At 45.0% G+C, this 62,914-nt stretch overlaps 2 protein-coding genes across 2 annotated transcripts; one reads left to right on the top strand and one right to left on the bottom strand.

The window, feature by feature from the left end:
• Positions 1 to 10,610: 10,610 nt before the first annotated feature.
• On the bottom strand, positions 10,611 to 16,198 carry RDH8 (retinol dehydrogenase 8). Its single transcript, XM_074199568.1, has 6 exons — positions 15,971 to 16,198; positions 14,325 to 14,486; positions 12,583 to 12,762; positions 12,153 to 12,246; positions 11,478 to 11,661; positions 10,611 to 11,260 (listed from the first exon to the last, which is right to left on the bottom strand). Exons 1-6 carry the CDS (start codon positions 16,089 to 16,091, stop codon positions 11,036 to 11,038), a joined length of 966 nt encoding a protein of 321 aa, XP_074055669.1. The 5' UTR covers positions 16,092 to 16,198; the 3' UTR covers positions 10,611 to 11,035.
• A 2,610-nt stretch (positions 16,199 to 18,808) lies between these two features.
• On the top strand, positions 18,809 to 55,045 carry COL5A3 (collagen type V alpha 3 chain). The gene is made up of 67 exons (XM_074203328.1): positions 18,809 to 19,086; positions 22,762 to 22,923; positions 23,021 to 23,216; positions 23,333 to 23,495; positions 25,401 to 25,514; positions 25,975 to 26,118; positions 27,059 to 27,193; positions 27,347 to 27,496; positions 28,006 to 28,053; positions 28,173 to 28,214; positions 31,268 to 31,330; positions 31,730 to 31,804; positions 32,343 to 32,426; positions 32,835 to 32,891; positions 33,061 to 33,114; positions 33,328 to 33,381; positions 33,729 to 33,782; positions 33,872 to 33,925; positions 34,015 to 34,068; positions 34,490 to 34,534; positions 34,785 to 34,838; positions 34,932 to 34,976; positions 35,120 to 35,173; positions 35,355 to 35,399; positions 35,943 to 35,996; positions 36,220 to 36,264; positions 36,450 to 36,503; positions 37,185 to 37,229; positions 37,328 to 37,381; positions 37,477 to 37,584; positions 37,775 to 37,828; positions 39,257 to 39,310; positions 39,489 to 39,533; positions 39,707 to 39,760; positions 40,014 to 40,058; positions 40,229 to 40,282; positions 40,395 to 40,448; positions 41,114 to 41,167; positions 41,408 to 41,515; positions 41,696 to 41,785; positions 42,430 to 42,483; positions 42,595 to 42,702; positions 42,982 to 43,089; positions 43,759 to 43,812; positions 44,007 to 44,060; positions 44,237 to 44,344; positions 44,446 to 44,499; positions 44,701 to 44,754; positions 44,900 to 44,953; positions 45,172 to 45,225; positions 45,496 to 45,603; positions 46,337 to 46,390; positions 46,615 to 46,668; positions 47,348 to 47,401; positions 47,839 to 47,892; positions 48,138 to 48,245; positions 48,600 to 48,653; positions 48,972 to 49,025; positions 49,270 to 49,377; positions 49,692 to 49,745; positions 49,850 to 49,885; positions 50,116 to 50,169; positions 50,846 to 51,071; positions 51,255 to 51,367; positions 52,234 to 52,302; positions 52,549 to 52,785; positions 53,216 to 55,045. The coding sequence occupies exons 1-67, from the start codon at positions 18,984 to 18,986 to the stop codon at positions 53,360 to 53,362; spliced, it is 5,307 nt and encodes a 1,768-aa protein (XP_074059429.1). The 5' UTR covers positions 18,809 to 18,983; the 3' UTR covers positions 53,363 to 55,045.
• Positions 55,046 to 62,914: the final 7,869 nt, after the last annotated feature.

The following is a 62,914-nucleotide window of genomic DNA, read 5'->3' as shown; positions in this document are numbered from 1 at the left end:
TAGGACAACCCTAGGAGACCAGCTATGAACAATGCTTCCCCGACCACCAGGAAGAAAATCAAATCAAAACAAAAACCCTTTAGAATCTGAATGAACACTAAATTCACTTTTTTTTAGGCTTTTGCAAGGCAATGGGGTTAAGTGGCTTGCCCAAGGTCACACAGCTAGGTAATTATTAAGTGTCTGAGGCTGGATTTGAACTCAGGTCCTCCTGACTCCAGGGCTGGTGCTCTATCCAATGCGCCACCTAGGGGGTCCCCTAAATTCACTTTTTAAAAACTTTCTCTTATGTATTTCTTTCCTATCTCATAGTTTTCTTTCTTTTCCCTTAATCCTAATTCTGCATACTGAAAATGACTAATTTATAAGCATGTTAAACACAAATGTGTATGAACAATATTCACCTGGCTGTTCTTCAATGAGGAGAGGGGGGTGGGAAGGGAAGGTGGAAGGAAATTATGTAACTTAAAAAATGCACATGCATGTGGATGAATGTTGAAAAATTTTCATAACATATAATTGGAAAAATAAAATATCAATTAAAAAATAAAAATGCTTCAATGACCCTCTATCTTTTTGTTTCTTTGGAAAACTCACTGTTGGGGCAGCTAGGTGGAGCAGTGGATAAAGCACCAGCCCTGGAGTCAGGAGTACCTGGGTTCAAATCTGAACTCAGACAAGTAATAATTACCTAGCTGTGTGGCTTAGGGCAAGCCACTTAACCTCATTTGCCTTGCAAAAAAAAAAAAAAAAAGAAAAAAACTCACTGTATTTGTCAGCACCCTTCTCCCTGATACCTCTGCTGTTTTTCATTCCTTTCTGTCGTATCTGACTCTTCATGACCCCTTTTTTTGATTTTTTTTGACAAAGATTCTGAAATGGTTTGCCATTTCCTTTTTCAGTTTATTTTACAGATGAAAAAATGGAGGCAAACAGGGTTAAGTGACTTGCCTGGGGTCACGTAGCTAGTAAGTATCTGAGGTCAAATTTGAACTCAGGAAGATGAGTCTTCTGGACTCCAGTCAAGGACTGGCACTCTATCCACTCTACCACCTGGCAGCTCTGTAGCAGCCCTGTAACTGCCTTGTAGTTTGTAGCTGACAGCTTTGTCCCCCATTAAAAAAAAAAAGAAAAAATCCTTGTAATAATAATGAGTAGTCAGACTACACAATTTGCCAAATGGGCCATATCTGAAAACATATGTCTCTGAAAAACATATGAAAACAAACATCTGAAAATATACGTCTCATTCTGTACCCTGGGTCCATCACTTCTCTGGCAGGAGAAACAGAAGTTTTTCTATTACCCTCTCCCAGTAGCAATATCAGTTTGTATACCTTCCTTCTCTCTTCTCCCCGCCCCCCCCCCCACTTCTGGGAAAGTCCAGTGCCCTCATCCTCAAAGCCTTGTCTCCTTTCTGAGCTATAGGATTTGAGCTACAGTTTACTTATACTTATCATCAGTCATATGCACAACTCACATCTCATTGACTTTAACCAAATCCCTTTTCTCATCATCTAACTCCAAGAGTTTATATATATATATGGGGGAACTAGAAAAAGGCCGTTGTAGAAAGGCAAGTAGAGGCTGTGATAGGGAAGTAGGCATAGCCTGTGATGGAATATGTGTCTCTGATTCTTCCAATCCTGTCACCTCTAAGGGAGACCCATATAGGGTGGGGTCCTCTATCATGCTACACCTCATCTGAGGAAATCAGGATTTAGAATGAGAAGGGACTTTAAAATATTCTAATCCAACCTATTTATTAAGCAGTGCTATAGTGGATAGAGCACTGGGCTTTAAATCAGGAAGATGCATCTTCCTGAGTTCAAATCCAGCCTTTGACACTTACTAAGCTATGTGACCCTGGGCAAGTCACGTAACTCTGTTTGCCTCAGTTCTTCATCTGTAAAATGAGAAGGAAATAGATAACTAGTCCCAGTGTTTTTGCCAAATAGAGTCACAAAGAACTGGCCAAAGTTGGACAGCAATAGCAGCATAAGCTAGGTCCTTCCTAAGTCCTAGGTCCTTCCTAGGTCCTATGCAGACCCAGATATTGCTTTCCTGAGCTCCAGAACCACATCACAACTGCCTTTTGACAACATATCAAACTGGATCTCCCATAGACATCTCAAATTCAACATATCTAAAACAGAACTTATTAACTTTCATCCCAAACCCTCTTTTTCCCAGTTTCCCTATTGCTGTTGAGAGTGCTGACATCCTCTCAGGCACCAGGCTTCCAACCTCCGGGTCATCCTTCCTCATTCATCCCACATATCCAGTCTATTGCTAAACCTTTGGCATTTGTCATCTGCCATTTTCTATCTTCACATTTCTTGCATATTACTTTATTTCCACTCACAACTTTGTGAAAGACAACTTTGTCTTTCCTAGACTCTTATCACATCATCTGGACTATGGCAATAGGCTTCTGGACAGCTGGGTGTTGCAGAATAGACCACTTGGACTGGAGTCAGGAGAACCTAATTCAAATTCAGTCTTATTTACTAGCTAGGAAATTTGTTGAAATACTGTTGGTCCCATTTGCTCATCTGTTAAATGGGGATTAATAATAGCAGCTATCTCCCAGGATTGTTTTGAGGATCAAATGAGAACATTGTAAAGCACTTAGCCTAGGGTATGGTCACATACTGCTATGTCAATGTGAGTTATTAGCTATTACTATTGTCTGAAAGATATATATATATATATATATATATATGTATATGTGTGTATACACAAATGTATGTATACAAATATGTAAATGTGTGTATATATGAATATATATCTGTGTGTACACACACACACACACACACACACACACACACACACACACACACACCTTCCTTTGCTTCTGCAACATTCAGTGAGAGTGAATCTGGTCAGGGTTCCTTAGGCATGGAAGGTGAATAAGTCAGCTACAGCAGACACCTCAGCAGTGGTTCTAGCTGTGGCTCTGCCTGAGAAATGGGAGCTGAGGGTGGTGGGCTCTGATATGCCCATCTCTGATTATGTCCCCTGGAGATGCTTCTTCACCCTAGGAATTCAAGCCTTTTCTGGAAGAGGATAGCCCTGACCCTGAGCCCTTATCTATGAGAAGTCCCAATCAAGAACCCATGAGGGTGAAGTGCCTTAACTGTGTGCCTTTGGAAGGAAGTGGGGAGCCTTTGCTTACCCTACCATCCAGGGATTAAGAGATGGGGAAATGGAATCTGCCTTAGCCAGGGTTGGGAGTAGGGTAGGGTGGCACTAGGCAGACAACATCAGGGAAGGGGGGAGGAAGAGAAAATTAAACTTGGATTAGAGGGAAGGACATTAGACTGAGTCTTAGTCGAGGGAGAGTAGTCTAGAACAGAGAAAGCTCAGTCAGGGTAAGTATTCAGGAGACCAAGAAACAGAGACAGATTTTTCTAGGGCCAGGAATGGACCATACAGTGAGACTTTTGACCCAGGAGCTACTGAAAATGTGTAATAATAATAACAATAATAGTTAGAATTTATATAGTGCTATAAAATTTTCAAAATATTTTCCATGTTATTTCATTTGATTCTCACAAAACCCTGAGAAGTTGGCACCATTACTTATCCTCATTTTACAGATGAGGAAACTGAGGCCAAGAGAAATGAAGTGGCTTTCTCAGTATCAAAGAGCTAGTGAATCAGGATTCAAACTCAGATCTTTTTTTCCTCAGACTCAGGTCTTTTATAACTTCAAGTCTGGAGCTCTAGCCACTCTAGCTCCTGGCTATGTACTTGAACCAAATCAAGCTGTGCCTGCTGTATCCCTTGTACTTTAGATAGAATCATCCCCAGGAATTTTTTCGCCTGGGGCAAATACTACACCCTGTACCTGAGATGAGTGGAGTGAAGCAATCTTTGAGGTGACCTGGGCAGCGCAGCTCCTAGGATGCCAGGTGGAGGCTGATGCTGAGGAAGTCATTTTGTAGGGTGTATGTATGTGAGAAAATTTACTGGCAAAATTCCTGGAAAAATACATCAGAAGATGCAACATGAGTGGGCAGTGAGATTGCAGTGTGAGTTCCGGGGACCTGAGCAACAAAGAAACATGTTGGAGACTTTAGAGAGACTCCATGGTGACCACCACTATCTTTGTAGGAGTGGAACTCATCATCCAACACATGGTAAGATTGGTCCATTTTCCTATCTTTGTCTCTTAAATAATAGGGTTGCTTGACAGTCTTTCTCCTCACCCAGTCTTTGGGAGTATATATTCCCCCAGAAAGGCAAAGCTAAGGGCTCAGATCTTAACAGAAGCAACACAACTCAAGGAAGTTAAGATTATAGGCCTAGCTTGCAGCACCAGTCATTCAAGAGTTGTATTTTTTTTTAAAATTATTTACATTCAATAAATGTTTTACTTTATGATGGGAAGATGCTATGCTTTCAGGACACTTGAATTGGGAAGGAAATAAGGATCCTGAGGAGATAAGAGCTGAGACATTTTCAAACTTTCTGCTCTAGCTAAAATAAAATCCGGGCCCTTCCTAAGAGACTCAGAAGCTGGGAGTAAGGAGAAACCAGGTCATTCTGATACTGCTTATGCAGAGAACCAGGCAGGCAGACAGGATAGGCCAGCAATCTCTATTCACTGAAATGCTTGCAGGTTGGACAGGAGCTGGCAAACTCAAGCTCAACTCTGCAATCATAAGCATAGATTGTGTACATTATTCTCTATTCTTCCTGTGCAGAGGAGCCATCATATCCCTTAGATCTGATAATGTTAGAGTTCCAGAGCCAACATCAAAGGAACAAGGCAGATGGTTAGTCCTTTTACATGAGTTCTTCAAAAGAAATCTTCCCACAAAAACACCTGGAACATTTATTCTGCAAAAGCACAATTGTTTGGGTTAAGGTGTGAAGTGCCTAAAGCCTTTTCCCACCACATATCTAAAGATTTTCTCCAATTGCTGTGTTGAAATCTAAACACAGAAATAAGCTTGGATGAACAATGTTCTAAGTTTGAAGCCTTCACTCATTTCTTCTGCCAGATTTCCAATTTAGGAAGGCTGCAAAAAATGCCAGCTATCTCATTGAATGACTTAGAACGTTAGATAAGCAAAGTACACTGAATACATAATTTGTCTCCTATATATATGAATTACCATTTGCATAAGACACTTTTTATGCAAATAAACTTAGATCTAAATAATTGAAGTAATAATTATTGTTCAAGGAGTGGCTAGGTGGTGCAATGGATTAAGCACCAGCCCTGGAGTCAGGAGTACCTGAGTTCAAATATGGCCTCAGACACTTAATAATTACCTAGCTGTGTGGCCTTGGGCAAGCTACTTAACCCCATTGCCTTGCAAAAATGAAAAAAAAAATTGTTCATGGGTACATAAAAACAATATAATTTAAAATTTTTTCAATGATAATTTTACCTAACTAATCTATGTATTCAATGTCACCTTAGTGAAATTACTAAAAAAAGTTTATTGAATTGAAAAGTAACAAATTTCATTTGGAAGAGCTAGGTCAGAAGCTTCAAAACAATCAAGAAAAAAGAAATAAAGGAAGAAGATTCAACAGTTATTGTTGTTTGCCCTTTTTTATATTTAATATTTATTCTCATTTTGTACAAATAATGTTTTTTATACATTAATAAAATATTCTTGTTTAAGAGTAAACAAACTACCCCCTCCCCCCAAAATATAGACCCACTTGAGCAGTAAAGGGGAGAGAAAAAAATTAAAATTAAAAAAATAATAGTAATAGTTGTAGGTATGACCAGGTGGCGTAATGGACAGAGCACCAGCCCTGGAGCCATGAGCACCTGAGCCCACATCCAGCCCCGTACACCCAACAATCACCCCTCCATGTGACCTGCAAGCCACCCCAACCCCACTGCCCTGTACAAAAAAAGGAAAAAAAAACACCCAAAATAAAATAAAATAGTAATAATAGTAGGGGCACCTGGGTGGTGGACAGAGCATTGGCCCTTGAGCCAGGAGCACCCAGGTCCAATCTGGCCTCAGACACCCAATGATCACCCTGCTATGTGGCCCCAGGAAGGCCACCCAGCCCCATTTGCCCTGCACTCCCCCCAAAATAATAATAAAAAGTGTGCTTCAGTCTTTGTCCAACACCAACAACTCTGTCGTGGGTGGATCACATTCTTTATGATAGGTCCATAACAAAAGTTACTTCCATATTTTTCCACCATTGCCATTGCTGATTGCAACTCCCTCCTTTCTTATTTCTCTGCTACAATGTACTATATTTTCTCTCTCCTTTCACTCTGACTCTTCTGTAGGGTAGCTGAGTGGCACAGCAGACAGATCCCTGGCCCTGGGGCCAAGAGGCCCCGAGCCCCCATACCACCCCTTAGGCTCAGCATCCACCTGGCCCTATGGTCCCGGACAGGCCTTCCAATCCCAGCCCCTTGCAAGAAGTAAAAAAGAAAATGTGTTATATCTGACCATTCTCCCCCTAATGGCCCATCCTCTCCTCCATCACTCACATCACCCCCCTTCCCCCTGTCCCCCCTCTCCTTCTTACTCCATATGCCTATACCCCATTGAGTATATATGCTGTTTCCTCTCCTAGCCACCTCTGATGAGAGGGAAGATTCCCTCATTCCCCTTGCCTTCCCCCGCTTCCATATCATTGCAATAGCTTATTGTAATAAAGAAAAATATGAAATATATTGGCCTATTCCCCCTCTCCTTTTTTCTTTCTCCCATTACATTTCCCTTTTTTTCTATTGACTCCATTTTTACACCATATTTTATCTTCAAATTAAGCTTTCTCCTGTGCTTCTACTATAAAAACTCCTTCTCATATGAGTATTATCAGTGTCATTTTTCTATGCCGGAATACATGCAGTTCATCATCATTAAGTCCCTCATATTTTCCCCTTCCCCTCCAATCTCTATGCTTCACCTGAGTCCTGTATTTGAAGATCAAACCTTCTGTTCAGCTCTGGCCATTCTAACAGGAACATTTGAAATTCCCCTGGTTCATTGAAAGTGCATCTTTTTCCCTGGAAGAGGACATTCAGTTTGGCTGGGTAGTTGATTCTTGGTTGCATTCTAAGCTCTTTTGCCTTCCAGTTTATTATATTCCAAGCCCTACGAGCTTCCAATGTAGCTGCTGCTAAGTCCTGTGTGATCCTGACTGCAGCTCCATAATACTTGAATTGTGTCCTTCTGGCTGCTTGTAATATTTTCTCTTTGACTTGGGGCTTCTGGAACTTGGCTATAATATTCCTGGGGGTTGGTTTTTTGGGATCTCTTTCTTGGGTGGGTGGGGGGAATCTGTGGATTCTCTCCCTTTCTATTTTGCCCTCTGCTTCTAGGATATCAGGGCAATTTTCCTGTAGTAATTCTTTGAAAATGATGTCAAGGCTCTTTTCCTGATCATGACTTTCAGGTATTCCAATAATTTTTAAATTATCTTTCCTAAATCTGTTTTCCATATCAGTTATTTTTTCAATGAGATGTTTCACATTTTCTTCTAATTTTTCATTTTTTTTTTTTTTGGTTTTGGAGTATTGAGTCCTGATTTCTCATAAATTCACCAATCTCCCTGAGTTCTATTCTTTGTTTGAAGGATTTATTTTCCTCAGAGAGTTTTCTTATCTCTTTTCCATCTGGCCAATTTTGCTTTTTAAGGCATTCTTCTCCACAATAACTTTTTGAACTGTTTTATCCATTTGACCTAAGCTGGTTTTTAGCATGCTATTTTCTTTTTTTTTTAGGTTTTTTTTTTTGCAAGGCAAATGAGGTTAAGTGGCTTGCCCTAAGCCACACAGCTAGGTAATTATTACTTGTCTGAGTTCAGATTTGAACCCAGGTACTCCTGACTCCAGGGCTGGTGCTTTATCCACTACGCCACCTAGCCACCCCTTAGCATGCTATTTTCTTCAGCATTTTTTTGGATTTCCTTGACTAAGCTGCTGACTTCATTTTCATGTTTTTCCTGCATCTCTCTCATTTCTTTTCCCAGTTTTTCTTCTAACTCCCTCATTTGATTTTCAAAGTCTTTTTTGAGCTCTGTCATAGCCTGAGACCAATTTCTTTTTTTTTTTTTTGGAGTCTTTAGGTTCAGGAGCTTGTGCTTCTTCATCTTCAGACTGAGTGTTTTGATCCTTCTTGGGCTCATATGCAAAATATTTCTCAATGGTGTTCCTCTTTTTTCTCTGCTTGCTCATTTTCCCAGAGTAAGCCTGTTTTGGGGTGCTTCCTGAGCTTTTGGGACACTCCCACAAGGGTCTCAGTGTATGAGGCTCTGTCCTCCCTCCTGGTCTGTGAATGACCATATACATCCCACCCTGCCATGGGGCTGAGGTGGGGGGGGGGCTGCTGTTCTATAGGGGGGGCCTAGACTGCGATCAGGATCTGAATGTGGTCAGAGCCCCAGAGTCCTGTTCCACGGGCAGAGGACAGAGCTCTGCAGTCTCTCTCTCTTCACTCCCCTCCCTAGGCTCAGCACTCATGCCCTGGGGGCTCCTGCTTATGGGCTCTGCCTGCTTCTCTGTTTCCTGGATCTGGGCTGAGGTGGCCATGCTGCTTGCTGTGTGTCCTGAGGGCTAGGCTGCTCACTCTGGCAGAGGTCCCCCTCTGTTCGCCCAATTTGTGCCCGGTGCTCCCTGGGGCATAGGTCAGGAAACTCCCCCCGCTGCTCGCCCTGGGGCTGCCTTCGGGGGGCTGAAGCAGGCCACCCCTCTGGAGGGCCACCCCTCCGACCCCGGAGAGCAGAGCCTTTCTGCTCTTTTCCAGGTTACCTTGAGTAGAAGAATTGCCTCACTGGGTCCCTCTGTTGGGTTCTGTCTCTCAAAAATTTAGTTAGAGTCTTTAGTTTCAAAGATTTATGAGAGAACGCCTAAGACAGGATCAGTTCTTGTTGCTATCTTGGCTCCGCCCCCTTGCCCTTCATATTTGAAGAAGATCATGACATCAGGGAGGTGATGCCATAATAAGCAAGTGAATTGGATTTGAGTGAGGGAGGCTGCTAAGTCACCAGTCCCACTTTCTTCTTCAGAACCACCTGGATTCAGTGGCCAAATATGAATCAAGATGGCTGGAAATGATCCTGGAAGTGAGGCAATCAGGGTTAAGTGACTTGCCCAAGGTCACACAGCTATTAAGTGTCAAATGTCTGAGGTCAAATTTGAACTCAGGGTCTCCTGACTCCAGAGCTGGTGCTCTCTATCCACTGTACCACATAGGAGTATCAGACAGAATTTTTACTGTGCCAGACACTAAACTGCCAGTAATCAAGTAGTAATTTAACTAATTACTTTCTTTGCAAGAAACAAATTTGCACAGAACAGGTTACACTGATTCACTTCATTTACTATAAGCAAGTATAGGTCTGGGAAAGAATGCAGGTCTGTTAGGATTAAAATTTGCAAGTCAGGATTTCTCCTTATTGGAGCTCTACCTGGCCGTAGTAGAAGAAAAGATTATATACATAATCATAAGTGGGAAGGGACAAGGAGGAACAATAAGTTTGGGGGCTTTAGTGATCTTCCCAGGTCAAGCCCATCAGTACAGAACAATACAACAATTACAGCAAGTTTTGGGAGTCATGACCCTCCAAGTAGGATAACACAGCATCCTCAAGTCCTATGGGAATGATTAAATTGGGGAAACATTAGTTTTCTTGAGGGCAGAACAGGTTACACTGATTCACTTCCTTTAATAGAAGCAAGTATAAGTCAGGGAAAGGATGCAGGTCTGTTAGGATTAGTAGATTGTTCTGGCTACCTTATTCTCACTGATTCTCAATGTGCTTGTAAAAGGGTCTTTAGAAACTAAATTATCATTGTTAAATTCACATTAACCACATATCATGTGGTTAATATAAAATCATAATTTTCTTTTAACAAGACCTTCAACTATATCATAAGAGATAGTATTGGTGAAATGTAAAAAGAATAATTTTTTTTGTAGTTTTTGCAAGGTAGTAGGGTAAAGTGACTTGCCCAAGATCATACAGCTAGGCAATTATTAATTGTCTGAGGTCTGATTTGAACTCAGGTCCTCCTGATTCCAGGGCTGGTGCTCTATCCACTGTGCCACTTAGCTGCTCCCCAAAATGAATGATTTCAATTACCATGTATTCAAGTGTTTGTAGATGCTGGTATAATCAATAAAATACAAATTACCCTTTGACTTGGAAATACTACTACTTGGTCTGTATCCCAATGAGGTGAAAAAGAAAAAAGAAAAAGGATCTATATGTACATATGTGTTTAAAGCAGCTCTTTTAGTGATGGCAAAGAATTGGAAATTGAGGGGATACCCAAGAATTTGAGGAATGGCTAAACAAATTGTGATATATGTTTGTGATGGAAATGAAAAGCAGAATGCTCTAAGAAAAACCAGGAGAGGCTTACATGAACTGATGCAAAGTGAAATGAGCAGAACCAGGAGAATACTGTACATAGTAACTGCAATATCATACAAACAAGTATGAATGACTTGGCTATTGTCAGCAATACGATGATCTGAGACTGTTCTGAAAGACTCATGATGAAAAATGTTATCCACCTCCAGAGAAAGAACTGATGGAATCAGAATAAAAATTGAAGCATCATTTTTTAAACTTTATTTTTCATTTTTTGTCTGTTTTCTTTACAACAGGACTAAAATAGAAATGTATTTTACATAACTGTACATGTGTAATCTATTTTAAATTATTTGCCTTCTCAATGGGGGAGAAAAGGAAGAGAAAGAACTTGGAAAGAATTTTTAAAAAAATAAATGTTAAAATTGTTTTATATATAATTGAAGAAAAAATGAAATTTTAAATAAAATACCAATAAAGTAAAATATAAATTCATTTGCAAAATATTATTAAGTTCATAGTAAAGAAACTAATACTACAGGTGGGGGGTTGTGAATTCAAGATTTTGAGGTTCATCTCTTGAAAAAACTGAAAGGGTGGGGGTCTAACTATGGAGTCACTAATATCTCTGAATACATGTGGCTTTTTCACATGTATATTATCTTCCTTATACCTTCTTCATATAGCTCTGAATCCCTCCCACATACCTCCGATCCCCTCACATGGGTGTAACCTTGGGACGGAGGCAGTTCCCCAAGAGGCAGCGGAGACAACCAAGGCTAAACTGGAAAAGGGGTTGGCAGCGGAAGAGGAGGCGGTAGAAGGTGTGAACAGAAAGGTCTCCAGAAGGGTCAGCATACTTCAGGGCAGTCAGGGGTGTATAGAGGGTATTGGTCTGATAGCGAAGAGATGGTTGTGCTGAGCCAATCACCTGGGCAATGACCTAGAAAATATAAGATTCCAACTCTTAGGCTCAGACTTCCTGAACTTCCAAAGAGGCAAGAATGAGGGACAGTAAAGAAGGGAATTGGAGATCAGGGGCCTTAATATCGTCAGAGGAGATTGTGAAAAAATGGCCATCCCCTTCCCAAGGCATGCTTGACTCCTCAGCTTCATTGGTGAAATGGGGGTGGGGTGGGGAGAGAGAGCTGTCCCCTTACCTGGACAACATCCTCGGGACTCTGGCCCAGGGTCTGGAAAATCTCCTTTGATGCTGGGAGGTAAACATCAAGGAAGTATCTCAAGGTGTCAGAGTCAGTGCCAGGAAAATCATTCTTGGAGACTTGTGCCATTAACTTGGCCTCAAAATCTGTGTTCACTGGCCCTGGTTCCACTAAGGACACACTGTGAAGGAATGAAGGTCTAAGACTTCTTTGGACTCTCCTAAAACCTTTCTCCAATGATTGCCCCCAGGACTCATCTTAGGAGCTACATTGTGGGTTTAACAATTCAATGAAGCAGAGGTCCCAGGAAGGTATCATAGTTTAGGATCACCCTTTACTTCAAAGACTTTTAAAGACTCTTTTCACCTTATACCCCCTCCCCTTAGAGTCTAGGCCTTCTCTTCCCTCAGAGCTCAAGATCCACTCCTCCCTCAGGATATCCTTTTAGAACTTAGACTTCTTTCTTGCAACAATTTCCTGCCCCCAAAGCCTAAACCTTTCTATTCCCTCTTATCTCAGCATCTACTGTCCCCTCAGGATCCCCTTCCCCACTGCCCCCACCCTTTTCCTCCCCTCTTCAAGGGACAGATCTTCTTTCCCTTTCCCTTTAGGTCTCCCACTCAGAGTTCAGATCCCCAGTATATTCCACCCTGAGTTCCATCCCCATCTCACAAGATATTAAACTGCAGAAGCTGCACAGCCAGACTCTCACAGAACCCTTCCATTGCAAACTTGGAGGCTGAGTAAACATCATTGAATATAACACCTGGAAAGGTAGGCATGTAAGAATGGGATTAGATTTAGGTTCTATGGGTATCTAAGTGAGCCTATACCCCAACCTTGCCCCCTTGCCCTGGGAGTGTCTGAGGGGACTTCAATTTCTTATCTCAAAATTAGGAACCCTTAAGTAGCTGAGGTTCTTGGATGGGATTTCATAGAAGGAAGAGATAGAGTAGGGGAGGTGTGAGTGAGACCAGATCCTCCCTTTCAGGATAAGGATAAGAATTTGGTTAAAGGAATACTGAGTGGATGGACCTGAGTGAGGTTATCTTCCTACCCAGGAGCAGAAGGATCCCAGAGGTGGGGAAGGGATCTTACTTACCCTGCAATCCCATGACGCTGCTAACCACCACAATGTGGCCCTTACGTCTTTGCTTCATGCTGGGTAACACAGCCTTGATCAGTTGGACTGCTCCAAAGAAGTTGGTTTCAAAGACCTTCCTGATGTCTACCATACTGAGGCCTTCCAGGGGCCCTACAAGTCCCAAACCTGCATTGTTCACTGGAGAGAGTAAGGAGGTGCAACACTAAGGATGGCTGAATTTGAGCCCTGGCAGCTTCATCCCCTACTATACTCTTCATTCCAATCTGGAACTGAAGAAGAGACCCAGATGACTTGAGTCTAATGAGAGGGACTAAGTTAGACCTGATATTTGGAGGAGTCATAAGGACAGAGGAAAGACCCCAGATCAACTAGACCAACACTCTCATTTTACAGAAGAGGAAACTAAGGCCAAAAGAAGGAAAGTTACTTGCCTAAGGTCATACAACTTGTCAGTGGCAGAACAGGGGCTAGAACACAGATCTTTTGACTCCTAGTCTATGACTCTAAGATGGTAGGATAGATGACCTCAGAATCTAGACCAGGCTTTCTTTGCTTTTTTTGATGTTGGTCTGGTGAAGCCTATGTACTCCTTTTAAAATCATGCTTTTAAATGTATAAAATACAAAAATTTACAAAGAAAATCAATTATATCAAAATAAAGATGTCATTTTTTTTCTTATCCAAGTTCACGAACCCTCAGAAGTCTATCCGCAGCCCAACCTCCTTGGAAGTAGGTGTCTTTGGATCTCAGATTAAGAATCCTAGATCGGGGCAGCTAGGTGGCATAGTGGATAAAGCACCGGCCTTGGAGTCAGGAGTACCTGGGTTCAAATCTGGTCTCAGACACTTAATAATTACCTAGCTGTGTGGCCTTGGGCAAGCCACTTAACCCCATCACCTTGCAAAAAAAAAAAAACCTAGAAAGAAAAAAAGCTTTTGTACAGACAAAAACCACAGTAACCAAGATGAAAAGAAATGTAGTAAATTGGGAAACAATTTTTGCAACTAGTATTTATGACAAAGGACTCATTTCTAAAATATACAGAGGGGATGGCTAGGAGGTGCAGTGGGTAGAGCACCAGCCCTGGAGTCAGGAGTCCCTGAGTTCAAATCCGGCCTCAGACACTTAATAATTACCTAGCTGTGTGGCCTTGGGCAAGCTACTTAACCCCATTTGCCTTGCAAAAAAAACCTAAAAAAAAATTAAAAAAAAAAGAATCCTAGATCTACAACACAATGAATCAGCCAAAATTCCAGAGGATGCATGACAAAACGTACTATCTATGACCGAATGAAAGGTGATAGACTCAGAATAAAGAGTGAAGTACATATATATATATATACACACTTTTTTTGGATATGGCTAATATGGGCATTTGTTTTGCTTGACTATACATATTTATAAAGAGTTTTGTTTTTTCTTGCTTTCCCATCAGGCAGGGGAAGTGGAAAGGAACAAATTCAGAACTGAAAATAAAATAAATCTGAATTAAGAAAAAAAAATCCCTGACCTAGGAGAAACTGGGGCCAAAAGAGAAGAAACGGCTTGCCCCAGATCACACAAGTAATGAGTAATAGTCAGAATATGCCAAGGGTTCAGGATCCAGATCTAACCATCTTTCCACTACAGAGGGTAAAGGTAAGAGTCACTGTTCCCCACCCCCTAACCTCTCCCCTTCCCATGGACTAGAGGTGGACTGGTTGTCTTGATAGGCAAAACTGAAGAAAGTCTGTCTCACCCAGCACATCCAAAGACCCGCCCTCAATGTTGCTTAGGCAGGCAGACACAGAGTCCTCATTGCAGACATCCAGTTGTGCCACAGTCAATGTTCGGCCCAGAGCCTCACCAGCTGCAGCCTCCAATTTCTCCTTCTTTCCCAGGTCCCTCATGGTGGCAATCACTACAATATCCAAGAACATTGCACTGAGAATAGGGGAGCATCAATCTCCTGGCCCCCCACTTCCCCCAGCTAAGTGCCTCTGAGCCTGGTTAGAGTGCTTATCCATTCATGTGCACAAATGTGTATCTATGTATCTGAGGTCTTCTGGGGGTCTCCACATGTCCATGAACATATAGAACTAGGATCAGAGAATGGAAGGTACATACATGATAGGAAGCAGATTTTCACTCAGTGTAAGGAAAATCTTCCCTGTAGTTAGAGCTATTCTGAAAAGGAATGGGCTATCTTGGGAGATAGGGAATTCCCTATCATTGTTGGTCTTCTAGTGAAGTTCAGATGAACATTTTCTAGGTGTCTTTTAAGGAGATTAAATTCCACATAAGCATTAGACTAGATGATTTCTAAGAACTCTTTCAGTTCATATTTACAGCTGAAAGGGACTTTAGAGATGATCCCTTATATTACAGGGGAGGAAACTGAGGCACAGCAAAGTTGGGTGATTCGCCCAGAGATACACGGTTAATAAATGTCTGAGGCTGGATTTGAACCCACAACTTTTTGATTCTCAGCCTAGGGCCCTATCACTATACAAATCTGCCTCTCTTCAGAAAGTCTGTATGTCTACTGTGCAGGGGTAACTCGGTTCAGGAGGAAGAGGGGAAGAGGCTGTATTTAACTCCTAGAGGCTTCCCCTCCCCCAATTCCCCACTCACCAAAAGATTTCTCTTGACTAATAACTCCTTTGCTCACACCAACCCTTGATCCCTCAGGGCCCTAATGATCTGTGTGTAGGGGGGAAGAGGGTGAGGTAAGACAGGGGAGTCAAGAATTATGGGATCATTTGTGGAATCACCAGATCTAGTGGGAGAAAATGAGAGAGCTACCCAGAAATGGGGCTGCAAAATCTCTTCCCCATTCCAAATCCTCCCTCCCCAGACATATGAAGGACAATATCCAAGGTTATACTTATGTAAGAGGCTTAGTCCTGGAGGCATAATCCTAGAAGGAATGAGGAGGGAAGAAAAGCAAGAAAAAGGAGATAACTGAAGATGGGGTAAGGAATGAATGGGGGGGAGTCTTCAAGCCTGAGATGAGAAACGTCCTCATGACATAATGTTCCTTATCCTTACTTCCTTGGAAAATGTAGACAAAATGGATTGGAGAGAAATAATGGCAAAGGAGGATAGAGAGTCTGTGCTTATAGTTTTGTCAGTGTGTCTATGAATGTCATCTGTGCTGATGAAACTTTTTATCTATGTCAACATGTCTGCATCTGTATCATGAAAAATTGAATTGTGTTTCTATGCCTATATGTCTCTGTTTCTGTGTTTGTGTATTTCTATAAGTCTGCCTCTGTGTGTACATTTGTAGATGCATTTGGGTTACTATGTCTGTCGCAGGCTTCCATGCTGACTAAAATTAGGAACTCCCATATTCCAGTAGAAGGGATCCCAAGCCCATTCCCACCCCTTTGCCATGCTCACCATGATATCTCTGTTGTGGGTCCTGGGCCAACTTTACAGCCAGATGTAAGCCAATTCCTGAAGAGCAGCCAGTGATCAGGACAATCCTGGGCTGTCCTCCTGAGCCCTCAGCTCTTGCCATGTCTGTCCCCTCTGAGTCATGTGATCATCCTTGCTTGTCCAGTTATGCCTGAACTCCACCCTGCCTTCCCAAGATCACATGATCTCTTCGAAGTCGAGATCAAATGTTTAGAGTGTGTAGAGAAGGGCAAGGTAGGTAGAGAAGAGTAGGCAAGAAGAAAGAGAGTAACCAAGAATACCTTCTCAAATGACCAAGCATAGGGAGCCACTGAATTTAATGGAGAAATTGGGAGACAACCAGAATGTACATGGTGTGGTGTGGTGGAGTTGAATTGAAAGGACTCTTGACTTTGGCATCAGGAGGCTCTTAGTACAAACCTAGGCTCTGTTGTTTGCTATCATTGTGACCTTGGGCGGATTTTTTTTTTTTACCATCTCTGGGCCTTGGTTTTTCCTGTTTAGAAAATTAAGTGGTTAAAAAAAAATTAGTGAAGGGCAGTTAGGTGGTAGAGTGGATAGAGCAGTGTGACCTTGAACAAGTCACTTAACCCCATTGCCTTGCAAAACAACAACAAAAATTAAGTGGTAAGAGACTAAATGACTCCTAATGCCTATTTCCTTCTGTTTCAACTCGTGTTAGGCTATGTGCAAAAGAACCGAGTGTTTTTGTTTTCCACAGACTGTAAGAAGAGATTGTTAGTTTAAACACACACACACACACACACACACACACACACACACACACACACACACACTAAAGACTGGGGTCTGCCAGTGTTTGTGCCTATGTGCAGCTATGTGAGTGTAAGACAAAAGAACTGACCCCAACCTGGTGAAACCTGAGAATGGATCAGGCCTACTCCATCTGGTTCTGAGTTATCCTAGTGTCCTTGTCCTTTCCAAGTGCACCTGCTCAGTGAAATGCATACATATTACTATAAACTCTCCTGTATAATGGCCAGGGCGGGGTCATATTATTATTATTAGCTATTATTACAGAGTGGTACGGGGAGGAGTGTATTGATTGGATTGTAAACCTGACCAATGGCTGATCCGAAGGGGAAGAACAAGCCTTTCAAATTTCATATAAGATTAGTCATTGTTGCAATTTGTTACCTTTTTCCCTCCGGGGAAATTGATCTTTTTTTCTGCAGAGAAGTTAATAATAAAGAGCTATTTTAATCACTCTGGACTAAGTAGTTATAAGAACGAGTCATGTATAACAAGCAACCATTGTAAGAACTGAGAGTTTTAGGAGCCATTCCCACCCCCATTTTTCCTGCATCACAGATCTCAGGGAGTCAGGCAGAAAACTGTTTCTGAAACCCTAATCCCCTGGAAGGAAGGACACAGGATTTTGGGCTGAGAAATGAGTTGGAAGCCCGCTTATGGGGACTGTGGCTAGATATAAGAAGTTAGATGGCCTACTAAGGTAGTTAGGTGACCCATTGGATAAGCCCACCAGTCCTGGAGTCAGGAGGATCTGAGTTGAAGTCTGACCTCAGACACTTGACAACTAACTGTGTGACCTTGGGCAAGTCACTTAATCTTGATTACCTCATATCCAGTCTCATATCTCCAGTTGTTTGAATCTATTTCTGGCCACTGGACCCAGGTGGTTCTGGAGGGGAAAGTGAGGCTGGTGGCTTATCGCGGTCTCCCCACCCCCACTCAAATTCAATTCACATACTTCTCCTGGTATCACCTCCTAGATGTCACTGTCTTTGAGAAGGAAGGACGAACCTCCTCATCACCATTGACTTCCCCAGGGCAGCTAGGTGGTCAGGTAGATAGAGGGCAGGGGCTGAAGTCAGGAAGACCCATCTTCCTCAGTTCAAATCTGGCTTTAGCCACTGGTTCTGTGACCCTGGGCAAGTTATTTGATCCTGTTTCCTCGTCTGTAAAATGAGCCAGAGAAAGAAATGGCAGTGTCTTTGCCAGAAAACTCCTACTGGGGTCCCGATTCCACAATACGATTTACTGAATCTGGAAACGTTTTTGCTGCTCCCTCAGAAGAGATCTCACTTCAGAGGGGCCTCATAAATATCCTAGGTATGAAGTCTCATAAGTAGTTTTTGAGCCCCACCCCCATCCTCTACCACCGCATCCTCAGGCCAGACTCACGCCCTCGTCTCCACCCCAGCACACAAAAATGCTTTGTTTTTGAGGAGAGAGCCTGGGTAGAAGGGGTCAACCCTGCCCTCAGCAGTCGAGGCCTCTTCTGCCCCCGAGGAGGAGGCAGGATTCCCCCTAACTCCGTTTGTTCCCCGGTACTCTGGTTCTTCCACAGAGACGCTCAGGTATGGGCTGATGATCAGAGCATGACCAGCCCCAGGGGACTCCCAAACCCAGACTCTAGAATCCTGCAGCGCACGCAAGCACACACATGTGCAGAGAAACAGACAGACACAGACACACATGTGCTGAAACCTGCCCTGGGTTGGGATGGGGCAGAGAAGGTGCAAATGACTCTGGGTGCCCCTCCCTCAAACTCTTAAGGATGTCGGGAAGGCTTGAGCTGGAATCACCTTGCCCCGGCTCCAAGGCCTCGGGGAGAGCGGGTGGCGGTCTCCGGGCTCCTTAAAATCGGCCAGTTACATCTCTGGGCAAAATTTTCCCAACTCGGGCTTCCCTCCCTCCAGGGCGAGTTCCAAGTGAGCACGCCCCCGCCCCGCCTCGCCTGGCCCCGCCTTGCCCCGCCCGGCCCCGGCTGGGCCCGGGAGCTGGGGTGGGGTGGGGGCAGGACCGAAGCGGAGGGGGCGGGGGCTCCGGCTAGTTCTGCTCCGAAGTCTGTAGCTGTTTTCCGAAGTTCGAAGTGGAAGCCCCAATGAGAGGGTCCCCTCCCCCCACCTATCCCACCTGGTAGAAAGGAGGCTCCCCTCGGACCCTTCGGAGGGTGATAGCGCCGCCCAGCTCCACCGGGGAGCGAGGCCGGGCCCGGTTGGCGTGGAGGATGAGGACTGGGACCGGTAGCCGAGAATGGGACAGATCCAGGTCCTGGGCAGACCTTTTCCTAGTCCTCTCTTCCCTGATGCAATTATCCCAAAGGGGGACAGGTAAGTGGGGCGCGTGGGGCTGGAGAGGCATTCATCCCAAGTCAAAAACTCACAAAACCCCCCAAGCCCTGCAGAACGAAAGGGAGGGGGATCCCAGAATTTTGCCCAGTGTTTGGGTGGGGTTGGGCGAATGAGGGTGTGATTGCGTGAGATAATGAATTGCTGTGTGTCCTTCGGTGCCCAAAGTGGGCAATTATGTGTCCAAAAGGTGTGATGTCATCGCGATGATTAGAGTCCTCCATTGAGTGTGATTAGGTCTGTTTGAAGTGGCATAGAGACTGGGTGATCGTATGGACTGTGTATGCGTGTGGCTAGATCACAGCCTTATGGGAGTAGTTGTGATTTGTCCATCTGTGTTCGATAATGATTGAACTGTGTGACTTGGGTTGTGTATCCGTGTGCCATTGCTTTCGTGTCTGTGGTTGTGACTGTCATACATCGCACCGTATGCTTTGGAGCACTATGTGGCCTTGTGAGAAGTGTCTATGGGCATGAGTGCATATTTGTGTGTGAGGCTGGTATTGTTTGAGTGGTGGGTGTGAATTATTCTGAGTCTGCTAGAGCAGTTGGATGCAAATGTGTCTCTGTGTGTGGGATAAAGGGTTGTGTGTAATGTGTGACACCAAGTATACTGGATTAGTGTGAGAGATAATGATTATGTATAAATGATTGTTAATTAAAATTTGAGTTAAAATGTGGTCTCAGACATTTACTGTGTGACCCTGAGCAAGTCATTTTTTGCTTCAGTTTCCTCATCTGCAAAATGAGCTGGAGAAAGAAGTAGCAAAACACTCCAGTATCTTTGTCAAGAAAACCCCATCTGGGAGTCACAGAGTCGGACACGACTTGAATGACTGAACAATTGTATTAATATGCGTGAGATTATGTATGACTGAGTTGAGTTGTCACATATGAAATTGTGTGTATTTATGTTGCATAAATCTGTTATTTTTGTTGCCCCGTGGTGTACGTGTGGTAGTGATGATGTGGGAAGGCTGGGAGTATTTGCAGAAATTTAGGGGAGAGGATTTATCTCCTTTAACTTCTGCCCATCCTTCAGCTTTGGGGGAGGAGAGTAAAAGCGGGAGCTGATGGCGCCCCCTGGAGGTCTAATTGTCTCCCCAGGTCAACCTTCCTACCCTCGAGTGGTTTGGCCCGTCTTCTTTTCTCTCCACACTCCAATCCCATTTGCTTCCTTTGACAAAGGATAATCTGCTTGCTAGCCCGGAGTCCCTAGCTTGGCTTGCCCCGCCTGCTTCCTACTACACAGGAGCCCTGGGCGGTCCCAGAGGCCGATCGGCTCAGCACCATGGACAGGGCCCAGGGAGAAGGTGTGGGGCAAAGCGGGGCGGGGTTCAGGGGCTGGGTTGGAGGGGCAAATATCCTCTCCTCCCCCACCAGCTGCGACCCAGTTTAATGGTGTTTTTCCTTTCGAATTTCTCTGCATCCCCGGGGGTGGCCCTAGGCCTGGGCTGAGTGACTCATCAGTGACTGTGACGCATAGCCAGCTGTGAATATCTGGCAGGGGGGTCTCTCTACGGTGGGGAAGGAACCCCTATTCCCTCCCCTATAACAGGCATTTCTCAGGGGACGATGACTGTCCTGATTGCTTCTGGGAAGGTTCCAGTCATTCTCCCACATCTTTGCTCCTTAGGACTAACCCATATTGGTGTTGCAGTGCCATAAAAACCTTGAGCTCTGTAATTGCCCAGACTCTTTTCATTCCTTCCCTAGGCCCTAGCTTGGCAGTGAATTGGAATGGGGGAGAGGATAGAGGCCATTGATGCCAACTCCACCCCCATCCTCTGGGACTAAAGACCTCTTGTCTTTGGTCACTCTGGCCTGAGGAAAAGGGAAGAAAGAATGAGCTAACTCCAAGACTAAAGAGAGCAACAGATACTGCCAGAAGTTTTAGAAAAGTCATCTAAGGAAGAAAGGGGAAGAACCTGAAATGGCAGTAAGAGGGAATTTGCATGAATTTACAAAAGCCATGAATTCAGAAGTATTTGCTTTCTTCACACTCACTCCAAAGATTAGAGGAGGTTAGATAGGATGGTTGTTGAAGGACTGATGGGGGAGAGTGGCCAGATCACCATCTTCCCTTACTATAGGCCAGTGACTGTCCATGGAGGGTGATGCCTGTGGTCAGCAGGGAGCTAGAGTCCCAGCCCCTGCTTCAACTCCTTCTACCCCCAAGGTAGCCCTGACACTAAGCCTTCCCCCTTGCCCTCCAAATCCTTTCCTTTTTTTATTTATTTAAGGCAATGGGGCTAAGTGACTTGCCCAAGGTCACACAACTAGGTAATTATTAAGTGTCTGAGACCGTATTTGAACCCAGGTCCTCCTGACTCCAGGGCTGGTATTCTATCTGCTGCTCCACCTAGCTGCTCCCTTCCAAATCCTTTTCACATACTCAAGGGTAGGAGTCAGGACAGGCTCCCATTTCCTGACTGTCCATTATGTACCAGGCTGTAAAATTCAGACAGTCAAAATTAAAAAAAAAAAAGACAGAAATAAACAAAAATACACATTGAGAAAGACAACTGATGAGTTAAAAAGGAGCCATAGTTGGGGGGAGAACTCTGAGGGTCCAAGGGAAACCCCTTCCTCACTTAATACCCCCTCTTCCTGGGCTAGTGGTAGACTCCTGCCTTCCCTTTGGTGAAGTCAGCAGGGCTGGGAGATTGGAGTGAGATCATGGCAGATTCTGTGGAAATCTTGATTCTGCCAAGAAGCTTGGGTCAGAAGGTCAGTAGGACAGGAGGTTGGGTGGGGGGGGGGGTGGAGCCCAGGGGAAGCCCCCTGCTCCTCCTCAGTTCTGCTCTTCAGCAAAGGGAGGGGCCCATCTGGATTCACTTAGTCTCTGTGCCTGGACTACTTGGTTTTTCCCAGGGTGGGGGCTGCTTTCTATAAGGCCCCCATAATCATATCTTCCCCCACCTGTCCCTTGGCCTTCCACCATGCCTGTACCTGTATGTTATCTGAGGAACCAGGGAGGGATGGTCATTAAGCTCCCCACCACAGGCTCCTTAACGAGAGATAACTGTGGACACTGGGTGAAGGGATCATTTGCTCAACATCTGGCCTCTTCCTGCTGCCAGCTTGCCTCTGTGTGTGTACATGCAGGGGGGAACACTTCAATAAGAACAAACCTTTTCCAATGTGCATTCTCTGCATATGTGTTTTCCCTTCGGCCCTCCTTCCCTTGTTTCTCTGGAAAAGATCAGGAGCCAGAGGGAGTAAGAGGGGGTAAAGAGCCCAGTGGGAGGGGAGAGGGAAGAGTTGAGATTTCAGCCTGACTAGGAGCAGGGGTGAGTGCTATAAGGGCCCAGGGGCCCTGAGCTGGGACTGGGGGAGAAAAGAGAGAGTCAGGCGCTGGGGCTCAGGCCAGGAACTTTTGATTCATGCTAAAACTAGGTCAGATTTTTTCTCACCAAAGACCAAGTAAAAAAGATTGGAACTAAAGGCCTAACAGGATGGAACAGCTGGGGGTGGGGGGGTAGGAGCAGAGAAGAAGGTATCCCAAGCTCAGGCCCTGTCTCCCAAACTCCTAATTCTGGCTTTTCCCTTCCCAAACATTAGCTTCCCAACAGAAGAGCAATATGTGGGGACAGTTAGATTGTCTCAACCCCTGTCCCAACCCAGGCTTCAGGACCTTATGATTTGTTCCATCAGCTGTTCCTATAGATGTGCTTCAGGCAATGGGAGTCAAGGGAGGCAGAGCCAAGGTCCCTGAAGTACCAGGATTCTGCCCCCAAAGGACCCCAGAAGGAGATCGAGCCTTTTGGGTGGGAAACTCCAGTCAGCTCAGTGTTCCCATGGGACAACTTTGGCCAGGTAAGACCTGGGAGAGGAACCTGGGAGGATGTATGGAGAGGTAGTCAAGCCCATCAAGGGAGACCCTGTTCTAAATTGTTTTCTCCCACTGTCCTAGCTGGTCACTTTCCAGAGAACTTTTCACTGCTGGTCACCCTGAGGGGTTATTCATCTGGTCAGGCTGTCCTTCTGTCTGTTTATGATGAAAGAGGAGTGAGGCAACTGGGGCTCGGAGTTGGACAGCCAACTCAGCTCCTGTCTGACCCCCCCAGCCCTAGTCTGCTTCCCACTACAATTGATGTCATGGATGGCAGGTGAGTATATCTGGAGCTCTGATGAGTTAGCCTCAGGTTGATGTGCTGGGAATTTGAGAAAAGAGGGATCAGCAGCATTTCCTACTCCCACATCAAAGTTGAACTCCTCCCTCCAGGTGGCACCGTGTGGCAGTCAGTGTGGACAACAGGACAGTGACCCTGGTGGTTGACTGTGAATCACAGCCCCCAGTGAGCTGGAAATGGCAGAGATTGACACCTATTGGCACAGCTGGGCTTATTATGCTGGGGACACAGGACCCTGGAGAAGAGGCCTTCCAGGTGGGGGCAGGAAACCCAGGAGGCCATGATGATCATCTTTAGATGGAGAAAAATGGAGGTGGGGAGGGTGTAGAGAATAGGACCCTTGGGGTCCTAATCCACCCAATGAGAGGGCAAAACAGAAAATTAAATTGGCGAACTGAAGTCGCTCTGTAAGGGAGAGCTCCTGGCTCCTTTCTTCTTGGCTTCTCTCAGATCTCAGTCATGTCTCCCCACCCCTGCCCTCCATCGTTGCTCCAGGCCTCAGAGATGGGAACTAAGAGTTCAGAATCAAGAAATGGTTAGGGTGGGGCCCAGGCTGAGACATCCTCTTGGAGCTGCCGAGAGAGAGTGCAGCCCAGGCCTGTTAAGAGACAGTAATAGTGTGAGATTATGTGTTCAACTCTATTGAGGGGGAGGGGGTCAGGGTGGATTCCAGAGTAGGAGGCTATGAAAGCCACTCCTCCCTATGTTTGTGGTGTTCATGACCCACCCTAGAGATTTCTCCTCATTGGCCTCCTCTCTAGCTCCCTCTCTTCCTATCCATTTTCTCCTTTGCTTAAGGAGAGTTAGGGCTGTAGAGGAATGAAGAGAATACCAGGGAGCTCTCAGGGAAACTCTCTAGAAAGGTCTTGGATGAAAGTCCCTAGAAGAAATCTAGTGAGAATCTATTCTTTTTTGAAGGAGAGGGGAGAGGCAGTCAGGGTTAAGGGACTTGCCTAGCTAGGTTCACACAGCTAGTAACTGTTGGAAGTCGAATTTGAACTAAGATCTTTCTGACTCTGAGGCCAGTACTCTATCCACTGTGCCACCTAGCTGCTTCTCTAGTGAAAATCTAGATGATTTTTTTCTGGGAAAATCCTGATGAAACTCTGAGTGTGTCTCTGGGCATCAGAGGACTCTGGGGAATCTCTTAGAAGGGGGATCCCAGGGGCAGCTAGGTGGTGCAGTGGATAGAGCACTGGCCCTGGGGTCAGGAGTACCTGAGTTCAAATCCAGCCTCAGACACTTAATAATTACCTAGCCATGTGGCCTAGGGCAAGCCACTTAATGCCATTTGCCTTGCAAAAACCTTGATGGGATCTTTGTGTAAGGGTGATGAAATGACCTGGGCAGAGGTAAGTTTCTGATGCATAGGGAGAAGGTGGGAATCCCTGGAAAATACTGGAGGGGATAGTGGGTTTTTAAAGTACTTGATCTGGAAGAGTTTCTTGGAGGAAGATTGTCTCTGGAAAGAGAAATTTCTAAGGAAGTCTCAGAGACATAGAACTGGAGATTATTTCATTCTCAGACCCTAAAAGGGAACCCTGAATTCCGAAGGTGTTGGGGACTCCCAGACTGAGGGCCTGATGTATATGGAAGCACACACAGCTCTTGTGTTGGAACAGAAATATTAGCTGAGACCCCTCTCTCCCTGAAAATACTTTGTGAGGATAGGGAAAGAAGGGTTTGGGAGAGAGGCATCCTGGATCTGGAAGAAGTCTGAGCTTTTCCCAGAGACTGGGTCCAGATTGGATATGTGCGATTAACTTGTAAGGCAGGAGGAGAACCATACCCTTCCACAGAGGCTCCCAGTTCCCACAACTTTTAGGATGGACCAAAAGATTCTTTCCATTTCTTCTCTCCCTAACCCAGTCTTCCCCAGCCCCATCACACACACATACACACACACACACACACACACACACACACACACACACACACACACAAACACACTCAGCCTGAGGAGTCCTGACACCCCCACCCCATCTACTTTGGTACTGAGGACCTTATACTATCTTTTCTCAGCCTTAACTTATTTGTGTTGGAATCAGGAATAGTCCTGGGGGAGAGGTAGTGGCATCTAAATTTCAAAGCAGGCACTATTAAGTTCCTGATTCTTCAGCTCCTCTTCTCAATTCCTTATCTTTTCTTTCTTCTCTACAGGGGGATGTCCAGGAGTTTATAATCCTGCAAGATGCTCAAGCTGCCTTCAGGGCCTGTGAAAATCTGCTGCCCAACTGTGACATCCCTACTACCCCAACCACTTCAGTCACTGGGGTGAGCAAACCTTGGTTTTTGTCACAAAATAAATGCCTTAGAGCCTGCTAGGTAGCACTATCCTCAGTGCTGGACTTGGAATCAGGAAGGCTCGAGTTTGAATCCTACCTCAGATGCTAACTATCTAAATTATTAAACTAAGGCCAATTGACTTAATCTCTCTTGGCTTCAGTTTCCTCACTTATAAAATAAACTATGATCCTATAACTATATACCCTGGGATGGGATAAATAATTCTCCTAGCATGGAGTGGGTGCCCCCTGACTTGTTGGTATGGCATGACCTGCCCTGGGATAAATGACTTTAGATTGTTCACCTTGGGGCAAGCTGACCCTTAATAATTAGCTCACAGTTCAGGATCCTATGTGACCAGAATGCCTGGGATCCTAACCTAGAGAAGAACTGATTTCAGAGTGGGGGAGGCATCTTCTGGACCCTGAGCAGAATACCTTCTACCTAGGTTGAGACAGATACCCCTCCTCCCCAAAGGAAGGGAAAGGGGAAAGGGAAGGGGAAAGGCCGGAAGGGTCGGAAGGGCAAGGGCAAGAAGAAAAACAAGGACTCTGAGAAACAAGAAGTGGCCCCATCTTCACCAGACAACCAGGTAAGGTATCTCCCTTTGACCCTGCCTCTAATTTCCCCAAGATGTGGTCACACCAATCTTACATTTTCATTAATGATGACTAGTGGTCATTAAGAAGGGACTGAGGGGTAGGCAAGAGTACAGCTAGTCAGAGGCTATTAAGGTCACTGCCAGAGGCCCCCAGGATGTGAGGAATAGCTGAAGTCCTTCCAAGGTCTTCCCAATCCCTATGTTCTTCTCCTTACTCTCTTTAGTCCTGACCTTTTGCCTGGGAGCTATCTCCTTACCCCCCCCCCCCCTTGACCCAGTTCTTTCAGCAGCTGCCCTGGACCTCAGGGAATTGTGGGGAAATAAGTTTGATTCTGATCCCCCACCCCCACTCCCTTGTTCTGGCCAGTCTAGGCAGGATTGACCACTGAGTACTATTCTGGGCCAGGGGAAAAATACTGCCTCTGGCCTCCAGACACCTGGCCCTTAGGGCTGATACTGACTTTATTGTTGACAAGCCCCACTGTTCTCAAGAGATATTTAAAACCCTCAGCCTGGCATTTGAGTCTTCAGTATATGATCCTAATGTATCTCTTAGAGCTCCCCTCCTGTAACTTCCTTCCTCTCTAGTTAGGTTAACTCTTACCTTTATTTATGTTGTTTCCTATCCTTGAATTCTTTATCCTTTCCCCTCCCATGTAAATACATCCCTCCCCTACCCAGGATCCAGTTCTTGCAGAAGCTCTCTTTTCTCCAACAGCACAGCTCACTAGGCTTACTCTGAGCTCCTTCTGTATCTGAGATTCACACTCCCCCCCCCCACCTTTTTGTTCCATTTTGTGTTTAATTGTTCCATGCCCATGCTCAGTTTTTCCCTGTTCTATGTTATATCATGTGTGGGTCTGCCTGCCCTCTGTCCAGATCCTGCAGCCTCAGGTCCCCCAGATGTGCTGATTTATTTTCTCTCTCTCAGAACACCACTTACAGTCCTGAGGTAAAGACTCTAACTCTCCCCCTTGAGACAGAGACTGTGGACCCAACTGCCCCATCAAATATAACAGTCATCACATCCACAGTGACCATCGGTCTCAATGTCACCACCTATAAAGTAAGACCAGAGTCTGGGGAGAGGGACTGAGGGGCTGAGGGGCTGAGGGCCTGGGGTGAAGAAGGGAGGAAGAGAGGGATGGAAGGTGATTATTTTTGCTCAGAAGGATGAATGGTATTTCTGTTTCTTCTCACCCTTTTGGTTTCTTCCCAGGACCCTGGAAATGAGTCAATATCCTCTGGAATTACATGGGAGCTCCCTGGGCCAAGGGAAGGCATGAATGAGAAGTGGGAAAACTATACCAAGAACCCCATCTATGGACCAGCTGAGCGTGGGCCAGAGACCCAGATCTATTTATTTCCTGTAAGTTTGGGAGAGGTCTCTGGGAAATTCTTGGGTCAAGAATTGAGAAAATGGGTCCTGAGGATTAGGAGACTCTTTGAGGAGGAAAAGTACTGAGAGATGACCTCTGACTAGCTGAGGATATCTCTTAAAGATGAGTGCCCTCTGAGGAATGGAAACTATGGAAGAACTGAAAATTTGGGGAAATTGAAGTTCTCTAGGGATACTTAGGGCTCTGGGGAAAATTGAAGACGCTGGGACATAGGAGAAAGGGAATCAGATGGAGAATAGAAAAACTTTAGGGGGATGAAAAATTCTGGGTGATGGGTCTTTTGGGGAGCCCTAGTCTGGAGGGTAGGGAACTCTTAAGGAACTCTGTTTCCTAAGAAAGTTGAAGGCCTGGGATATAGGGCTCCAACTAGAAGGCAGCATGAAGGGTTGATACTTTATCAAATAAGGGCGACAGGCTGGTTGGGTTTGTGACAGATTCTGAAGTGTCTGTATTTTCCTCCTCCCTTCCGGTACCCCAGAATGCTGGTGAAAAAGGTCAGAAAGGGGAACCAGCAGTTATTGAATTGGTGAGTGGGGGACAGTGAACACTAGGTGGGGGTTGGTGTTAGACACCCCTTCCTTGCAGGAATGTGGGGGAGGGAATGCTATGACTGGGTATGTGGTCATATTTGTATTTTTCTCATAGGGCCAGCAGTTTGAGGGAGCCCCAGGACTTCGAGGGCCTTTGGTGAGCATTAACACCTCAACCCTTTCTCTTTCCCTTTTGGTTATCCCACTTTCCCAGATCCTAGCTCCAGGATGAACTTTAGTTATCCTTTCCAAAGTGACTTCCATTCTTTTCAATCCAGGGCCAATAGAGAAGATGTTGGAGGAAAACTGGGGAGGAGGAGGCACTGTATTTGAATTGAAAGTCAGTAGAGTTTAGTGGGAGGCATTATTTGAAAGGAGTTTGGAGATTCTTTGAGACTCAGTGGTGGGGGGACTTGAAAGTGAGATGGTTATGGTGGTTGTAGAAGTGGTGCAGTGATGGGACTCAGATCCATTGGAGGGAATAGTGAGGAGTCTAAAAGGGGTCAGTTGGAAAAAGATTTTGTGTGACTTTAATATATATATAATGGTTTTCCTATTTCTTATCTTTTAAATTGTGACAGAAGGTGTAAAAGGAGGGAGAGAATTTAGAACTTAAAAATAATTTTTATTTATTTTTTATTGAAATTGTATTTTATTTTTTCAATTTCATGCAATGGTTGTTTTTCAGTATTCAGCAATTTGCAAATTTATGAGTTCCACATTTTCCTACCACCCTTCCTTCCCTCCCCACTCCTCATGGCAGTGAACAGTCTGGTAAAAGTTAACCATGTACATTTGTGTTTAACATATTTATTTATTTATTAGTCATACTGTGAAAGAAGGATTAGAACTAAGGGGAAAGAAAAAACTGAGGAAGAGAGGAAAAATATAAAAGAAGTTTCAAAAAAATGAATATAGTATGCTCTGCTCAATATTTAGGCTTCATATTTTTTCCCCCACTGGATGTGGATGGCATTGTACATAGCAGGTCTCTCAGGGTTGTCCTTGATTTCTGAGCTGCTGAGAGGAGCTGCATCCATCATACTTGATCATCTCACAATGTTGTTGTTAATGTGTACAATGTTCTCTTGGTCCTATTCACTTTATTCAGCATCAGTTCATGCAAGTCTTTCTAGGCTTCTCTAAAATCTTGACTGCTCATAATTTCTTTTTTTTTCCAAGAAAGATTTTATTTATTTTGAGTTTTACAATTTTTCCCCTAATCTTGCTTCCCTCCCCCCACCCCCACAGAAGGCAGTCTGTTTGTCTTTACATTGTTTCCATGGTATACATTGATCTAAGCTGTATGTGATGAGAGAGAAATCATATCCTTAAGGAAGAAAAATAAAATATAAGAGATAGCAAAATTACATAAAAAGATAACAGTTTTTTCCCCTAAGTTAAAGGTCTTTGGTCTTTGTTTAAACTTCACAATTCTTTCTCTGTATACAGATGGTATTCTCCATTGCAGACAGCCCCTAATTGTCCCTGATTGTTTCACTGATGGAATGAGCAAGTCTATCAAGGTTGATCATCACCCCTATGTTTCTGTTAGGGTGTATAATCTTCTTCTGGTTCTGCTCATCTCACTCAGCATCAGTTCATGCAAATCCCTCCAGGCTTCCCTGAATTCCCATCCCATATACCACAGTTTGTTAAACCATTTCCCAATTGAAGGACATTTTCTGAATTTCCAATTCTTTGCCACCACAAACAGGGCTGCTATAAATATTTTTGTACATGTGATGTTTTTAACCCTTTTTCATCACATCTCTTTAGGATATAGACTCAGTAGTGGTATTTTTGGATCAAACGGTTTGCACATTTTTGTTGCCCTTTGGGCACAATTTCAAACTGCTCTCCAGAAAGGCTGGATGAGTTCACAGCTTCACCAACAATGTATTAGTGTCCCAGATTTCCCACATTCCTTCCAACACTGATCATTGTCCTTTCTGGTCATACTGGCCAGTCTGAGAGGTGTGAGGTGGTACCTCAGAGATGCTTTAATTTGCATTTCTCTAATAAGTAATGATTTAGAGCAATTTTTCATATGACCAAGGATTGCTTTGATTTCCTCATCTGTAAATTGCCTTTGCATATCCTTTGACCATTTGTCAATTGGGGAATGGTTCTTTTTTTTGAAAATTTGACTCAGTTCTCTGTATATTTTAGAAATGAGTCATTGGTCAGAAATTCTAATTGTAAAAATTGTTTCCCAATTTACTACATTTCTTTTGATCTTGGTTACAGTGGCCGCTCATAATTTCTTTTTTTTTTGTTTTTTGTTTTTTTGCAAGGCAAATGGGGTTAAGTGGCTTGCCCAAGGCCACACAGCTAGGTAATTATTAAGTGTCTGAGACCGGATCTGAACCCAGGTACTCCTGACTCCAGGGCTGGTGCTTTATCTACTGTGCCACCTAGCCGCTCCTCATAATTTCTTATAGAACAATAGTACCCCATAATATTCATATACCATAACATGTTCAGCCTTTTCTCAATTGATGGGGTTTCCCCTCAATTTCCAATTCTTTAAAAAAAGAACTGCTATAAATATTTTTGAACATGTTAGACTTTTCCCATTTTTTATGATTTCTTTAGGATATAAATCCAGTATTGGTATTGTTAGATCAAAGGATATGATCAGTTTTATTGCTTTTTGGGTACAGTTCCAGATTGCTCTCCAGAATGACTGGGTCCATTCACAACTTCACCAACACTGCATTAATGTCCCACTGTCCTCACATCTTCTCCAATATTGATAATTTTCTTTTTTTGTCATCTTAGCCAATCTCTTAGTTATGAGGTGGTACCTCATAGTTGTTCTAATTTGCATTTTTCTAATCAATAATGATTTGGAGCATTTTTTCATATAACTAAATATCTTTGATTTCTTTATCTGAAAACTATTCATATCTTTTGATCATTTATCAATTGCAGAATGACTTGTAATCTTATAAATTTGATTCAGTTCTCCCTATATTTAGAAATGAGTCCATTATCAAAAACACTAGTTGTGAAAATAATTTCCCAACTTTCTGCCCTCTTTCTAATCTTGGCTACAAAATTTTTTTAAACAGTGATGGAGGTCAATGATAGATAATCAGTGAGGAATGTCAATGTAAGGAAGTTACCATGGTAATTACTGAAGGTGAGATCTGTCCCAACTGAGACATCTCTATCATTTTGATTCCTGCCTTTCTCTTCCCACAGGGACTAGTTGGCCCTTCGGGCCCTCCTGGCCCACCTGGCTTCCCTGGGGACCCAGGTGAAAGGGTAAGGATTCCAAGCATGGAGGGAGATATGAGTTTTGGCAGACACATCAGAGACTGCAGAGGTGGAGATTTAGAATCCCTCATGCCAAAGGGGAATGAGTCTGGGAAGAAGTCCTATCTCAGGGAATTAAAAGTCCAGTGTGAATTATTGTTCTGTTTGACCTTGGACAAATCATTTAAGTTTGCTAAGCCCCATTTTTCTAATCTGTACAGTGAAGGAGCTGGACTAGATGACCTCTCAGCAGCCCTCTTCCAAAGTACTCCCAGCAATGTTATTCTTTGTTTCTGGTTGATTTTTTCTGTTTCTGTGGTCCCCTCACTATTCTATCCTTGTATTTCTCTGCCTCTATGTGAATCTCTTTGAATAAGCATGACTTTTCATCTCTTCTTTCATTGTCAGGGCCCTGCTGGTCGTCCTGGTGTCCCTGGAGTGGATGGTGTCCGAGGCCTCCCTGGGACTGTGATTATGATGCCTGTGAGTTAAGAAGGGGAATGGAACAGGAAGAGGCTCTGACAGTGGAGGGAGTCCATGTCTTTCACATTCCCTAGTCTATGTGTGCATGTAGAAGGAATAGAAGGGAACCCTGATCTATTTGGGAGAAATTGCCCCTCCATGGGGCAACTTTGCTTTCCTTCTTATTATGTGTAGGGGTTCTGATATATTTCAGAGAGATGTTCCTATATGGTTCCACCATACCTTACTCCGATATGTGTTGGATGGATGTCTGTCCACAGCCATTCTGTCTCTTTCTCCCCAAATGTATGTGCAGAAGGAAGTTCTGACCTTTGGTGGACTGGCTCTCCATTTCCAGTTTCACCCTCAACCCTTAATGTTCTCAAACATTAATCTGACCATGGGAATCTATTAGTAGGTTGTCCCTGCATGGCTCTCTTATTTCCTCTTCCCTTCTTCCTCCCATGTGTGTGTTCACAAGAGGGACTTTGACCTATGGATTTGGGGGAGGGCTGTTTCTCCTTGGTCACTCCCTTACTCACTATTTCTATCTCCCCAGTTCCAATTTGGGGGTGAGTTCCTCAAGGGTCCCCCAAGCTCATTCCAACAGGCACAGGCCCAAGCGGTGCTGCAGCAAGCCCAGGTGGGAACCTTCATGGGTAATGAGAGGCTTTTGGGAGGAATAAAGGCTCAAGAGGTTCCATAAAAGATAAGGAAACTTTTGTAGAGCAAATGAGTGCTTATAGAAATTAAACTGGAGCAAATGAGTAGCCTTAGTGGGTAAGGGGGGGGGATATTGATAGATAATTAGACATTCATGAGAGTAATAAGGTTAAGATTGGAAAAAATCATGAGGTAACATGGTGATGGAAGGGCTGTTATGAAACATCGTGGGCTAATGGAAATATATCCTTCCAGCCCTGGGTGGGAAGACTTAGGGGGACTTTGGATGGTATTTGTCTCTAGTCTCTGGGGAAGGGTGGCTTGGTCTCTATGAGAATCATAAAAAAAAATATTGGAGATGTATTAATATTTTTCTCCAATTTTCCAGCTCTCCATGCAAGGCCCTCCTGGTCCTATGGGGCTTACAGGTCGAGCTGGACCCTTGGTGAGTTGGAAGCTGGAGGACCTGTAATGGAGGGAAGTGATTAAAGGTGGAAAGGAAGCTTGTAGGGGAGGGAGGGAAAATGAGTGAGGAAGATCAGTTCCTGTGTCACCCTGAGGTGGGTCACTGTTTTCTGCTCATTCACTCTTCTAACTCTTCTGCCCCTGCTCAGGGTCTCCCTGGATATCCAGGTCTGAAAGGAGAAACAGGAATAGCAGGGCCACAGGTGAGTATTTTGGGGGTGTTGGCATCTAGCCAATGATGACCAGGTTGAGCAGTATCTTTTCTATGGGTCAGGGCACAGGAATGTACTACTTTGGAGGAAGGTGGCTCGGGTCTCTGTATTTATAAACTCCTCCCCTCTTTATTCTCCTAGGGGTTGGGGTCAAAAATTGAAATACCCTAGGATTTTTCTACCTCTATTCTATTTCTCCTACAGGGTCCTAGAGGTATTCAGGGCTTACCTGGGCCTCCAGGAAAAGAAGGAAAACAGGTAAATAACCTAGAACTTCCATTGACCTTAAAAATGACCCTGGCATTCTTTTCTGGAAATGAGGCATGACAAAAGGAAGCTCAGGGATCTGCAGCTCTATACAGCCCCAAAGCTTCTGTTTCATTTTTCTCTCATAACAATAGTGAGATGAGAGCATAGCAGTTCTGTTGAGAAGCAGGTCTCCCAGCTAGGAGAGCACTCTGAAAGCACTCTTCCCTTTTGCCACTTCAGAAGTTCCGCCAGTGTGACAGGAGGATAGTCAAGGCTGTTAGGCAGCCAGGAGGAGTAGAACCAGACCTTTTTCCTTTTCACCATCATGAACTAACTCTCTCCATCCTGGGCTATAGGGTCGCTATGGAGCAGATGGACCACGGGGTCTCCCAGGGGATACTGGACCCAAGGTAGGTGATGGGAATTTGGCAACCACAGAGATCCAAGGAAGTGTGGAATGTTCCAGAATTCAAAACTCAACTCATATTTCCCTGAACAGGGTGACCGAGGTTTTGATGGTCTACCAGGGCTGCCAGGGGAAAAGGGCCAAAGGGTGAGTGTCTCAATACTCTCCTTTTCCCTGGAGAACTATTTTCCTCCCAATGTGCTTCTTATGCTCACTTTTCCATACTCTTTCTCCAGGGAGATGTTGGCCATATTGGCCTGCCAGGGCCCCCTGGGGAGGATGGTAAGAAGGTAAGTTGGGAGAGGGAGTTTGGGGGCTGGCTATGGTGGGGGGAGTCAAGGTTAGATGGAATGTCTGGGGGCTGGAGGGTGGAGGAGGTGATTTATTGCTAGTCAGACAAAATGGAAGTAGAGTAGAAAGAGTGATTTATTGCTAGTCAGTCAAGATGGGGGGGTGTAAAATGGAGGGAATGTCAGACAAGACTCATGATCTTGCGCTATAACCCAGATACTAGAGTTGAGATTCTTTATGTATAAATATTTGTTTTGTTTTTTTCCCTCTACTTAAGGAAGTTTTTCTTCCAGGGACCACTTCCTATCTTCATGGATTTGTTTACTTATTGTTCATTCATTCATTCATCCATCCATTCATATTTATTTATTTACTCAATTATTCATTCATTTATTTATCTACTTATTTAATTATTTATAGGGTTCAGAAGGGCCCCCAGGGCCCAGGGGCCAGGCTGGGGAACCAGTAAGTATCCTGAACCCTGAGACACATTTTTTTCCATATCCATTGTACTGTGAGAGAAAAGGGGCTTGATCATTTCGAAGGTATTTTTAGGCTCCAAATCCATGACTCTATGATTTTAGCTCTCTTTGCCTTCATCTGCTACTGACTGCCCTGGGTGTTTGTGTGTGTGTGTACTGTGCTTGAATCTAGGTAGGGGTGATCATAACTGAAGTAATAGGGATAAGTGATAGTACTTGCTTTCTCTTCCCAGGGACCTCGGGGACTGATCGGCTCAAGAGGTTCCCCAGGCCCCCCAGGACAACCAGTAAGCAGTCTCTTTCTGTCTTTTTAAAAAATCTCTCTGACTTTCTGTATCTATGTCTCTTTGTCTCAACTCTCACACCCTTTCCTCTCCCAGGGTGTAGTGGGGATAGATGGACCTCCTGGTGCCAAAGGAAATGTGGTAAGAGTTTATTTCTCCCTCAGATCTTTCCCAACCATTCTCACTGAACCTTAGCTTCTCTAACCTCCAACCACACTGATCCTACTCATTCTAATGACTCCCATCATCTTTTTTGAATCTCCCCTTTGCCCCCCTTTTCCCAGGGTATCCCAGGAGAGTCAGGCCCTCCAGGTCAACAAGGAAATCCCGGATCCCAGGTGTGTGATAGGATTAAGATGAAATGGGGGAAAGGAATAGACAAGGAAGGATCAATGAGGTCATTCAAACTCTTCGGAGTCCTTCCTCCTAGTCAGCCAGGGTCTGAATTTATGAATCTTCCTCATGTTTCTTTTCCTCTTTCTGCCTTCCTTTTCCACACTTTCTATCTGGCTATTCCAGGGTCTCCCTGGACCACAAGGACCAATTGGGGCACCAGGAGAAAAGGTGAGTGATTGATCCTTTCTTCTCCCTCTGCTCAAGCTCTCTGTGAGAAATTAGCTTGACTGAGGACGAGGGAAGACTCAGTCTCAGACTTCTCATCCATCTATCTGCCATATAGCAGGACATACTTATTTGAAAGTAGTACCTAGCCCTACACTGGTGGTTTTTCAAGCATGTTACTGTGAGCTATCAGTTGTTATTCTTCATCAACAAATATTTTGCCATGAGAAATCAGGAAAGAATTAAAATCTGATCTCAGACACTTATTAGAGATGTGACCTTAAGCAAGTCATTTCACACTTGTATGCCTGTAAAATGGGGATTATAATAAACAGTGGGCACTTAATAAATGCTTAGTCCCTTCTGACCTTGTAAAACCATTGAACTTCACTCTAACACCTCTGAATGTCAGTAAATGTGGATGACTATCCATGTTTTACTCTTCCAAAGCTTTATGACTGGAATGGGCTTATCCCCAAGGTGGGAAGAGGATCACAGAATTTTCAACTCTATGATTCCTCCCTTCTGCCTCCCCTTTCACTCTAGGGGCCCCCAGGCAAGGCAGGAATTCCAGGTCTTCCAGGAGCTGAAGGTCCCCCGGTGAGGACTGGAGTCATGGGGGGGAGAGGGGTATATAGAGGAATGAAAGGATGGTCCAGTGGTCAAGGGGGGATAATATTGTGGGAATAGTAGAGAGACCACTGATGTTTGGGAGGAAGGGCTAAAATCTGGGGATTAGGGAGGAATTTGGGGGGTTATGGGAATTTCTAGGCTTTGGATAGCTGGCTGACTCCTGACCTTCCCAGGTGTGTGCTCCTCACAGGGTCACCCCGGCCATGAGGGCCCCACGGGAGAGAAAGGGGCCCAGGTGAGTTGTACTGAAAAGAGGACTTGAACTCCAGGACTGGGGAGGTTTGGGACTTGGGGATCGTGAACTGAGGAGGTGGGGGCTGTGGACCAGGAAGACTACTGAGCAAAGAAATTTGGAAGTCTGGGATTTTAGGGGAGGTATAAAAGGATTCATTTAAATGTTGACCCTGGCTCAATCCTCAGGGTCCAGAAGGGTCCATAGGGCCAACAGGATATCCTGGGCAGCGAGGAGTGAAGGTATGTAATACCCCTTTGGGCAAAATAGGCAGAGTCCTTTATGTGAGCAATCCATAGGAACTGCATTCTAGAAACCCGCCCCAATGATAGAATGATTCCCTTTGGACCCTTGGGTGTATGGAGTGAAGGTCAAGGCCTGGCTGGTCAGGATGTGGACTGCAATCTGGGGCACAAAGTCATATTGTAGCCCAGCACAGAGTCACATTGTGGCCAGAGCACAGAGTCACACATTGTGTGACCCAAGAATGTTCCAGGGGCTTCCTAAGTGAGACAAAGGGCTGGGATGGAATGTTGAGCTCCCAGGGAGAGGGAGGAACTGAGTGATTTGCAAAAGGGCAGAAGGAGCCTAGAGGCAGAGTGTCTGGGTACCACCAATCAACTGCCCTCTATACCACACACCCATGTGACTAACAATCAGACAGGGACATAGGCAAGCTGACTAGGGTCCAAGAAGACAGCCCACCCTGAGTCTCCAGGTAGCCTGTCTTCCCCTTCAGGGCTGCCCTTAATGGGGATGGGCAAAGGGATGAACTGGGAAGAGTTTATCTATCAGTACTCACTGGGAACTAACAGGTCTAAGAGCCCAGTGGGTAGTGACAGATTTTCTCCCTAGCAAAGGGAGAATGAACAGTGAGACCCCAACCTGTACACTGCCTCTGAACACAGGCTTTATATCTATAGGGCACATCTGGAAACCGAGGCTTTAAAGGGGAGAAAGGCGAGAAGGTAAAAGTGGGGAGACCAAGATTCTTTGATTGGGGTGCTTTCTGTACCCCCACCCCAGGTCCCTACTTTTAACTTTTTTTTGCTTATTCCCAAACCAGGGAGAAGATGGCTTCCCAGGCTTTAAGGGTGATGCAGGTCTAAAAGGAGATCGAGTAAGATTAAGGGGTGAGGGGTAGATGGAGGAGGGTGTTGGAGAGTGGGAAGAAGGAAGTGTGAGGAGCTGTGTTAACCTTCTTCTCAATTTCAGGGTCATCCTGGACCTTTGGGCCCGAGAGGAGAGGATGGGCCTGAAGGCCTGAAGGGTCAGGCAGGGTTGCTGGGGGAAGAAGGACCCCCAGGTCCAGCTGGGGAGAAGGTATGAAAAGAGAGACCATCCTCTCAAGCTTCCTCACTGGCACTGCTCTTTCCATTTATGTCTCTGTGACTTTGATCCTCTACCCTCTCACCCCTGATTATACCTAGCTATTGACTGGTGTGTGGCCTGACCTCTGGTCATCCCCAGTCAAAGGACTGATTTTCTAACCTCTGCAATCTTCTCTTGGCAGGGCAAGCTTGGTATCCCAGGTCTCCCAGGATATCCAGGTCGCCAGGGCCCTAAAGTAAGGGAATGGAGAATGGGGGGGGGGGGGGGTTAAAAATCCTGCCCAGAGGATGAGGAGAGGGAAAGTCATTCACAACTTGAGTTTATTTAGTCTCTGTGGAGTGTTACCAAGGGCTGATGAGATTGCTAAGCACCCTGGTGATATAGAGAGAAGGGTAAGACATTCTATGCCCTCAGATACTCACAGTCTAAGAAGAACTTGGCAGTGGATCAGAGGAGGGCAGCCAAGTTGGTGAAGAGCTAGAGATCATGCCATACAAGGGAAAAACTGGGAAGGTTGGCCTGAAGAAGAAAAGACTTGGGGAACCCAAGCATTCTTTTCGAATATTTAAAAGATGGTCATAGGAAAGAGAGGCTTAATTTTATTCAGCTTGGCCATAGAGCCATCCATTGGGAGCAGTGAGGGGAAGCAGTAAAGATCTCAATTCAATATAAGGAAAAACTTCTTGACAATTAGAACTATTCTGAAGTGTGATGGACTGCCTGGAGTAGTTGATGGGAAATTGTGTAGGGGTGAAGGTGATGAGCTGCCTATCACTAGAGGAATTCATCTGGAAACTTGTTGAGGGTTTTTTTTTTAAGTTTATTTATTTTTTTGTTTGTTTGTTTATTGATTTAATTAGAATTTTGCAATTTTCCTCCTGATCTTGCTTTTCTCTCCCACCCCCCACAGAAGGCAGTCTGTCAGTCTTTACATTGTTTCCATGCTATGCACTGATCTAAGTTGAATGTGATGAGACAGAAATCATATCCTTAAGGGAAAAAATAAAATATAAGAGGTAGCAAGATTACATATTAAGATAACATTTTTTTAAAATTAAAGGTAATAGTCCTTGGTCTTTGTTCAAACTCCACTATTTTTTCTCTGGATATAGATGGTATTCTCCATCTCAGATACCCCCAAATTGTCCCTGATTGGTACACTGATGGAATGAGCAAGTTCATTAAGACTGATCATGGTTGAGGGTCTTTTGAAAAGCTTTATTTATGTATTTTAATTTTATATCCCTCTCATTTATGGATGAAGTGCACCTCACCCCTCCCTACCCCTTGAAATAGAGAGGAAAAGAAACCACACCAAGAACAGATGAGGAAATACATCTGATAATACTGGATAACAGTTTGGGGAAGATATTGCTTAGGGTGGGGGATTATCAGTGAAGTATGAATTAGACTAAATAGACTCTGAGGTCTCTTCCCGCTGTGAGTCCCTGTGCTCATAAGGCATATGACCTTTCAGAAGAAGGAGAAATGCCAACAAGTGAGAGGGGAACATGGAGGAAGCCTCAGAGAATGGGCAGAGAGGACAGGGAGGGACATCCCATGACAGGAAAAAAGCAAATGATGGCAGCAGCTCCCTCTTTCTCCCACTATCCTGATGCCCCACCCCCCATTCCCCATCTCCTCTCTGCTTCTCCCCATTCAGGGATCCATTGGGTTTCCAGGGCCACTGGGTCTGGCTGGAGAGAAAGGGAAACGGGTAAGCAAAGAGATGGTGATTGAATGTATCTGAGTGAGAAGGTGTGTATGTACTGTGCTGTGGAGGAGGTGGGGACTCCTCTTCCCCTTCCCTTCCATTCTACCTGTCTGTCTGAGCTGTTTTCTTGTCCAGATATGCTGATGTGGCCTTACTCTCATTGTTCTTTTCTCTATCTCAGGGGAAGGCTGGTCAACCAGGACAGGAAGGAGAACGGGGACCACCAGTGAGTAACTTTCCTCTTCTGCTTCCCATCACTTAAACTCTTGTTTCTTCCCTGGGTGGGAGGGATGGATGAGAAATGCTCAGGTGAACAGAAAAAATGGAAGGGAAAATATTTGGATTGCTTTACCTGAGACTTTCCCCTCCCACTCTCTCTATCTCATTGCTTTTTCTTAGGGCTCCCGTGGAGAGAGAGGGCAGAATGGTCCCACAGGAAAACCAGGCCCCAAGGTATGGATGGGAAAGGGTCTATGGAGCCCCTTGTATCAAGAATCCTTTTTTCTCTTCCTTCCAAATCTTGCCTGATAGTGAAATCTTCCCAACCCCTCCAATAGTGGAGTATGGTTTTGGGGGTACATGTTTTGAGTCAAGGTCCCTACCCCTGATCTATCAAAAAGGAACCTTGTGCATTATGGTCTCCGGGTCCCTCCCAGCATCTCCAGTTTAGTCATTTCCTGAGTTGAGCTTATTCTCTCTGTCCTAGGGAGATATGGGCCATGATGGTACTCCAGGGGTTCCTGGAGAAAAGGTCAGTGGGGGCACAAGGGAAAAGCTGGGGGGGGGGTGGTATTGGGCAGATCCTGGGACTGGGAACTCCTGGTAAGGGGGGGTTGGGAAAGTCAAGTCCTGGAGGTAAATGTACCAGAGTGTGTCCAGGGCAAGGAAGGAGGGTTCAGTTAACACCCTCTTCTATTCTAGGGCCCACCAGGTCTGATGGGACCCCCTGGATTTCCTGGGCCAAAAGGACCTCCAGTGAGTTTCTCTGTTCTAGGGAATGGTAAAAGAAGCTTAAGGGGTGGAAAAGGGACAGAGGCTTAGTGTTCTGGATCTCTTCTCCCTTATTGCCTTGGAAATCTTTCTCCAGGGTCCTGTGGGAAAAGAAGGAAGACCTGGTCATCCTGGGCAGCGAGGAGAGTTGGTAAGAGTTGCCCAGATCAGTTACTGAGGTCCTGTCCAACTCCTTCCCCATACTGCCTCCAACTCCTCCTCCTCAGATACCTCAAGACTGATCAGTATTGTTCTTCTCTACATTCCCCTCTTACAATTTGTTCCTGTCTTGTCCACTCCTCCATTTCCCACTCAACTCTCTCCTTGGTGCCCCTTCCTCCAATTTTCCCCTATTGCCCCCCCCACACACACTCCAAGTCTTTTCTCCTGGTTCCTCCAACTAAGTGGAAGAAGGCACTGGATTTGGCAGCAGGGTACCTGGGCTTCATCCCCAGCTCTGCTGCTGCTGAATTGTGATGACCTGGCACAAAGCACTTCGTTCTGAGCCTCAATGTCCTCATTTGTAAAAGAAAAACAATAATACTTATATTATCTCCTTTCCAGTCTCAGTTTTACCGTTTATTAAATGGGAATTATAATAGAACCTACCTCTCAAGATTGTTGTGAAGATCAAATGAGATATTTGTAAAGCATTTTGCAAACTTTTACGACCTATAGAAATACTATTACTATTGCTATTGCTATTGTTACCTCCCTCCAGGGTTTACTGTGAGGAAACCAATTTATTATTACTATTATTATGATGATTATTAGCTACATCAGAATTATATCTTATGTTTATCCTTTCCTTCCCAGGGTTTCCAGGGCCAGACAGGTCCCCCAGGACCAGCTGGTGTCATTGGCCCCCAGGTCAGACTGATCCCAAGAGACCCCCATCCAAGCTTTAGGAGACTCTAGATCCATGGGCTTGGGAAAGGGTTAGAAATGGTTGGGGCAGATTTCTTGGGGTTCAAAGTCATTATTCTTTCCCCCACTCCTGAACTTCTATTGGTATGTCAGAGGCCATTTCTGGGACAGGTAGGATCTGGGGTCATAGCACCTCCCTCCTTCCAGGCCTTCAAACAGGTCCTTCTCTTTTTTTCCCCTTAGGGGAAGACTGGTGAAATAGGGCCACTGGGTGAGAGGGGCCATCCAGGCCCTCCTGGGCCCCCTGGAGAGCAGGGGCTTCCAGGGATGTTGGGAAGAGAAGGAGCCCAGGTAAGACACCTCTGGAGGTTCACACTTCTTAAACTCCTCAGGGAGAAAATATCAATCTATCAATAGCCAAGAGAAGGGACAGTATAGATCACAACTCCTGTTATAGGGGAAATTTGGGTTTATGGGTCATAGTTTCTCTTACCAGGTGGGATATAATATCTCTGCCCCATATTGTGACAGGGGGACCCTGGACCACTTGGTGTCCCTGGGAAGGATGGCCCCCCTGGTCCCCAAGGCTTCCCTGGTCCTCGAGGAGCCCCTGGAGATACAGTGAGTATTAGCATCCTTCTGTCCTTAATGAGCAGCTTCCCTTCATTATCCTGACTGCTCCTGGGTGCTCGGGCCTGGGTGCTACCCTCAGAGAGCTCAGTATCTGGGGGAAACAGAAGGAACAGGTTCAGGAGCTTCCCTCAGGGAACTTACAGTCTAGAGGAGACAGAAGGAACAGACCCAGGCTCTGCCTCAGAGGACTAGCTGTCTGGGGGTGGGGTGGGAAGCAGATAAAGAGCAAGCCCAGGCCCTGCCCTCAGTGAGCTCATTGTCTGAGGGAGAAGTTGAGAAGGAACAGACTCAGATCCTCTCAGGGAGCTCACCTTCTGGGAGATACAGACTCAGGATTTGTCCTTGGGGAGCTCTGGGCAGGGTTATTTGGAGAGAGAGAATGGACTCACTTGAAAAGAGAGTAAAAAGGTTACATGGGATCAAAACTAAGTTTAAGTGCTTTAGGGCCTCAGAGAAAAAAACATCTCAGTAGAATATAGGGAGGGAGTACTCACAAAGGTGAAACGAGCTAAAATCTAGATTTGACGAGTTGGTGTAGGGGAGAGGGGAAGTATGTGGGAAAATATCTTAAATGGAGAATGATTGGAGAAATCTTACTTTGTATCATCTCACATCCCCTTTCCTCTCCTAAGGGAGCAATCGGCTTGAAGGGGTCACAGGGCCCCCCTGGTCCCATCGGTGCCAATGTAAGTATAGCCTTGGCCAGGTCCTCTTGAGGGTTGAAGCTGGAGGATTGGGGCTGTCCTCAGAAAAACTGACCTGAACTGCACTCCTCTGCCCTACCCCACCTTCTGCAGGGTCCTCCTGGAGAACGAGGTCCTGTGGGTCCAGCTGGGGGTATTGGGTTGCCTGGTCAAGGAGGTGGACAAGGGCCTCTTGGCCCTGCTGGAGAGACAGGAGCAGCAGTAAGTAATGAAGACAGTATGCCCACTCCCCCAGACCCCCCTTACCTTCTCAGGCCTTCTCCAACACTATATAAGCTTCCACAGATAATTAACTGTTGAGCTTCCCATGCCTCCCCAACTCTCTCCCTCCCTTCTTTGCCTTGCTTCAACTGCCTCTCCATGTACCTGAGAATTTGAGGTCATTGCTTCCCCATCCCCTTTCTCAGCCTGTTATTCCAGTGGGAAGCATGGGTTATGAGGCTCCACCTGGAACCTCTGGTGAAACCCCTCCCTTCTTAGGGGGAGCGTGGACCCCCTGGCCCCACAGGGAAAGATGGGATTCCAGGGCCACCAGGTCTCCTAGGACCAGCTGGAGCTGCAGGGCCCGTTGGAGAAGATGGGGACAAGGTGAGAAGTGTTAACCATAATTCTGATAGGCTAAAAATGAAAGAACAAAATTAGTTTTATAAGTGAAGTTTAATTCTCTAGGATCTTACCAAAACTCATGGGTGTATGGCATCCTTGTAAATACCAACACTGATACAAAATTTGGGGGGTATTTTATACAGAATAGACAAAGAATCATAAAAACTGAGTGAAGTAATCAGTGAGATTTCACATAGATGATGTGATTTTACAATGTGATTCTCTCAAATCTTATGATATTTGCTTAAAATTCTTATTGACAAGAATCCCACATATTGAAGAGTAAATGTTTACAAATACCAATAGGATTTTCTCTCCTCATCCAAGATGTCTCTTATCTTGAGGTTTGTGGAGCAGGTGAGGAATTTATTGGTGCTAACATTGAGACGATCAGATAGTACTGACACAGGCCAAGTCCACATTGTAGGAGACAGGGCTTACACACGTTTTATAACTGCTAGTTAAAGGTTAAGAGACTAATTTCTGGTCAGAAGTACATAGATCAAAAATATTAATTCCAATGTAAAGAATATCCAATTAAAAAGGGGGAAGTTGATGTAACTAATGAGAGAAAAAAAGAAAGGGCATTGGTGGGGAGGAAAAGATAAGGTGGTAGGCTGGATTTAATTTCAGCTTTTCTTTTTTTTTCAGGGGGAAATGGGTGCCCCAGGCCACAAGGGGAGTAAAGGTGACAAAGGGGAGCCGGTGAGTGTATGTGATAACAGGGAGGACTAGGGAGATGGTGAATGGAGCAAGGGAGATGATAGAGAGGGAGGATATTGGTCTGAAGAACACCAGGTAGAAGAGATAGAAGAATTTCTTTGCTATGGCTCTCACATCCTTAATCTGAGGTAGGATTCTCCTTGGCTTCAGACATTTTTGTCTCTTTGTCTCCTCAGGGTCCCCCTGGACCAACAGGGACCCAAGGTCCTGTCGGACACCCAGGCCCTCCAGTGAGTGTTTTCCTGATCCATCCCCACCCCAGGGTTTGAGCAGGGAGGAGACTTATCAAGATTCTAGGCCTCAACTCTGTGGTCATCCCCAATCCAAACTTTTATGAATGATCTCTAAATTCTAACCCCTGACACTGACTTCTGGACACCAATTCTGGATCCGGATTCCCTCCTAGGGTGCAGATGGGGAACGAGGACGCCGGGGTCCACCAGGTCTTTTTGGGCAGAAAGGAGATGATGGTGTGAGGGGCTTCCCAGGAGGCATTGGTCCCTCTGGCCTACAGGTGGGTATGCATGGGGCAGGAAGGGGGTGTAGATTCTATCCATTCTCTAGGGATTTTCTTTTGGAACTTAAGGCTCTCTCCTATTCCCAATCTCTTACCAGGGGATGCCAGGACCAGCTGGAGAGAAGGGAGAGATTGGAGACGTGGGTTCCATGGTATGTATGCTACCAAAGTCATTCATTTCTTCTCTTGCACCCCCAGTACAGGAGGGAAGAGGCAAAGAATCACAAAGGTTGTTTGGGAACTTCTCTGTGGTGGGGGTTCTGGGTTACTTGGGTGATAATTTAGGAATTGCCAAAGTTCTTTGGAAATATTCTTCTCTGTGACTCTCTGACTATCCACCCATTCCATCGTAGGGTCCTCATGGTGCTCCAGGTCCCCGAGGTCCTCAGGGTTCTAGTGGGTCAGAGGTAAGTTAATTTATGTCTGGAGAGTTTTGTGGACAGAGCAAGGGAAGGATTGATCTCTGAAGGTGTGTTTTGGAGGACATCTGACCCCTAGTTTGTGGGAGTGTTTCTAAGAATTAGATTTCTGCTTCTACCCCATTCTCTCCAGGGAACTCCAGGGCTGCCTGGGGGCATTGGTCAACCAGGGGCTGTTGGAGAAAAGGTAAGTGAAAGGGAAGGGGCTGGGAGGTGTGGGAGCAAGGCCCTGGATAGGGTCACATTTCAATCCTTTCCTCCCACCCTGGATGATGGATTGTTCTTGGACCTTTTCCCCTAAGAATCTCTCCTATACCCCTAAGTATACCTTCATCTCACCTGCACAGCCCAAACCCTCCCATCCCCTTTTCCCTTTTTGTCTCTCACAATCTTTTTTTCCTTCAGGGGGAACCTGGAGAAGTGGGGGACCCTGGTCCCCCAGGCAAGCCTGGTCCAGTGGTAAGTACCTTAATCCCTTAATCTTCATTTCTCTCACTCCTATTCCCCATACTTGTGCTTGATATTGTGATCTCAGTTTCCAGAGGGAGCATTTTAAGACTGCTTAATCTTTGACCACTTGGACAGTCCGAGGCTGTATTGACTACTAATTCTCTGTAATATCAGGCTATACAAATATCCCTGATTCCTTGGATAGTCCCAATCCCCAATGATCCCTAATGTCCTTTGTAGTCTCATACCCTCCTAACCCCTGACCACATCTCTACAAAGGGACCCAAGGGAGACTTTGGTGAAAAGGGTGACTCAGGACCATCAGGAGCTGCCGGACCTCCAGGGAAGAAAGGACCTCCTGGTGAGGATGGAGCCAAAGGAAGTCTGGTGAGTTCTGGGGTCTGTGAGAAGTTGTAGGGAAGATCTAATTAGAAGACAATTGATGGGGGCAGCTAGGTGGCATAGTAGATAAAGCACTGGCCTTGGAGTCAGGAGTACCTGGGTTCAAATCTGGTCTCAGACACTTAATAATTACCTAGCTGTGTGGGCAAGCCACTTAACCCCATTTGCCTTGCAAAAACCTAAAAAAAAAAAAAAAGACAATTTATGAGCTCTGTTCCAAAATACAATCTTGCCACTGCTGAAGCTATGGGTTCTTCATCATCATTTTCAGTAAACCTTCCCCTAGCCCAGTATCTGTGATCTCCCCAAGAACAGTCAGGGCTTATATCTCTTCTGCCTTCACCAGCACAAGACTAAACACTCAGGAGATGTCTGTATATTTATGTGAAATGAATGAGAAAGAACACTTGAGTGAATGCATGAAAGTAAGTGGATGGATGGATGGATGGATGGATGGATGGATGAATGAGTGAATGAAAGAGCAGCACCTGGTATTTTTGTTCCATTACCAAACAGACACCTGTATTAGGGTGAGGGGTTTCTGATACAAAATTTTTATGGCTACTTACAGTAGCAGTCACTTTAATTTCTTAATCTCAGTGACCCCAAAACTCTTAGAAATCCAGAACCCTTTCTAAGTCTCACCACTGAGTATTTAGCTCTCAGTAGTATGCTGGTTAGGTGGGCAGGCTGTGACCTCTTGTTCTTGGGATTATAGGGGCCCACAGGATTCCCTGGAGATCCTGGTCCCCCTGGAGACCCTGGTGTTGTTGTGAGTATGGCCCTTACTCCTCTTGCTGATCCTTCTATCCAGACTCTCCTCTTATAGTCCCCCTTCTCCTCATAAAACTTAACTGGATCTGAATCTACTCTTCTCCCTTTCCACATTGAACTTTCTCCACCAAGTTTAACCTTGTAAATGTTAGATTCTAATTGTGAATACACCAGCTTTACCTGCCATCACACTCTCCAAATCTGTCTGCATCCTTCCCCCAGGGCAAAGAAGGTGACCAGGGGGAGAAAGGAGACCACGGGGATGTCGGGGCTCCGGTGAGTGAGCAACTGAGAACCTGAGAGTGGGAGTAAAAATGAAGGAGAAAATTTAGGGAGATTTAGATAAAGTTGGGAGAGGTTGAGGGTCAGAGGTTGAGAGATTGCAGACTAAAGGTGGAGATTTAGGTCTTAGTAAGTGAAGGAGGGGCAGTGAGTTGAGAGGCTAGAAGAGAATTAAGAGTCAGGAAAGAACTTGTGAGAACTCTACTTTGGTAGAGTTCAAAAGTAGTAAGCTTAGAAAGACTGGAAGTGGTCCAGGATGGGGCAAGTCCCCCACAATATATTGGCATGGGGTAGGGGGCAGTATGGTATGGTAGAAAGAACTCTGAATGTGTAGTCCTTGGTTCTAATCTCAGTTTTACCACTGTCTGTGTGACTCCCTCAACCTCCCTCGACCTCAGGGAAAACATTGGGATTAAGAAAAGTTGGAGAAGACTTCCTGTAGAAGTTGTGATCTTAGTTGAGACCTTAAAGGAAATCAGGGAAGTCAGTAGTCAGAGCAGAGGAGGGAGAGCATTCCAGTCCTGGGGTACAGCCAGAAAAAAATGCCTGAAAAATGCATTGGGGGGGTGATGCTGATGGACTCTGGGGTGTGGAAAGAGGGAAGCCATTGTGGGGGGACAAGTTGAATAGGATGGGTGGGGTTTCTTTCCTGACTATAGCAATCTCTCTGCAGGGCCCACCTGGTGCCTCTGGGGAGCCTGGCCCTCCAGGACCTCCTGGGAAAAGGGTAAGTGGTCCCCTATGATTGCTTTTGATTTATCCCTGTAGTAGTCCACTTCCTACGCTCCACTACAGAATCAAATATGAACACACTCAGAATCAAAGATTCCCATAGTTGGAAATCATCTCAGGGTTCATCCAATGTGACCCTTCTCTGAGCAGAAATCTTCACCTAGAGACACCTTAACAAGTAGTCCTCACTGGAGAGGTGATGAACTCAAGATGCAAAATGAAACATAAAATGTTGTGCATGGCAGTGTGGGAATTTGCTTAGTTCAAAGATTAATTGTTATGAGGATTTTCTTTCGCAATTTGTATAGTAGGGGGTGGGAGAGTAGTAGGTGGGAGAGAAAATTAATGCTTATTCACTGAAAAATAAAATAAAAATTTTAAAGTAGTCACTCAACCTCACACATTTCACACATACAACTTTTCTTTCTCTAGGGACCTGTTGGTCGTATGGGTCATGAGGGCAGAGAAGGGGAGAAGGGGGCCAAGGTAAGCTCCCCCCAGCCTCTGTCAGTTTTTTCCTTTAAAGTTCTACCTTCATACCCTGAACTCCAGGAACACTGCATTGATTATAGCCATTCTTAAGGCTCATGGACTGCAAGGGCTGCCCCATAGGGTGAAAGAACAGCAGTCCCCTGGTAGAATGGACTGAAATCACTTCTTTGCAATGTCTGGAACATAGCAACAATTTAATGAACATTTGACTGATTAATCCTGTAAACTCCCTCCTCCAGGGTCAGCCTGGTCCTGATGGCCCCCCTGGCAGGACAGGCCTAGTGGGTCCAAGGGGCCCTCCTGGTCGACTTGGGGCTGAGGGCCTCCCAGGGATTCCCGGCCCCTCGGTGAGTCTGGGGAAAGGGACTGTAGGACAGAAAGAACCTTTGGCTATAGTCGCCATTGGCAGAGAAAGATGGCTTGGGCTCCTTCCTTTCTTTATATAGACCTTGGGACTAAAGTGGCTAGTTGGGCTCTCAAATTAATTTAGTTCAGAAAGAATTGAGAGGTCTCCTTTATTGGACAAAGTTCATGTCCTGGGTTCCTCCTACTCTCTGGGTGGGTCCTGGGTGGGTAGGTAGGGGCAGGTGGGAGGAGAAGGAAAGGATTCTTCATTGGGAGGACAGAGACCAGCACCCCATACACACACTCCTCACTCCCTATCCAGGAACTCATCCTGTGTACTATTTTTGGATCTTTAGGGTGAGCCAGGTCTTCTTGGCCCTCCCGGACTGATGGGTCCACCAGGGCCTCTGGTAAGCCACTGTTCTCACCCTAGAAACCTATCCTTGCTAGTCCCCTTGATGTTTATGGCCTTTGTGGTCTAGCTACATTGACTAATCATGGCACTGAGCATTCTACTGACAGAGCATCCTCACTGATGGGATTTGGGTCCAGAAAGAAAAGTGTTTGGGAGGGTTATCTGATTTCTGGCCTTTCTGGGTAGCCCCAGGAGCTCCATACTAACCACTTCCTTCCCACCCATCCTTCCTCTGCTCTGGCTCAAGGTGCAAACATACTTATACCCAAGAGGATGTTGACATGTGGCACTGACACCACCTTTCTCTCTCCAGGGGCCCAGTGGCCTCCCTGGCCTGAAGGGTGATCCGGGCTTCAAGGGGGAGAAGGTAATAGTCCCTTGGGTCCCCTTTATATTATCCCTTGTGGCCCACCACCACTAATCCTTCACCTAACTCTCTCTCTCTCACAGCTCTTGGAAGGAGAAGGGATAAATCTGTTTCATTCTCACATTCACTTCCCTCTCTCTCTCAAGTCTGGGGGAAAATGTCTCCTCTTTTCCCCAGGAGCCTCATCTTGAGGCTTCCTTCTCTTCTTGGTTCTGAAGCTCACTTCTATCTTTCTTCTCTCTAGGGTCATATTGGGCTAATTGGTCTAATAGGCCCTCCTGGAGAACCTGGTGAGAAGGGAGACCAAGGGGTCCCAGGAGTACAAGGCAGCCCAGGCCCCAAAGGGGACCCTGTGAGTAACCTCATGGAGTCAACATCTTTTTTTTTTGTGGAGATGGGGGGGGGGGGTGGAATCTGTCCCAGACACCTTAGACAAATACACACTTATGTATTTCTCTAAGATGCCTGGGAAAAGATCTGTTCCAAGGGATGGGAATACGGTGGGGGGGGTCTGTCCCTAAGAATTTCTGGAGTATAGGGAAGGTTTTGTCTAGGATCTGAAAGAGAGAAAGGACCCTTGTAGTGGGCTAAGGGATGGGAGGGGGAAAGCCATAGATGATATTCAAAAATCATTAACCCTGATGACTTCATTCTTCTTCCCACAAGGGTCTGCAAGGCCCCATAGGCCCTCTAGGGCACCCTGGGTCCCCAGGCTTGGCAGTAAGTATGAGGAGAAGTATGGGGGTGGGGAGGTTTGGAAGTCAGCAGATCACTTAGATTAAGTCTGGCTAGAAACTATGCTTCACTCTTCCTTTCTCTCATAGGGTCCATTGGGGCAGAAAGGATCAAAAGGGTCACCAGTAAGTATTTTAGCATCCTCATTCATCCTAAACCCCTTAATTTAAAGGAGTGGTCCATGCTTACAATGCAAAGACCACTGGAGACTCCAGCAATGTAAAGGAAACCTATCTCCCCAGACAGGACCCTATCCTTCCCTCCAAATGGGAAGTCAAAAATTGGGGGGAGGATTTCCTCACTAGATCAGTCCCTCCTAGTTCCTAGTCCCCTCCTGAGTCACTCTTCTCCACAGGGATCTGTTGGCCCCCAGGGAGACACAGGACCCCCAGGACCACCCGGACCCCCGGTGAGTCACTTATGCAAAGCAGGTTGAAGGGATGAGGACTAAGGTCTGAGGTTGTGAACCTGGGACATGGAAGTGAAAGTGGAGGCTTCCATTTTTTTTTCTCTTTTAAAAATACTTTTATTTATTTAAGGCAATGTGGTTAAGGAGGCTTCCATTTTGCTAAGCATCCTGGCTTGCCTGTCCTTTCCTGCCCTCCTACCCCAATACCCATTGTCACTTGATATCTGGGACTCCTGACCCAGACCTGTTGAAGAGAAAGGAATCTGTGTCTTCTATGGATCCTCCATGTCATCCTCCCTATGTCTATGTGTGTGCATGTCTCTTCATACTTTACTGTCATTCCTATCTCTTCTTCCTCACCTCTCCCCTTTTCTCCATCTTTATCAGTTTGTCTCTGTATCTACATTTCTATCTCTTTTCCACTTGTCATTTTTAAACTCTGTGTCTTTCTAAATTAATTTCTCTCTTGTTTCTTTCTCTGTCTACAATTCTATGCCTCTGCAGTCTCTTTCTCAATCTCCCTCTCTATTTGTCTCTGTATTTATAACTCTTGTCTCTTTGTACATCTCCCTTTCTACTTCTATCTCTATTTCCACCTCCATTTCCACTTCGGTATCAGTGTCTTTCCATCTCTCTTTGTTTCTCCATTTTTCCATCTCTATCTCCACCTTCATAGGGCTCTCCAGCAGAGGTTGAGGACCTCCTGCCCTTGGGGGGGTCCCGGCGGCGGCGCTCAATTGAGAGTTTCCCTGGGCCCAGTGAGAATGGCATGGAGGAAGTGTATGCTTCCCTCAACTCCCTGAAGAATGAAATAGATCAGTTGAAAAGCCCTCTAGGGACCCAGGAGAGCCCTGGTCTGGTGTGCAAGGAGCTTGGCCGGAGCCATCCTCACCTAACTGATGGTAAGATCTGGAGAGTTGTGGGTGTCCAGAAGATGCTCCGTCTGGTATTCAAGGGCACAATGCCAGAGGGAAAGGGAAAGAATGTTGGGGTAGGGAGGACCCAGTCTAGCCTGAAGTATGGGAGAGGATAGTGGATACTGGTGACTGGTAAATGGCCCAACTCTTTTCCTTTTTCTCCTTTAGGGGAATATTGGATTGATCCTAACCAGGGTTGCTCAAGAGATGCTTTCAGAGTTTTCTGTAACTTTACAGCAGGAGGAGAGACTTGCATCTTTCCTGATAAGAAGTTTGAAGCGGTAAGTAGTGATCTTGGGATGCTCCTTCCCTCTCCTCCCCTCTCCTCCCCCTCTCCTTTCTATCCTTCTCCTTCCCCTCTCTCCCTTTCCCCACTCTTCTCTTCTCTTCTCTTCTCTTCTCTTCTCTTCTCTTCTCTTCTCTTCTCTTCTCTTCTCTTCTCTTCTCTTCTCTTCTCTTCTCTTCTCTTCTCTTCTCTTCTCTTCTCTTCTCTTCTCTTCTCTTCTCTTCTCTTTTCTTCCTCTCTCCTCCCCCTCTCCTCTCCCCTTTCCATCTTCCCTTTTTCCTCCCCTCCCCTCTTTTCCCCTCTCCTCTCCTCTCTTCTTCCATCTCTGCTTTCCTCTCTCTATTCTTCCCTGTCACTTTTTATTTCTTCATTTTTTCTCCTTCCTTTCCAACCTCCCAGGTCTTGGGAACTATTCTGTTGCTCTCAATACCCAAGGTCATGTTTCCTCTCTGACTTGGTTTGATTTGATAAATACTGACATAGGGCTCCCACTGGCTCTATTTGACCTTCATATCAGCCTCTTAGAATTTCTTGAGGAAAAAAATAAGCTGCTTCCCTAGGAATTCAGATCCCCACAGTCACTAAGTTCATGGTCAGTGGGAGCTCAGATGTTCAGAACACCCTAGTCAGTGGATATTTAAGTCCCCTAGTCATGAAATCTCAAGCTTTGGTCATGGCACATGGGGATCTGGGGCTTGTGGCCTGGAATGGGAAAAAGGATTTATGGCCTTCTCTACAATCTCCTCTCCAGATCCTTTCCAGTATGCCTCATGGGTCAGACCATAACTTGAAGGGAGGGGGTTGTTGCAAAAGACTGCAAATGATTGACCTTTCTCAATCCCTCTCTCACTTTGGTCCTAGGTAAAGCTGGCTGCCTGGTCTCGGGAGAAGCCAGGGAACTGGTATAGCACATTTAAAAGAGGAAAGAAGGTGAGGAAGAAGAGCAGAGAGAAAAAAGTCCAGATTGGGGATAGACAGAGGCCTATGATGGAGGTATAGAGGATAGAGATGGGGATGGGGACTGAACCGAGGAGGATGAGAGCCAAGGCTGAAAAAGGGGGTTAAGGCTGAGGATGGGAATTTGAGAAGAGAGCCCCAGCTGGGTGACCAGATGGGAATTTGTGGGAAGTAGGACAGGGGATTCTGATGAATGACACCCAGTGCTCTGTCTCCCAGTTCTCCTACGTGGACTCAGATGGCAATGCAGTCCGTGTGGTGCAGCTGACCTTCTTGAAACTCTTGAGTGCCAGTGCTCGCCAGAGCTTCACCTACATTTGCCAGAACTCTGTGGCCTGGCTGGATGAAGGGGAGGGTGGTTACAGTCGATCCCTCCGATTCTTGGGGGCTGATGGGGAAGAATTGTCCCACAATCGAACCTCAGACATCATTCGGACCCACCAAGATGGATGCAGGGTGAGAGATCAGAGAGGCAGGGTTCTTGGAAGAGAGTCTGTTAAAAGGGGACTGGGGATTCAGGAGGGGGAGGAGGAGAGAGTGAGGTATGGGGGGGGGGGAGAGGAAGGAGTCATAGTATATGTGGCTAAAAAGGGGTGAGAGTATGCTATGATTAGGATAGATGACCTCACACACATGTACATACACATTCCTTCCCTTCAGTGGGGTGGAAATGGTGATGATCCTTTTCACAGTTCTCTTGGATTCCCATCCAATGTATCCATTTCCCCCTCACCATTCCCAACTCAGGTATGATTTAGAATGGTGGAAATTTGTGTTTGTATATTTGGGTTCAAATCCCAATTCTATCCCTTATTAATTGTGGAATCTTGGGCAAGTCACTTAATCTTCATCTGTCACATTAAGCTCTCTGATTCCTGTCCCACAGCTCCGGAAGGGTCACTCCCAGACAGTCTTGGAGCTCCGATCTTCCAAAGTGGGCCAGTTACCCCTCAGGGATGTGGCTGCTTCAGACTTTGGGCAGACAAACCAAAAGTTTGGATTTGAGCTAGGCCCTGTCTGCTTCAGCGGCTGAACTTGAAGGAGGCAAGGAAAGTGGAGCCACCCCTGGATACAAATGTTGAGGGGTGGGGGCAAAGCAGAGACACTAGGGGAGAGCAAGCCAGAGCCGTCCCCAGGGCAGATGGATGAATGGACAGACATCATGGTGCTGTGGCTGAGAGAACTATTTATCTTCCATGCCTGTGGCTGTGGAAGCCTGTGATTCACTGGTGTACTTTGTCACTAATGCAAGTTTAACCTCCTGGTGTCTGGGTCCCCCCCCAGTCCAGGGGTCCCAGCTCCCCCCTCCTAGCATGACACAGAGTAAGGCCATAGTTTCCTCAAGGCCCTGCTCCCCAGTTCCCATTCTCAGTCACTATGGACTCCAAGGATGCAGCTCCTTCTGTCCAGGTGCAAGTGGGTCTTGAGCTCCTAAATAATGAACTTTTTACAGGATAAAGCTGGCCACCTCAAGCCCCTCCAGACCTTTGGTGCTGTGACCCTAACTTTAGTGAAGCACTGGACCCTTCAGATGGCTCCCTCTCTCTGCCCAAGATGGGTCAGTGGCAAGGGCAGACCAGTCCCTGGATAGGTTGCCAGCAGGGATTGGGAATGATGGTGATCCAAGAACCCCACCCCCTACCCAGTTCTCCCTGACTCCCAGTTCACTTACCCATTTCCTCCTCCGCAACTCAGGTCTGGCTTAGAGGGAACTGACTTTCAGGAGGGTCTACTGTAAGAGGGATCTGGATCTAAGGGAGACATTCTCCAGGTGGGTAGGGGGAAGGGCTCTCGTAACTCCAAGTCCCAGAACCAGCCCCTACCCACGCACTCCACCTCACTCCAGCTTTCCTCTGCCCTTCGGTGTCCTTGGTGCTGTTGGGGGTTTGGGGGCAGCCATGCAGGTGCCCCCAGTGGTGCTGCCTCCTTCCCTTGTTAATACAAATGTGTATTAAAAGGAAACAGTGGAGTTTTATTTTATCACTTTCTAGAATCACCTCCCCAGCCTCCTCTTCCCTTTCCAACGGGTTGCTAAGCAATGCCTTTAGAACCGAGGTGCCAGACTACCCAGGCAGAAGCAGCCAGGATAGGGATGGGACCGATACCCAAGTGGTCCTGTTGACATGCCTTGTTCCCACTCCAGCTGCAACCATAACTCCGATCCACTAGGGTCAGTCTAGCCTGAGAAGACAGGGTCTGTGGTGTCTAGAAATAAATCATTGAGACTGGGAAGTAGGTCAGGAAGACTTGTTCTCCCAGAGCTTGGGAAGGGCAGAAGTCCAAGGAAACAGCTGTCTCCTTTCCAATAAGAAAATTAACCTGCCTAGTGAGTCTGCAGAGGGGCTTCTGTTGAAGAGGGTATTGGAGCACTGCCCTCCTTCCCAGTTTTGTCTTTGTTATTCTTTCTGTCTCTATTTTTGTCCTTAACCCCGACTTCTTTTCTCCTAGTTCCCACACTTATCAACTTCTATCTCTTTCCTGACCTTCCTCCCTGTCCTCATCTCTATTCTTGTCACATTTCTGTTTTCATCTTTATCCCTTTCTCTGCACCATGTCTCTATCTGTCCTCTTAGGTCCCAGTTCATTCTCTCTGGTCTGTCTCTGAGCAAGCTAAGACAACTTTTAAAGGCAGAGGGCTATAGGGGGAAAAAATCCTGGAACTGGGGCTCCAGTCACGTATGCTGAACTTTGGACAAGTCACAACTTTTCAGTTTTGTCATGTATATGAAATGTAAAATGAGGGGGTTGGACTCAGTAACCTCTAAGTGCCATGATCCTATGGGCTTTGCCTAATGATTTCTGATTAGGCTAGTGGCATGATGTGCCTACCTCCAAAAATGTCTCTATGAAATAGGCATTTCCTGGTTAGGGTCTAAGAGGGGGTGGGAATGTTTCCTTTACCAGACTCCCAGTGGTCTGTCTTGCTTGAGAGATGGGGCAGGAGTGGAATTGCAAATCTGATTGGGTATGGAGTAGAGTTTCTAGATTCAATTCAAAAAAAACATTGCTAAGTGCTTACTGTGCGAGTATGGGAAAATGTTTAGAATGATACAGGGACCTCATTCTCAAGGGATTTCTACAGAATGGAATTCAATTTCCCTCTAACATCTAGGGGTGCTAGACTTTGGGGTATAAAGACAGATCAAAAACCAATCCTTACCCTCAAGGAACTTCCTTGCAATGAGGTGATGGGATGAAGGGTGAAGTGACTGAAGGAAAAGGCACCATGGAGACAGTACCAAGGGATGTATGATCTTTAGTAAAAAGTTAGATTTCAGTAGTACTGAAAAAGGAGATCTAAGATGAAGGGGAGCTTGTTAATAAAAGAGAACCCTAAGGGAAGTAAATGACTGCTACTAAATTACTTTCCTCAATCCCTCTCTCACTTTGATCTTGAGTAGGGCTGATTACCTGGTCTCTGGAGAAGCCAGGGACCTCATTTAACACAATTCTGGCTCTTGGAGTTTAGATTTTATCTTAAGGGCAATCAAAACCACCAGAAGGTTCTTGAGTAAGAGAGTGCTTTACACCAAACTGTACCTTGCAAAAATTATTTGGGAAACTTTGTTGGGGTACTTTGGGGGGAAAAGAAAGATGTGAAGTAAAGAATAAGGAAATCAACTCAATAGCTGTAAGTTGATAAAAGGGGACAGATGGAAAATATGTTGTGGAGGTAGAATGGGTAATATGATAACTGAATGGATAGGTGGGTAAGGGAGAATGAAGAGTTGAAGGTCTCCCAAAATACTATGAACTTGGGTCACTGGAATGAATGGCACCCTCAATAGAAAAAGGGAATTGGGGAGTAGGGAAGGTTTGGAGGGTGGGAGTTTGAGTTTGAGATACCTATGGGACATCTGGGGGAAGTACCCAACAGAAAACTGAAAATGTGAAACTTAAACTCCAAAGAAAAGTTGAGTTGGGTATATGGAGCATTTATGTCATATATATATATATATTATATATATATAATATATATATATATATATCTCAAAGTAAATCCATGACAACTGATGAGCTCACTGAGAAAGTATAGGGTAACAAAGAGGTCCCAGAATAGAACCCCGAAGTATATCCATGCAAAAACACAATTTATAGATAATAAAGACCTAGCAAAGAATACTGAAGAATTATCAGGTAGGTTGAATTAAAAAACAATGTCATGAAAACCAAGGGAGAAGAGAACATCCAGGAGTGGATGATAAGTAGTGCTGAAAATTGCTGAGAGGTCAAGAAAAATAAGCCTGAGAAAAGGCCCCCAAATATAGCAATTATGAGAGCATTGCTAACTCCAGAGAGAGCCATGTCATCTAAGTGGTGAGGCTGGAAGCTGGATTAGGAAGGGATGAGAAGTGAGTGGGAGGTGATGAAGTGCAACAAATGTACAGCCTTTTCTAGAAGATTGGCTGTGAAAGGAAGGAAAATAGGGTGATAGTTTGAGGGGGTGGTAGGGTCAAGTGAAGATTTCTGAAGGATGGAAAAGATGTACATGACTGAGAAAAAGCCAGATGACAATGAGGGATGAAAGATCAGAGAGACAGGCAGACAGAAACAGAGATGGGAGGGAAGGCTGTTCAAAGTGGCATATCTCCAGAGGAGACAGAATGAAGAAGAAAAAGAGAGGGTTTAGCCTTGCCAAGGAAAAGGGCTCCCTCTTTGTCAGAGACTGCAGAGAAGGAAAATAGGAGATGGTGTGACATGATTTGGAGGTGGAGAAGAGGAAAAGAGGAAACTTAGAATGACTTCTATTTTTCTCAGTAAAGTAAGAGGCAGGATGCTGTTATAGTGGACTGAGGTATAGGAAATTTAAGAAGAAAAGAGTTTAGAACAACCCCAGTGAAGAGAGTAAGAAAGTCAGGGAGGAATAAAGTGATTAGTGTTCAGAAGTGAGGGACCAATTGAGATTAGATAATAAATTTGCAGTGGGCTCAGTTATTCCTCCAGCAGTATCAGAATACTGCTGCATCAGAATAGGTACATCACTTAAAGGTGATGGTGTAATTAAGGATATGAGCATACCTGGATATGGCTGATGGTGTATAGAGTCCTACATCATGAAAGTGGAGGAAGTTGACAATCTGGGAGTGTTTGAGGTCACATCAATACTATTGAAGGCCCTTGGAGTTGGAGTAAAGTACTGAACTCTTAAAGAAAAGTAACAGCATGACCTAGGTCCTGCAGATGTTTAGTTGTTCAATCATGTCCTCATTTAAAGTTTTCTTGAAAGAAATACTGGATATTTGGCAGATATTCTTCTACAGCTCTTTTTACATATGAGGAACCTGAGGCAAATAGGGTTAAGTGACTTGCCCAGGATCATACAGCTAGTAACTGTCTAAAGCAAGATTTGAACTAAGAAACAACTTCAAACCCAGCACTCTATCCACTGTGTCATCTAGCTGACCTAGTTACCAGATAGTGGTAGAACTGAAACAAAGGCCTAGATAAAATAGATGTATGGGAGACTTTGATCAGCTTTCTGATCAATAAGTCAATCAGCAAGCACTTATTAATGGCTATTAATGGTTTACCATTTACCAGGCTATCACAAATTATAAGATGAAGTGAACACTTCCCCTCCAAGGTTACTCTCATTTATTCATCAATAACCTTTTTCAAAGGAGAAAAAGTTGCTGAATGATGGTGGAAAGAGGAAGGTTTGACAATGAGGAATAAGGAGAAAATAATATCTCATCTCTGTCCCTCTTCTTCTCCTTCTCCTCATCTTCAACCTCCTCCACCACCACTACTTCCTTCTCTTCCTCCTTCTTTTCTTCCTCTTCTTCCTTCTCCTTTTCCTTTTCCTCCTCCTTCTCCTTTTCCTCCTCCTTCTCCTTGATCTTCTTCTTCCTCCTCTTTTTTCTTCTCTTTCTCCATCTTCTTCTCTTCCTTCTCCTTTTCCTTCTCCTTTTCCTTTTCTTTTTCCTTCTCCTTTTTCTCTTTCTCTCATCTACTTTTCCTCCTCCTCCTCCTTCTCCTCCTCCTCCTTCATCTTTTTCACCCTCTTCTCCTTCCTTTCTTTCCCCTCTACCTCCTCCAATCCCCACCCCCCACACACATCATATTTGGCATATAATATGTGCTTATAAGTGTTAAGCAGTGGGGAAGACACTCCCGGCACTAGACATCCACATTAGCAGAGGGTGTTCAGGCATGCAGATTTTTTCTGGGGAAAGAGACATTTATATTGATGAGAAGATCAAAAAGGAAGTCTCAGAAGACTGTTGTGGCTACACAAGAATTCACTGACCAACTTGAAAACATGTGTTTTCAAAATGCATGAACAGAAGCTGGAAGGGAAGTTGGGTAACTAAGGATCGATACAAAAGTATATCCTTTTTCTTCTATAAATGATGTCAGGAGCTCTAAAGCACAGAATGAACTAAAGCTAATAAGGAATAAGGATAAGCTGTGTTAGCTATACTATTAGTTTGAAAATACTGAGTTCCCTTGCTAACTGGTACTACTAAACACATCAGTGAGGGTTCATGAACTATTGTTTGAATAGGTACTGACCAACCAAGTACCAAGTACCAAGTTAATATTGAAGATATGAAAATGCCATATGATGATCATGAACTGAAAGACCTGGGGATTTTTAATTTGGAGAGAAGACTTATGGAAAACATTATTTCTGTCTTCAAATAGTTGAAGGGCTGTCATGTGTAAAAGGGATTAGTCTGGTTTTGGTTGACTCCAGAGGACAGAACCAAGACTAATGGGAACAAGATAAAGAAAACTCAATTTAGGTTCAGGGCTAAACTCAGAAAAGTTATTCAGATGTGGCAGGAACTTCCCCAGGTCATAGTAGGTTCCCCTTTTAGAGATCTTCAAACAATGATTAGTCATTGATTGGGGATTTTGTTGAGGGAATTCCAAAACAGTGGCTAGATAAGGTCCTATCCAATTGAGTTTCTATACATTTCCATGTTTGTTTGATTTGGTGAGGTTGACAACTGATGAGGTTATGAAAATGTGACCACTTATAGGCCCACTACTGAGGAGTACAAAAGATTTGACCTATTTCACTTTTTAACCTGGATTGGTTTGCCCCTCCTCAGGTAGTCTGCTGAGTATCCATCATTCCCAGGGACTCCTCATGGTAATGCTGAAATCAAGGCTGATATCCAGTTAGCTCAACCCTACTGAAGCTCAGAACTCTTGAGTTCAAGTTCAGCCTCAGCCTCCCTAGTAGCAAGCAAGCACCCAATTATCGTTCTTATATCATCAAGCTGTTCTCTGCTATTTTTTCTTGAGTTATGACTCACCCTGATTAGCTTTCTACTTACACACCTTCAGTAAATGTATACACATACATCCATACATACATGTATATATGTGTGAAAAGTTTGTAGATAATTCCTAATACACATCACCCAACAAATTCATACCATAGTGACCTCAGTCAACCAAGAAGCTGAGGGAAAGTTGTGTTTACAAAATGAGTTGGGAAGTCCTAGTTAGAGTATATTATATCAGTTACTGGCAGCCCTGATGAATTTTGATTTATAGGAGCAGAGAAATCAAAGGTAAAAGAGCAGGACTCTCAATAAATGACTATCAACTTAGTCTATTGTTTGTTAACTTTTCCCATGAACAAGAGAGAAATCAGAGATGTTCCTTCCCCTACGTATTGCCATCACTTTCTGATCCTTCCTTGAAAACCTGTGGGTCACCTTGCCTGCTTAGCAATGGTCTTTAGGCCTGGGAAAAGTTTCACTCATTCATTTTACAGACATAACCTTTGTAGCCTCCCTCCCTGTCAAATCTTTGGATTTGGATAAGACCTGGAGTTGACCTTCCTCAAAATGATAATAGTCTCTTTGGATCATTGACCTCATCAAGAGTTTGTTCCAGGAAAATCTCCAAATATAGTTCATATCTAGGTTTCCCCATATGTAGGTTAGAAGAATCCTCAGATTCTGTACAAGCATTCAGGATAAATATTGGATATCCATTATAGGACAGCCTTTATTTCACCCCACAGAAAATCCTTTGTAGGATTCACAGGAACCCATTAATAAATACAGAAAAACACATAAAACACTCACAATAGTTCCCCATGGAAAGAACTAAACTCAAAGTTGCCAACAGGGCAATACTCCACATTTTGGTAAAAGCCCAGTATTCCCATAGATTCTTAGAGTCCACTCCAAATTTGTGCTTTCCTCTGTGGGTATGAATTCTCCCCATGGAAACAGACAGAACCAACTTCTTTTCTGTTGAACCTGCACTTATCAAATATCATCTGTTATAATCAAATATTTCACTGTTATAGTAGTGAGTTAATGACAAGATCTAAATCTCTCTTTCCAAGAGTTGTGATACTCAGGAAATCCCATTATTTTTTTTAAGAACTTTCCTCCCCAAACTCTAGAACTTGGGCTTTCCATAATGCAAGCCACAAAGCCAGCACTTTCCAAGAATTTTCTTTTCCTCTGAAAGAAAACTAAATTCAAGGGTCAAGCTGTTTAGGAAATCAAAATCATCTACACAAGAGATTGGGATTCAAGAATGTTGTTTATAAAGTCCCCTTTCAAGTCAAGTAGGCAAGTATATATCTACTTTTGCCAGTCTTAGATTTGTGTTCAAAAACAGAAATGGACCAGACCCTTGAGACCTAGTAACTCCCTTCTCAGGCCATCTGGGCAACTACATCCAACTTCCATGTGCTACTTCAAGTTGCCATAAACTGTTCCTAGTTGGATATCTTTCTCTACTTTCTCTGCTCTTTCTTTCTCTACTCCCAGGATTTTGGCATAAAGGGACAGAAAAGGCAAAACAAACAAAAGCAATGTAGAATCCCTCCTCCCATGGCCCATCTGAGCAAGTCACTCTAAGGGTATCCCAAGGCAGTGAAAGCCAATCAAGAGTTGTCTTTGATCCCTTTAACAAGATGCCAATGGAAGTGTCTATAACTTTGAAAGAGATATGCTCCTGACATTGGGGTTAGGAGAAGCTCCCATGATCAACTTCCCTTTGCACAAAGGAGAAAATTGATACATAGAGAAGTTAAGAGAATATTTGAAGGTCACAGAGATAGTAATTAAGAGATCTGGCTCTTTTCAGTATACCACAGTGACAGGCAGGCCTCATGACTAGCTTAGGGAACATGGATGGGGAAAAATACAAATATATCATGTGAGGTAGAGATGAACATGCAAAGGAAAAGACAGAAGAGGTAGCCCCAGACCACAAGTCTGTGTCAGAGGAAATTAGTCCCCACTGGAAAGTTTTTGACATTCTCTCTCTTAAGATTTAGAGAATCTTATTCTCATACTCCTCCCAACACCCACACACATATTAGGAGTTCAGTTTCTGGGAGCTGGGAGAAGACTGGGATATCCAGATCAGGTTACATGTCCTCTTTTATCTTCCAGAGGAAGGTCCTGATGGGAAGGGGGAGAAAAAAAGGAATGGGGAAACTAATAGAGAGGGTCTCTATGTGAGCAAGGGAAATGGGAAGAAGGATGCCTGAGTCTAGAGAAGGGCAGCTGAAGTTTTCCCCCATGAAGGAGGGAAAAGAGATATGGGAGTTTATGGAGATTAATGAATATTTTAACAAGAAAACTTTAATTAGCAAAAAAGCCCTTGAAAGAATTTTTTAATGCCCTTAATAAATTAAAAGGCTAATTATTTGAGGTGTGAGGAGGGAGCTCTCCAGCCTCTGAGAGCTCTGGGTATTTACTTCCCTAATTGCCAACACCAACTCAGCTAATGAGAAAAACCTCAGCTGATCTGCATATGCCATGCCATAATTAATTACTCCACATATGGATCAGGAGAGCAATTACTAAACCGGCTGCTCCAGGCCACTTGGGGAGGGGGCTGTAGCATCAGTCCAGGAGGCTGAGGAGGGGCCTGGCTCTGCTTAGACCCAACATTGCACACTCACATTCAGTGTCTCACTGTATATAGCTAAGAAGTACATATGTCTATTGAATATCTCATAGAGATTTAGACACAGACACTGATGCATAGGCAGGGTTATGAAAATACATCCACCTTCCCTCAGATTTGAGTCACAAATACAGATATTCTGACATCCTATTAGGTGGCATGACTCCATCCCCACACACATACACACAGATATTCAAACACAAATGCATCATGTATATAAGTTGCACTGACACAGGTATCCTCAATGTTATGCACATTTAGATACTTGCACCCATGTACACACTGATACAGACTCACACCCACACATGTATGAATTCATCCACATCCAAAACAATTACCCTTGAACTTCTGGGCTCCTTGACAAGAGTGGAAGGAGCCCTGGGGGGAAAGGGAAAGGAAAGAGGAGGGAGCATGAGCAGGCAGATGGGAGCTAGGAGCCAGGCCTCTGTTGATCACAAAGTCTCCATGTCAGCACTTGGAAGGTCATTCTATCCCCCCCACCCCCCACCCCCGACCCTAAATGGGGTCATTTTCACTCTCACAAGATTCAGGGCTCATCATAAACTGGAAAGTCAGATGCTGTCCAGGCCCTGGTGAGACCCAACCCAGCCTTGTCAGCCCACATCCTGTCTCTGTCCCTAGGCTCCCAGGCCTTTAATGAAAACCACATGTCTTTGGCCTTATT

This window comes from Macrotis lagotis, chromosome X, assembly GCF_037893015.1.
Source record: "Macrotis lagotis isolate mMagLag1 chromosome X, bilby.v1.9.chrom.fasta, whole genome shotgun sequence".
Taxonomy (NCBI): Eukaryota; Metazoa; Chordata; class Mammalia; order Peramelemorphia; family Peramelidae; genus Macrotis; species Macrotis lagotis.
This window is presented reverse-complemented; position numbering and strand designations above follow the sequence as displayed.

What these genes read in the sequence shown, in the direction of transcription:
- RDH8 (XM_074199568.1), bottom strand. Translation starts at nt 16,091, where the DNA reads ATGGCAAGAGCTGAGGGCTCAGGAGGACAGCCCAGGATTGTCCTGATC. An exon ending in CCCACAACAGAGATATCATG is followed by an intron (nt 14,487 to 15,970) that starts GTGAGCATGGCA and finishes TGGATATTGTAG; the next exon opens with TGATTGCCACCATGAGGGAC. An exon ending in CTTCTGCAGTTTAATATCTT is followed by an intron (nt 11,662 to 12,152) that starts GTGAGATGGGGA and finishes ATTCCTTCACAG; the next exon opens with TGTGTCCTTAGTGGAACCAG.
- COL5A3 (XM_074203328.1), top strand. Translation starts at nt 18,984, where the DNA reads ATGAGGACTGGGACCGGTAGCCGAGAATGGGACAGATCCAGGTCCTGG. An exon ending in CAGGAGCTGAAGGTCCCCCG is followed by an intron (nt 35,997 to 36,219) that starts GTGAGGACTGGA and finishes TGCTCCTCACAG; the next exon opens with GGTCACCCCGGCCATGAGGG. An exon ending in CAGGTCGCCAGGGCCCTAAA is followed by an intron (nt 37,829 to 39,256) that starts GTAAGGGAATGG and finishes CTCCCCATTCAG; the next exon opens with GGATCCATTGGGTTTCCAGG.